The following is a 64,131-nucleotide window of genomic DNA, read 5'->3' as shown; positions in this document are numbered from 1 at the left end:
GTCCGTAACTTTTGCGGCTACCAAAGTATACGACAGGCATACTACGTAGTAAAAACTTTAGGTCGGTGGAGTAACGGCATAAAAACTTCAGGTACCTGTCTTTCCAAAGAAAACAAAGACGTTTTTCTGAAATGATGAGTTGCCACGGCTTGGCCGTCCGAGCGCTCGCCTTTTATTCCCCTCCGTTCTGTTTCACTTGTCAGCCGGCGGTGCCCGGCTGGTGAACCAACGGTCGGATCGGCAGCTGCGGTGCTGCGCGTTTCGCTGGCATCGTGTCGAGGGCGCGCACCTCCCTGCACAGGCTGCAGGTGCTGCGGTGCAGGTTGGTCCCTGACCCTGACCTGCACGGCTGAGCCCTGAAGACGGGCCAGGAGGCGCGCGTCGGGCTGGTCGAGTCGTCCAACGGAGAGCGACAGCTACCCCCTCCCCTCGGCGGCCACAGCAAGCCAAACCGGATCCAAAGATTTCCAACTGTTCCGGCGTCGCCCGCCGGCCGTCTCCCCCGCAGGCGTACACGTGCCGCCTTGTTCGGCATCTACACGCACCGTGCCCCCCATGTGGACCGTGTCCCGACCCGCCGTCCTCCCGGCTCTCTTCAATGCGGGGCGGCGGCGGAGGACTTTTTCATGTCGACGCGGCACCGCGCTCCGACGGCCTGCTGCTCGGAGTCCAGAGTAAAGACGGCGGCGAGGTGCTCGTAATGGCGGCGCGATCCCAGCATTGATTCCTGCATCGCGCGTTTGATCCGCTTCGCCATTGATGGCGGCGATCGGGGACGCAGATTCTGCACGTACGAGTACAGCCTTATCCTTCCCAGTCATGGAACTGGCCGGCGGCGGGGGCCACCGGCGCGAGCCTCCCCAAGGGCCGTGCCGGCGCACCGGCACCGCAGGAGTCCCGTGACGCCACCGAATTCCGCGGCGCGCGCCCATGATGATCTTTGACCACCGACGAGGAGAAAAAATCGTACTACCTCCGTTCTTGATTACTTGACGTTTCAGACAGTTGAAATGACTTGCAGTTAACTACGTTGAGCTGTCGGAAGCGTAAAATAATAACGAATGGAGCGAGTACTCAACGGGAGATGAAAGCAAGTCTGATCCACAGTTCATTAATTAAAACGAAAAGAAGAACGAGAGGAAGAAGAAGACAAGTCTGATCCCCAACCACCGGCCACCGCGCGCGGCACCTTGATATTTCGCCCCCCTAATCTTCCTTCTCCCATCCACTAATCCAAATTCTTTCTTCGCACTCTCTGCGCTCCGGAGCCATACAAAGTACGCTTGACTTGCGCGATTAGATCTGACAGCGACGCACCCGCGTGATGACGGTTTTGAATCAGCGAGTTTTCTTGGGCTATTTTTCCCCACTGCCTCCCGTGCCGTGCAGATGCTACTAAAGATTAAGGTTGTATTTTATATCCAACTCCGCACCCTAATCTTGCGAGCGGTACGTGCTCTTAGTTGACTTTTTTTTATCCAGCTTGTGCTTATTAAAATCAAAACCTGCTACTTAGTGTTTTCCACTAATCAGGTGCAAATCAACATCTTCGTGCAAACTATGAAAACTTCAATCTAGGCCATCAGATCATCGTCCAAGAGGAAGGGTGTAGAGAGGTGGGAGGGGGGATTTGCAAAAGTATGATTACCCAATGCAAGGGCGGGTTTAGATTGTAAAATTATTCAATCCCCCATACCACTTGGATGTTTATCCAATGACTCAGATTGAAGTTTCCATAGTTTGCATTGAGAGATTGGTTTGCACCTGATACGTTGCTTGTAAAATATCCTTAAAAATAGATAAAGTTACAAACACGAAATGTACTGGAGGGTGGTTAAAATTGTCTTCCACCTTAAGAGAGCATCCTATTGTTCTTACCCTCCAGCAACATTAATCCATTGCAGATCGCAACGGCACCCTATCGGTAGTGGCACTGCGATGCACATTGGTCGACGCCACTTCTGACTCCTTCCTACTTAGTAAATTTGACCATATTTGATTTGCACTATGCTAGGGACTGTAGCAACTTTGACCGCTAATTTAGGATACTAAATGAAAGCAGTTTATAAAACCAACTTCAGAACCTCTGTGCTAGGAACCCTGAAGAATCTAATGAGACCTTTGAGCGCGTGATTAGAGTATGAGTACTGTAGCATCACTGTAGCCAATCATGGATTAATTATCGTCATTAGATTCGTCGAGAAAAGTTACAACCATCTCTAAAAAGATTTTGCAAATAAATTTCGTTTAATAATCCATGCATGCAAAAAAAAATTGTGCTAGTAACTAGCATGGAGAAACCAAACGGGGCGTTTATGCATCGTTTTCCACTGTTGGCACTTGGCACGTTTGCTGCCGCCCATCACCAGGCAGACCAACGACTTGTAACTCCTTCTAAACCGGCCACTAGAGTCACATTCCTAGATACAAAAAACCCAGTTCATTTGGATTCAAGGCGACTATACTTTGATTCCGTCGTCTTTCTCGTTCGAATCTCAACTAATTAGGAAACGGAAGTGCACATAAATACTATCAATACACCGTTCCTATATTTATCGATGCTCGCATCATGCCTCACTCAATCTATGGCATCAAAATAAGAACTGGAGCGTATGCCCCCTCTATGTTTGCTTCTGAAGATCACACTCTACGTACCCGGCACAAAAGGATTAAAGGGCCGCTGACATACATAAAAAATCTAACAGGTAATATGTTCTAAAAAGTATGAATCGTGCAAATTTACTTATGATATTTGGGAGACACTATTGGTTAGAGCTAGGAACATTTCAATAAACATCTAGAAAGCTGTTGATTTTCGATTAGCGACACCGTGATCTTTTCTTCCGGTTCCACATATGCTCCGCGTCCGCGGCTGTCGGTCGCCTTAGGCTACCTCCAACAGTGCCCTGTAAACCGCCCCCACCCCACGTAGGGGGAGCTTTGGGGGGAAATCCGATCCAACGGTTCCCCCCAAAGCTTCCCGTATATACAGGGGGAGTTTCAACCCCCCTATATATAAGGTGAGTTTCAACTCTCCTTATATCTCTAATCACACCGTTTCTTCGCGATATTAAGCCTGTTTGAGCCCCGTAATATGATGATAATGCGTATTATGACAGTATAAATATTGTATGATTTTTTTTAAATTAAAAAATGATAAATAAATAGTTAGTTAATGAGTGATAGTATATAGAGGGAATAGATATGGAGGGAATGGTTGGAGAGAAGGAGTTATAGGGAGAGGAATCTTTTGGAGGGAGGTAGTAAAATATAGTAAATAATATGTTTGGTGGGAGTTGGATGGGGGAATGGTTGGAGATAGCCTTACGCCGGACGGCTAGTTCTCATTGTTATGCCCCCTCTTGATTGTCTACTTCGTATGTTGGTTTCCACTATCACTCATCTACCTACACTAGAATGTTGATCAAAACTTTTTAACATTGGAAGTACTAAAAAATGTGCCCCAGCATTCTTACATTTAGAATGATGAGGTTTTAAGTATATGAATTTAAGATTTGCTATTTTTTTAATGAACGAAGCGAGTATTTGGTGTTAGGATTATATATTTGGATCGTCGATGATTTCTCTCTTTTTCTTACTATAAAGCTATAGACGATAAACACACGGAATTGCAAAATCCGCTGGACCCGCTCTGGAACCTGTTGCCCGCTGGCGGGACCCACCTGCGCTGCCTCCCGAGGCGTGGTCCCCGCGCTCTGCGTTCCGTAACAGAAGCGGGTAACTTTTCGGTGGGTGCGGCGCGGTCTCAGAGACACGCAGACTGCTGCTGCTTCGTGTTTTTTTTACCGCTTTTTTTGGGGGTGGGGTGCACTTGGCCTTGTTTGTGTATGCTAGGCCGTGTTTGGTAAATTTGGCGCACGTTTTCCGAGAAAAGAATCTCGTTTGTATGGAGTACTAAATAAAGTTTATTTGCAAAATCTTTTTAGGGACGGGTGTAACTTTTCGAGACGAATTTAATGGCGGTAATTAATCGATGATTTACTACAGTGATGCTACAGTAATCATCCTCTAATCGCGCGGTCAAAGGCCTCATTAGATTCTTCAGTGCCACTAGTGCAGGAGTTCTGAAGTTGGTTTTGTAACTGGCTTTGTTTGACACCGTAATTACAGTCAAAGTTGTTACTATTCACTAGCGCTATAATTGGAGCACAAACCAAACAAGCCAAGGGAACGCTTCACACGCATTCATGGACACCCCAGCATCCTACTACGTGGGCCCACCGTCCGGCCCGCTGCGGTACCTGACACGCTTCAATACATCAGCGTACGTACACCAAGCCAACATGTCGGGGGGCGCTCTGTTCCGTGGATACTCCCACCCTCGCCGACAAGTGGGCCCCAAATGTCAGCGAGCCGCGCGCTCTCCCGTGCCGCTCCGCTCACCGCGCGGTCGCCGCACCGCGCCGGTACCGCCGGAACGGACGAGCGGCCCGAGGCTCTGCCCAGACCGGGCTGACGCCGGGGCGCGTCGGCAGCATACGCTCGCCGCGCGTGACCTGACCCGGTGATCCCCTCGAGCTCGACCTCAAACTCCTATGCTGCCACCACCCCGCTGCCACTCCTACTTCACTCGCCCCGAAGAACGGAGCGTGCTTTGTTTTTTTAATTTAAGCAAGTGCCCGGCCAAAATAATCCGCACACTCTGCGACGCCAGCGGCGCTTCCCTCGCCCGCGGTATAAGATCAAAGGCGAGCGGCGGCGGGGTGCTGCTCGAGGAGGTAGAAGAGGAGCGGCTTTTGAGCCCCTCGAGCTTACCTTACCGCGCCGGCCGCCGCGGGTGTTCAGATCCGATGCCAAGGCGCTGAGGGCGCGCCACCTGACCGACCTCTCGTCGTGTACGTCGTGAGGGAAGAGCTCGGCCAGTGGCGGGGAAGAGGGCGTCGCGGTCGCGGCAATGGCGGAGGACGCGGGGAAGGCGGAGGCCGGGAGCTGCAGCGGCGGCGGCGGCGGCGGGTGCGAGGCGGTGAAGAAGCGGCCGGAGCAGAGCGTGGCGTTCCACGAGCTGTTCGGGTTCGCGGACCCGCTGGACTGGCTGCTCATGGCGGCCGGGAGCGCCGGCGCCGTGGTGCACGGCGCCGCCATGCCCGTCTTCTTCCTCCTCTTCGGCGAGCTCGTCAACGGCTTCGGCAAGAACCAGCACAACCTCCGCCGCATGACGGACGAGGTGTCCAAGGCACGTAACCCCTTCCCCTTCGCTTGCTGTTTCATTTGATTTCTTGCTGCTGCTGCTGCCGCCGCCATGAGTGACTACTGATTCTTACGCCTCCGCTCCCTCTGTCCGCTCCAGTACTCGCTCTACTTCATCTACCTCGGCCTCGTCGTCTGCGCCTCCTCGTACCTGGGTGGGTAATCTCGACCTGCACGCGCGCACCGCCCCTCCGCGCCCCGTTCTCGCCGGCGCCGCGGCATCCAGGTGACTTACCCCGTGCACTGTTTCCGCGCAGAGATCGCGTGCTGGATGTACACGGGTGAACGCCAGGTGGGCGCGCTGCGGCGGCGCTACCTGGAGGCCGTGCTGCGGCAGGACGTGGGCTTCTTCGACACCGACGCGCGCACCGGCGACGTCGTCTTCAGCGTGTCCACGGACACGCTCCTCGTCCAGGACGCCATTGGCGAGAAGGTGACCGACCCAACCCGCCACCTCAGGCGCGGCTCATGCCTCCCGCGTGCCCAAAGATCTGACGGGACGGAGATGGAATGGTGGGTGCAGGTCGGCAACTTCATCCACTACCTCGCGACGTTCCTGGCCGGGCTGGTCGTCGGGTTCGTCTCGGCGTGGCGGCTGGCGCTGCTCAGCATCGCCGTCATCCCGGGCATCGCCTTCGCCGGCGGGCTGTACGCGTACACGCTCACCGGCCTCACCTCCAAGAGCCGGGACTCGTACGCCAATGCCGGGATCATAGCCGAGCAGGTAGCAATCATCCCCCCTTTCCCCAACGACTGATATGGGCACGTACTATTTCTGGAAACTCCTTTCCGTGCCAACAAATCAAGATGGCTGCTGGGTGGGGAAGAGAACGACTGTGGAGTGTGGGCTCTAGCAGCTCGTCCCGGTCAAAGAGCCCAATGCGGCTGAGGTAGCTGGGCACATGCCATGGCATCGAGCAATCGACATGATGTCGTTTTGGATACTTTCAAGCTTTCTTGTTAGATCCAATCAGCCCTTGTCGATGGAAAATCTCTCGTTCCATGTCGTTTTGCACCTTTTCATGGAGTAGCTCTCTCTTCTCAGTTCTCACCCATGCTGTACTTGGCTAACTGTTCTTTGGGTGACAAGCTCAAATGCAGGAAAGGCTACCACATCTTGCTCCTTTTTTATTCAAATTTGTGAGTAATTTTCATGCCGATGTTTCCACCTTTTTGTTGCGTAGGCCATCGCCCAGGTGAGGACGGTCTACTCTTATGTGGGGGAGACAAAGGCCCTGAATTCGTACTCGGAGGCGATTCAGAACACACTGAAGCTGGGGTACAAGGCCGGGATGGCCAAGGGGCTTGGCATTGGCTGCACCTACGGAATTGCTTGTATGTCCTGGGCACTGGTGTTCTGGTATGCCGGCGTGTTCATCCGGAATGGTCAGACTGATGGAGGGAAGGCCTTCACTGCAATTTTCTCAGCAATCGTCGGCGGCCTGTCAGTACTAAATCGCTCTTTATTTTTCCAATAGCAGCTCGAACCATTCTAATCGATGTGTTTCTTTGTTGATTGCAGGAGCCTGGGGCAATCATTTTCAAATCTTGGAGCATTCAGCAAAGGGAAGATTGCCGGCTACAAGCTGCTGGAAGTGATAAGGCAGAGGCCAACTATAGTTCAGGACACGGCAGATGGAAGGTGCCTGGATGAAGTTCATGGCAACATAGAATTCAAGGAAGTGGCCTTCAGCTATCCTTCCCGCCCGGATGTCATGATTTTCCGTGACTTTTCTCTCTTCTTCCCCGCTGGAAAAACTGCAGCAGTTGTTGGGGGCAGTGGCTCTGGAAAGAGCACTGTTGTTGCTCTCATCGAGCGGTTTTATGATCCTAATCAAGGTAAGTAGATAAAAAGTAGTACACCTGATGTTGTTGCCAGTCTATTTATATTTGCCATAACTGATCATGATGGCTGTTGCAGGGCAAGTTTTGCTGGACAATGTGGACATCAAGACGCTGCAATTGAAGTGGCTCAGGGATCAAATTGGTTTGGTGAATCAAGAGCCTGCACTTTTTGCAACTACAATTCTTGAGAATATTCTTTATGGCAAGCCTGATGCTACAATGGCCGAGGTTGAGGCTGCTGCTACTTCAGCTAATGCCCATAGCTTCATTGCTCTGCTTCCTAATGGCTACAACACTCATGTGGGTTCTACTTCTACTTTTATTCTAATTATGTGTTTACTGCCTTGTAATACAGTTTTTTATTTAAAACTACTTCTTTAATTGTTATGGAACCTACTTTGCAATTTTCTTTTAAAATTACAACTATTTTTTCAGTTAGTTCTGATGTTTTCAGCTTAGTTTTGGAGATTCTATTAATGTCGGTTATGCAAACTTCTTGAATGCATGATCAATAACTCTTTTCTTTAAAACACAGGTGGGTGAGAGGGGACTTCAGCTCTCTGGTGGTCAGAAGCAACGTATTGCCATTGCTCGGGCAATGCTGAAGAATCCAAAGATTCTGCTCCTAGATGAGGCCACCAGTGCGCTTGATGCTGGTTCAGAGAGTATTGTTCAAGAAGCCCTTGATCGCTTGATGGTCGGCAGGACTACTGTTGTGGTTGCACACAGGTTATCAACCATAAGGTGTGTTGACATGATCGCCGTGATCCAGCAAGGGCAGGTTGTGGAGACCGGTACTCATGATGAGCTCCTTGCCAAGGGAAGCTCGGGAGCTTACGCTGCTCTTATAAGGTTCCAAGAGACGGCCAGAAACCGTGCATGCCCATCAACCCGCAAGTCCCGGTCGTCCCGCTTGAGCAACTCCCTGTCCACTCGGTCATTGAGCCTCAGGTCAGGAAGCTTGAGGAATCTGAGCTACTCATACAGCACGGGCGCCGACGGTCGCATTGAGATGGTTTCCAACGCCGACAACGACCGGAAGTACCCAGCGCCAAGGGGTTACTTCTTCAAACTCCTCAAGCTGAACGCACCGGAGTGGCCCTACACCATACTGGGCGCCATTGGGTCCATCCTGTCTGGGTTTATCGGCCCGACATTCGCCATCGTGATGAGCAACATGATCGAGGTGTTCTACTACCGGAACCCCAGCAAGATGGAGAGCAAGACCAGGGAGTACGTGTTCATCTACATCGGCACCGGGCTGTATGCCGTCGTCGCCTACCTCGTCCAGCACTACTTCTTCAGCATCATGGGCGAGAACCTGACCACCCGGGTGCGGAGGATGATGCTCGCCGGTACGGATCGTCGCATGTTCTGCTTCCATCCACACACCCTTCCGTGTGCAATGTGCGTTGCCTGACGGTGTGAGGCTTTCCTCCTTTTTGCAGTGATCTTGAGGAACGATGTGGGATGGTTCGACCAGGAGGAGAACAACTCGACCCTCGTGGCGGCCCGGCTCGCCACCGACGCCGCGGACGTGAAGTCCGCCATCGCCGAGCGGATATCGGTGATCCTGCAGAACATGACCTCCCTCCTGGTGTCCTTCGTGGTCGGCTTCATCATCGAGTGGCGGGTCGCCCTCCTCATCCTTGTCACCTTCCCCCTCCTCGTCCTCGCCAACTTCGCCCAGGTAAAACAATGGAACACACTGCATTTACTGAATGTCTTGTGCTCGCATTGCCGTTCGGTTGCCCTCAGTCTCGGTTACTAGTTCCGGTCAGCAACCCTAGCTGGATCAGTGGAAGTTGACCTAGCTATTTTTATCCCCAACCAAGGGCTCTGCACGACGCCCTCACCTGCGCGGCTGCCGCCCCCGTTCTGGGCTCGCTCACGCAGCCGTTGCACCTGGGCATCTTGAGGACACGAGGGGGACAATTAAATTCACGGGCACGTCATGCCAGGATCCGCGGCCCATGCCGCTGCCTCCGCCGCAGCTGCCATGGATTGATTGATTACTGCGCGCGACATGTGCGCCCCCTGGCAAGGTCGGCTTTAATCCCACCTGCAAGCGCGCGTTCTTTAATCCCGCGTAGAACTCGCTGTAGATTACTACTCCCCGACAGCGTTTAGGCGCCGCGCCATTTATCGCGGCTGGCGGCGGCTGCTTCCGTCCGCCTGGTTTGCTTTCCCAGATGTGTTTGTCTTCCGGGTGATGAGGATGGAAGAGGGGGGGGAGGGGGGGGGGGTGGCGGGCGTGCACGGCAGCACGGCGCCAATGGTGGATAGGGTTCCTCGCCCGTGGTCGCGCGCTGTGGTCCTCCCGCTGGCGTCCTCGAGCCTGCGAGGCTGCCGCGGCGGTGTCTGCCGCACGGACGCCTCGTGCACGGGAATCTGTGGGCCGGCCGGGAAGGGGGTGCGGTGCAGGCGGCTTTACGGCTCGCAGTCCGCGCACATGGCCGCCTCGCTCTCGCGCAGGCTCTGCGGCCGTGTCCTGTTGCCGGGGTGGCGTCGTGTCCGCGGGGACACTGCCGCGGCAGGGGCACCACACCAGAGAGCTGCCGCCGCGCCCACCGGTGACCAGCCTCTCGTTTTCGCGCCCTGCTCGCTCGCTGCCGCTCGCAATAATTTGCTTTGGCCCCGGTGATTCGGAAAGATGGCGTGACGCATGGCATGCTCGTGGGCGTGCATGGGAGCCAGGCCGCCATGGTCCCTCTCTCGCTTTCAGTGACGCCCATGGGCCATCGTCCATGTGCCGGCAGCACTTTTCTGACGAACTGCTGAATCATGATGATTCGTGGCGTTCGCTGCCTCTGCCTTTTCAGGCTCAGGCTTGCAATTGGCATGTGCGCGTGCCACTGCTTGCTTCGAAATGATTGCAATGGAACTGTGAACTGACGGCTCAATCTGTGGTTGGTCTCGCAGCAACTGTCGATGAAGGGCTTCGCGGGGGACACGGCCAAGGCGCACGCCAAGACGAGCATGATCGCCGGGGAGGGCGTGAGCAACATCCGCACGGTGGCGGCCTTCAACGCGCAGGACAAGGTCCTGTCCCTCTTCTGCGTCGAGCTGCGCGTCCCGCAGGCGCACAGCCTCCGCCGCAGCCAGGTCTCGGGCGCGCTCTTCGGCCTCTCCCAGCTCGCCCTCTACGCCTCCGAGGCGCTCATCCTCTGGTTCGGCGCGCACCTCGTCCGCGCCCGCGCCTCCACCTTCTCCCGGGTCATCAAGGTCTTCGTCGTCCTCGTCATCACCGCCAACTCCGTCGCCGAGACCGTCAGCCTCGCGCCGGAGATCGCGCGCGGCGGGGAGTCCATCCGCTCCGTCTTCGCCATCCTCAACAGCCGGACGCGCATCGACCCGGACGACCCGGACGCGGAGCCGGTGGAGGCAGTGCGCGGCGACATCGACCTCCGGCACGTCGACTTCGCGTACCCGACGCGCCCCGACGTGATGGTGTTCAAGGATTTCAGCCTGCGGATCCGGGCCGGGCAGAGCCAGGCGCTGGTCGGCGCGAGCGGGTCCGGGAAGAGCACCGTCATCGCCCTCATCGAGCGCTTCTACGACCCGCTCGCCGGCAAGGTGATGCTCGACGGCAAGGACATCCGGCGGCTGAACCTCCGGTCCCTGTGCCGCCGCATCGGGCTGGTGCAGCAGGAGCCCGTGCTGTTCGCCGCCAGCATCATGGAGAACATCGCCTACGGCCGGGAGGACGGCGCGACGGAGGAGGAGGTCGTGGAGGCCGCCAAGGCCGCCAACGTGCACGGCTTCGTCAGCGCGCTGCCCGACGGGTACCGCACCCCCGTCGGGGAGCGCGGCGTGCAGCTGTCCGGCGGGCAGAAGCAGCGCATCGCCATCGCGCGCGCGGTGCTCAAGGACCCCGCCGTGCTGCTGCTGGACGAGGCCACCAGCGCGCTGGACGCCGAGTCCGAGTGCGTGCTGCAAGAGGCGCTGGAGCGCATCATGAAGGGCCGCACCGCCGTGCTGGTGGCGCACCGGCTCTCCACCATCCGCGGCGTCGACTCCATCGCCGTCGTGCAGGACGGCCGCGTGGTGGAGCAGGGGACGCACGGGGACCTCGTGTCCCGCCCCGACGGCGCCTACTCGCGGCTGCTGCAGCTGCAGCTGCACCACGGCTGATTGATCACTCTCGCTAGTAAACGACGGTGTAGATACTCTGGAAGGCGGTGTAGCGTGGCGGGCACTGGCCTAGTAGCCGTGGCCGGAAGGCGTAAACACGATCAGGATAGTATCGGCGAGTGATGCTGCATTGTGCTTTGCGGCTCCGGCGATTTTAGATCATCCTAGTTCTCATTCTCAGATGAAATGTTTTTAGAGTTGAACTCGGATCAGATGAAATGTTCGACCGAATTTGATGCGCAATCGATCTGAAGTTCTGAACCCAAGATTCGTCTTTGCTATCCTAGGAGCAGCTCTTGCTGATGAATACAGGGATCCAATTCAACACGGACGCAGGTCTAAATAGCAGAGTAGTACAACGACAGAGAAACTCATACGTGCCACATTCGCATCACACGGCTCACCTTTCTCTTCTTTCAGCCCAAGCATGCAAGTTCAGCCTGTTTCTGGTCGATAATCAAGTCAACCGATTTTTTTTAAATGATCGAAAAACAACATGTCACGTACTGTGCATAATAATTAGTTAAAGGGAGCGAGATTAATTAAAACTAGGTGAAACCCTACGGGATTTCTTAATAAAATTTTAAGGTAAAACTTGGGGGCAAAAGCGTTTCTATCCCTGTTTTGAAGCAAAATGGTGATTTTGCCCTCATTTTTTAAACTTTGTGATTTTATCCTTACTCTTCATAAAACAGGGGCAAAATCAACTAAGAAAACGGTCAAAACAGGGGCAAAAACGCGTTCACCAGGGGTAAACGGCAGCTTCGTTTGAAAATGATGAGAGCAAAACCACAAAGTTTAAAAACAAGGGGTAAAATCACCATTGAGGTTTGGAGTAAGGGCAGAAACACATTATTCTCAATTTGAAAGTATAAACACTAAGGTGATTGCATGACAACATTCACAGAAAATTGGTGGAAGACATAAATAGATGCTCCTAGTGGATAGTGATGTGACGTCGGATACAAAAATAAAGCTTATAGCTAATAATTACTTAAAGGGAGCGAAATTAATTTAAACTAGCCTATCAACCCGAGCTCCCGCACAAGCAAATTAGAATTAATATAAAATAAAGCTTATAGCTAATAATTATAACTATAGTTATCTATCTCATGTCCTCTTTCATCTATTAAATAAGACTTAGTTAATAATTGTAATTATCTATCTCACACACTCTTTCACATATTAAATATTCTAAAACATACTCTAAAATATATATTTATCATTATGTGCAAAAAATTTCATTTCTTATCACACCTCCATGTGTATTTGATATATATTTAATTGAACCATTTGTTTGTGATTGGTATTCTTGTCTCACCAATCATACATTAATCATGATGACACATACCGTGGATAGTATTTTTACATAAATAGTAACATAAATAATATATTGATAATGATAGAAAGAGTAATTTATAATATTATATTGGTGCACTTTAATATTTAATTATAATTAAAAAAATGTAAATTCCGATTTATAGGTAATTTATATGTAAATTTAGGGGGTTATTTGCATTATTTTTATAATGACATATGTGGGTAATTTATACGATGATTAGAGGTTACTTTAGATTTTTTATAATGGTAGAGCTGGGTAATTTAGATACATGTTTAGGGGTTACTTTAGTCTATTTTTATAATAGCAAAGGCGGATAATTTATTAGAAAAGATAACATGTCCAATAAATATTATGATTAGAGTTGTCGGATTGATGACCAGATGATTCTTATTTTTGTGAGAATTTCTAGAATTTCTCTATTTCTGTAGAGTGTCCACCTAGGATCTTAGATGGCTTCATACTACTACAAAAATTGATTAACTGAGGCACTTTGAAAAGACCTCGGAGGCGGGCACGTTAAAAAACCGCCTCGGTTAATGTCTGTGATTAATCAAGGCGATCATTATTTATTAACCGAGGCGGTCTAGAAAAACCCCCTCCGAAAATCGATTAACTGAGGCGGTCACCTTTACCATGACCGCCTCGGTTAATAGTTCTATTTTTGGAGGCGATTCTCTTATATTGGTCTGCCTCGGTTAATAGACCAGGCCCAGCCCAAGCCCATATGAGCCCATTTGCATAGAATGACTATAAAACAAAGGAGAACCCTAACCCTAAGTCGCACTCTCCTTTCTCCCAATCTCTCTCCTCTCTCCAGAGCAGCGGCGGGCGCGCTCCCCCTCCACTCTCTCCCTCCTCTACAACCGACGCCGCCCCCTCCCCCTTCACTCTCTCCCTCCCTCCCCTGCAACCGGCGCGGGCGGCGTCCTCGACCACCGCGGGCCTCGCCCTCCCTCCCGGCGGTGCGGCACGGCCACGACCACTGCGGGCGGCGCGAACCCGGCCTCGACCACGGCGGGCGGGCCCGACTTTGACCACGGCAGGCAGGGCCCTCCCTCTCGGCGGCGCGGCCCCGGAGCGCGGGGCCCGGTCCCCATCTCCTGTCGCGACCTCAGCCCCGGCGAGATCCACCCAAGGCCTCGCGCGTGCGACGACCTCAGCGTGCCTCGACGTGCGGCGGTCGGATCCGGCTCCTTCCGGCGGCGGACGAGCTCGACGAGGGCGGCCGGATCTCGCCCGGCGACGACCAGCGGGCTCGGAGCGGTGGGCGAGCGGGTAGGGTGGAGGCCCCCGACGGCGGCGTCATGGGCCATCTTCTCCACGGCGTAGTGCCAGGGGCCAGCGCGCAGAGCAGCGCTCAGGGCCAGCGCGCGGTGGGCGAGCAGCGGCCCGCCGACGGCGGATCTGGGACGAGCGGGGGCGGATTCGGCGCGTGGGGCGCGGACGCGTGGCGGATCCGGCCGAGCATGGGCGGATCCTGATTTCCCCGGCAGTGGTGCGGCGGCGGCAGGCCTCCCCCGTGGATGGGCTCGGCGGGCCTGTGGATGGGCTCGACGGGCCTGTCCACGGGTTTATTTTTTTGTTTTTTCTACATGATTAACCGAGGCGGGCAGGCAACCGCCTCGGTTAATAGTTTATTTACCGTGACGGTATGTCCGAGGCGGTTGCCAAAAACGCCTCGGTTAAACGTTTTTGCCCGCCTCGGTTAATGTTTTTTGTAGTAGTGTCACGTGGGAGCTTAAAAGGAGCCTCCAATTAGTAATAGTAAGATATTAAGGGTGTTAATTTAGTCTATTTTTATAATGGCAGAGATGAGTAATTTACTAGGAATGATAACAAATCATTGATTATTATTATTAGAGTTGTTGGATTGATAGCCAGATATATTTGATTTTTGTGAGAAATTTTCTATTTTTTGGAGTGTCCATCTAGGATTATTGGTGGCTTTACTTGGAGGTTTCAAAATGAGCATCCAATTAATAATGGTAAGATAGCTTTCCATGTAATTAGTTAGCTAATCCGAAAAAAACTGAATGGATACCTAATTGCATAACTAAGCTCACTCGTTGTTCTCCACTTGGTGCAGCTTTGCCATGACGTGCCCCACACATCCTCTACCTAAGCCTAGTTGGCCTGCCATCCTTTGAGCTCTTCTAAACCCAAAATCCATGGAGCCTCAAACCCAGCACCCTAAATCATGCTCCAACGAAGCCCGTGTCCCCTGGTCCTCTCTCGAAACCTCTTGCCTAGCTACAGTTGGGAGGGGTGAATAGGGGCGGCGGAGTCACCGCCGGCGGAGCTGGCGGTCCCTTCCGCCTCCGATGGCTCCAGAGCCGTCGGGAGGTGGGGGAGACTGCTGTGCTCACGCCGGTTGGTGGGGGTTGAAGGATAGGTCCTAGTAAATCTAGGGTTTGGTTTCCCGGCGTCGGTGGCGAGACGACGGCGGCGGCGGCGCTGAGAGGGAATAAGTCCTCTCGGGCTCTTCCTCGTCCTGGTCGCGCTCTTATCCAGTGTTGCCGGCGAGCCCGTGGAGGAGGGGCTCCCTTCGTGGAGCCTTTGTATAGGAGGCCAGCCCCGGTTCTTCTCTGTCTCCGGCGCGTGATGGAGGTACGGGGCTTCTGCTTCAAGAATGCACTGCAGGTTGGGGGATCTGCGGATGATGGGAGGCTGGTCCAAGCTCGAGTTTCCCTCGGCGGCGGCGGCTGTCGACGGCGAGCTTTTGGTCCTGGATCAGTGGAGCTTGGGGTGTGGCCCCAGTCGACGGACTATCGGCGACGCCTTCATATCATCCGTGCGGGTGAGTGTCTACTGCGACTTTCAAAGCCCTGTGGCGATTGGGCTCCTCTTGATCCGCGGAAGATGGCGAGACGGCGACGAACTCCTTCGATGGCTTCCAGCGGCGGCCGTGGGATTCGTGGTCTGGAGGATTGCAGAAGGTCCTAGGATCTTTTTTGTATTTTTATTGTTTGTGAGGGGCCTATCTGCAAATCATCTATGGTCTGTATCCTTCTCGAATGTACCTGTTTTTATTTGGGTCTGTATACGGTTTCCTTAACATGAATACAGGTATGTTTGCATAAAAAAAAAATCATGCGCCAACAGCTATAGTGAAATGCCAACAAGCAGCAAAGCATCCAACAAACAGTAAATGATTCGTGTAACTTAGCGAATGGAGAAGCACAAAGCTCAATAAACATCCACCCATGTTTAGCTGAGATCTCCATGACCACTGGTTGAATGTAGGTTGATCACATCATGACACCGTTGTCGTCGCCCAAAAGTAGCACAGCCCATTTTAGAAAGGCGCTACAAGAAGCAGACAAGAACCATGCAAGTTGAGAACGTGGTCTGCACCACAGGTGTGAGGGCGGCCGGCGCGGGGGAATCGATTCCGCGTTTCTCACCGGGACAGGCGCCCCGTTATTATTAGTGTGTAGCCTCTCACGCGTGGAGCCATAATGTGACTGTGATATACCCGTCGTTTACAGAGCTCTGGAGGGTTCTGGTGATCTCAGCAAGGACGGGACTGCGATGTGCCCGTCGTCTATAGAGCTCTGGAGGGTTCTGGTGATCTCAACAAGAACGCGAGTGTTATCTGAATGTAGTTGTAGGTTTGGTTGTGTATGGGTGGTGTGAGTGAGGTGTGCTTGTATGGGGTGTGTGTGGTAGACAATCAGCTGCAGCTGTAGCCAGATTAGAGGCTTCAAAAAAAAACCATGCAAGTTTTGCATCAATCCAGGACGTCAAAATAGGATGACTCCCAACGAACACGGGCCGCCACACACGCAGCCAGCCATTCTGGTCCTCGCCGGGCCGCTATAAATTGGCGGCGGCTCCGATTCAACGGCAAGCTTCCGGCCCAAGATGTCAAAGGCTCTCCTAGGCGGCCTGTCCGCGATCCTCGTCGTGGCGGTGGTCGTCGGCGTGGTGGCCACCGTCACCCGCTCCGGCAAGAAGGCCGGCGACAACTTCACCGTCCCAGGGGAGGCCTCCCTCGCCACCTCCGGCAAGTCGGTCAAGTCGCTGTGCGCGCCGACGCTGTACAAGGAGTCGTGCGAGAAGACGCTCTCGCAGGCCAACAATGGCACGGAGAACCCCAAGGACGTGTTCCACAGCGTCGCCAAGGTGGCGCTGGAGTCGGTCAAGTCGGCCGTGGAGCAGTCCAAGGCCATCGGCGAGGCCAAGTCCTCCAAGGACCCCATGACAGAGGGCGCGCGCGAGGACTGCAAGAACCTCCTCGAGGACGCGGTCGACGACCTCCGGGGCATGCTTGAGATGGCCGGCGGCGACATCAAGGTGCTCTTCAGCCGCTCCGACGACCTCGAGACGTGGCTCACGGGCGTCATGACGTTCATGGACACCTGCATCGACGGGTTCGTCGACGAGAAGCTGAGGGCCGACATGCACGCCGTGCTGCGCAACGCCACGGAGCTCAGCAGCAACGCGCTGGCCATCACCAACAGCCTCGGCGGGCTGCTCAAGAAGATCGACCTGGACATGTTCAAGAAGGACTCGCGGCGGCGGCTGCTGTCGGAGGAGGACGAGAAGGGCTTCCCCGTGTGGATGAGGTCGCCGGAGAGGAAGCTGCTGGCGGCGGGCAACCAGCCCAAGCCGAACGCGGTGGTGGCCCAGGACGGCAGCGGGCAGTTCAAGTCCATCCAGCAGGCCGTCGACGCCATGCCCAAGGCCCACCAGGGGAGGTACGTCATCTACGTGAAGGCCGGCCTCTACGACGAGATCGTGATGATCCCCAAGGACAAGGTCAACATCTTCATGTACGGCGACGGGCCCAAGCGCAGCCGCGTCACCGGCCGCAAGAGCTTCGCCGACGGCATCACCACCATGAAGACGGCCACCTTCTGTGAGCCTGAGCCCAACTTGCTTGTTCTTTCTACTCTTCTAGTGGTTATAGCACAAGTAGTAGTCGTTTGAATAATTCAAACTTGTGCTCCCGGTTGGCTGTGGCAGCCATCGAGGCGTCCGGGTTCATCTGCAAGAACATGGGGTTCCACAACACCGCCGGCGCGGAGCGGCACCAGGCGGTGGCGCTCCGGGTGCAGGGCGACCTGGCGGCCTTCTACAACTGCCGGTTCGACGCGTTCCAGGACACGCTGTACGTGCACGCCCGGCGGCAGTTCTTCCGCAACTGCGTCATCTCCGGGACCATCGACTTCATCTTCGGCAACTCGGCGGCGGTGTTCCAAAACTGCCTCATCATCACGCGGCGGCCCATGGACAACCAGCAGAACTCGGTGACGGCGCACGGCCGCACCGACCCCAACATGAAGTCCGGCCTCGTCATCCAGAACTGCCGCCTGGTGCCCGACCAGAAGCTCTTCCCGGACCGCTTCAAGATCCCCTCCTACCTGGGCCGGCCGTGGAAGGAGTTCTCGCGCCTCGTCATCATGGAGAGCACCATCGCCGACTTCATCAAGCCCGAGGGGTACATGCCCTGGAACGGCGACTTCGGGATCAAGACGCTCTACTACGCCGAGTACAACAACCGCGGCCCGGGCGCCGGCACCAGCATGAGGGTCAAGTGGCCGGGCTTCCGCGTCATCACCAGGAAGGAGGCCGAGCAGTTCACCGCCGGGCCCTTCATCGACGGCGGGTTGTGGCTCAAGTTCACCGGCACGCCCAACATCCTCGGCTTCAAGTTCTGATTGAGGCTGATGAGTGCGTGTTTGTGTCGCAGGACGTACAGGAGGGCTAACGCTTGTTCTTTTACCACTTTTCTTTCTTGTTTTTTCTTCCCTTTCCTATGGCTATTGTTCCTGAGTTTTTCTGTTGCTGAAAATTTGCAGTAAAGTAAATGTCTTTTGGTGAATTGCTGTTATTGTGACATTATTTTCTGCTATTGCCTGCCTCCCCTCCTCCCAGTGTCCTCACTATAATCAAGCCGGCCCACTGATTTTGTGAGGGTTGACTGCAGAACCATAATCAGCACAGCAATTGCAATTCCAAACAAACACCCATTATTGTTCACCCAATGCAAGCAAAGGCTTTACGCCTCGCCTAACTCTCATGCGCTCTCGCATTCGTCCGTCCTCAAACGCTGCCGTCTCACTCGCCTCCTTGCTCCTACAAAAAGAGCTTCTGTCCTCCTCACCTTCTTCATGTGCTAGTTTCACCGGAGAGGCTCCAGTCACATTTTCCATTCCCTCCCATCCGAGAATAAGATCGAGATGAGCTCCATCGAGAGACAGGAGGACACCATTGGCAGCTTGGATTGCTACTGCTCCGGTGGTCTTCTGGAGGCGCCCACCCTGTCCAGCAAGGAAATCAAACATGCTAGGGTATGTATGCTACAGACCTACGGTGTGCCTGCTTCCCCCTTTGTACGTGCCGCATTTCACGCCTTCTTCTTTAGAACTAGTTTTTGCGCCATTTCTGCGCTGTTTGAATTTTGGAAACTTGAACTGACCTGAACTTTGGCAACTGTGTGGATGGGTGTTTTAGCATTGATCCTGACCATCTTTCAACAGTAGTGGAACACATGTTCTAGAGAATTTGATGCGCCCAAACATAAAAAATTGGTCCTTGAAATGGAGTATTGATATATGGAGAAAAGAGAGGGAGATAGAATCTGAAATTTTAACCCAAATCGGTGCAGAACTCCATTCCAAATCCAATGCACTATTGATGCGCCCAAACATAAAAAAATTGGTCCTTGAAATGGAGTATCGATATTTCTTGGGCAAAATTGGTATGGAAATTGATTAGGAATACTACAGTGTAGCATGCGAAGGCACAGAAAGCAGTATGGTCTTTCTTTCCCCTTGCCGTTGAATTTCCATGAGCTTGTGTGACGTGAGTACTGCATTGGATTCAGTAGCACAGTATTGATTGGCTCGTTCAGGTTTCTTCAGAGCATCATCTATTTACTACTGTTTGACTCTAGCTTGGTTTTTTTGGAAGTTTGGACTTTGGAGCATTTATTTACCACAGTTTTGACTCGTTTGGCACAGGAGCAAGCTTTGAAAATCCTGAACACCAAGTCCCCAGAAGAGGCCTTCAAGACTTTCACCGAGGTACTGCCAGTACAGCCATTTTACATTCGAGTATAGTCCAATAATAAAATTAAGTTTGAGTATCGAACATTCTTTTTCCCGCCTGGTATCGCCTAGTTCTGGAATTAAACTTGAACTTAGGCACTACGAGAGTTGTTTTACGTACATTTCCTGAAGATGTTTCGTCATCACTGCTCAAGTGCTGCTATGTCGTCTGCAACCTTCTCGTGCACCTGCCTGCAGGGTTCTGAGACCAAAGCCGACCATCTGCTGAGGGAGAAGGTGGAGGCCGCGACGATGATGCCTCCAAACGCTGCTGACGCAAAGCCTAACACGGTGCAGCCCTCGCCGAAGAACTGAGATGGAGGGACGAAGGACTGCCTGCCCCTGCTGGTGCTCCTCGTCAGGGCCGGAATAACAGTGTAGCATTTTCAGTCGAGTCCAATTACCAAATGAATTGAGATGGGTCTAGCTTTATTTTTTCCCTGGGAACACCAGCAATCAACTGTTTTTTACATGCCACGCCCGCTGGTGCACGGTACTACACAGCCCAGCACCCAATCCTGCATGCGTTCAGAAGGAGAGCTTGAAGAGCATGTCGTGCCTGTACACCTGGCCGCGCCTGAGCGTCTGCGACGGGAACTCCGGGTGCTTCAGGGCGTCGGGGTAGCCCTGCGTCTCCAGGCAGAACCCGGCGTGGCGGCCGTACACCGCGCCGGCCTCCCCCCTGGTGCGGTTCAGCCAGTTGGCCGTGTAGAGCTGCACGCACGGCTGGTTGCCCCACAGCTCCAGCGCCCTGCCGGACGCGCCGTCCCGCACCGCCGCCACGGGCCGCATCATGCACCACGGCTCCCCGTCGACGACGTAGTTCGCGTCGTAGCCGGCGACCCGGCCGCCCATGACCTGGCCGTCGCGCGCGCCGATGAGCGTCGGCGCCCGGAAGTCGAACGGCGTGCCGGCCACCGGCGCGACGCGGCCCGACGACGGGAGCATCTGAGGAATGTTGAGTACTCTATCCTGCTTGTGATGAGTGAATTGTCAACCGTGCGGTGTGATCGTACGCTTGGTCTTTGGATTGCAGGTACACGGGCGTCGAGTGTCGACGGGGAGCTGCCGTGGAGGTGCTGTGGCCGATGGACCGTGCGGTGGACGGCGGTGAAGGGCAGCCGGGACCGGAGCTCGGACCGGGCGGCAGCTGTGGCGTCCACTCCTGGATCGAGGGCGCAAGCAGCGACGGAAGGCGGGTTTCTTGGTTTGCGCCACAAAACCAAGGAGGCGGACGGCGGTTGAAGACGCCGAGTCGTGGAGGTGACGGGCGTCGGTCTCGGGACTGACGGAGGCGACGGGCGTCGACGGCGTCTAGGGCCTCGCTGCGGGCGAGGAGGTGACGGGCGTCGAGCGGCGTCTAGGGCCGTCAGAAGGCCGAGGCGGGAACGGCGTCTAGGGCCACGGCGCGGAGGCGGGAATCTTCCAGCGCGTGAGGTTTTGGCGGTTTTCTCAAAACCGGCCATCTACCCGGGTTTCGCGGACCCTCCAAAACTGCGGACTGGATCTTCATCAAGATGGCGGCATCGTGGAGAAGACTTCGTTTCGAAGAAAGAACCTCGGCCGTCGGATGAGATCGTGTACAGGGGGTGCTGCAGGCCAACCGGTCTGACCGGTCCCTGGCACCGGTCTAACCGGTCTAACCAACCGGTCTGACCGGTCCAGCGTACCGGTCTGACCGGTCCCGCGGGTATAAATACACCTTCACTTGTGTTAGGTCAAGTGCGGCTTTTGTAATCTGTTAGTGGACTCTCTGTTTCTCCAGGCCGCCGCCCCTGCGTCTCCCTCCCTCTGTTCTTCTCGTTTGAGTTGATTTTGTCCATGGATTGTTGAAACTTTGTAAGGGATTTGATTGGGAAAGGAGGCCCTATCCTCCTCGTGCCCTCTGGGCTTTTGATTTGATTCAATCCCCTGGTTTTGTGTCTTGTGCAATGGATTTTCGATTTCGTTTTTGGCACACTTGATTGAGAGGAGGCTACGAGTTCTTTGCTGTGATTCACGTGCTCCCAACTCAGACCTAAACCCTCTGGAATCACTGGTGTGTTCGAATTCGAGTTCTTGAGTGTTTGAGAAAACCCCAATCTCTTGTGATCTCCCCCATAATTCTCACGATTCGTCGATCTTTGGGACGAGATCTTTTGGGGGATATGCTCACGGGGTAGGGGCGAAGCAATCCCCCAAGTTTCATCGGTTTTCGTGGTCGTTTGCTCGGGATTCACCGTTTGAATCCAATTTCTCGGGGGGTTTTCTGGGTGCTACCGGTCAGACCGGTAGGCACGACCGGCCAGACCGGTCCGGCGCACCGGTCAGACCGGTCCGGCGCACCGGTCAGACCGGTCCAGGCAGATCAGTTCTGCAGTTTTCCCAATTCGCTTCCGATTTGCTTCGTGGTTTCTCTCGCTCGTTCGAGGCCTTTTGTGTTGGTTTAGCTTTTCCATAGCTATTCCAAACTTTGGCCAGAACGCTTGAGGGCTTGGGTGATTTTCGGGATATAGGCCGACGGTTCGAATTTCGGAAGAAATTTTGATCGGCTCCCATTCACCCCCCCTCTGGTCGCCGGCTTCGGTCCCACAATTGGTATCAGAGCGTGGTTGAGGTTTTCAATACCTTAACCGGTTCGAAAACCACTCGGCGACCATGGCGAGTCTTGGTAAGATCCCGGTGTTTTCCGGCGAGGACTATGCCTACTGGAAGGTTCGCATGAGAGCCTTCCTGCAGAGCATGGGAGCCGATGTCTGGGAGATTACCACGAACCAGCTCTACGAGGTGCTGGGTATTCGGACCACGCCTCTTCAGGTGACCCAGCACGAAGCTAACGCCAAGGCCGTCAATGCCTTGTTCGCTGGCGTTTCTCGTGCGGAGTTCTCACGCGTCCAGGGTTTTCAGGAAGCCCACAAGATTTGGACGTGTCTTGAGAACTACCATGAGGGTACACCTCAGGTGAAGGCTAGACTGTTCGAGACTCACCGGCGTGAGTACGAGAACTTCACACAGGAGCCGGGTGAGAGCATTGACCTGATGTTCAGTCGTTTTCAGTCGATTGTGAACAAGGTCAATGCGAACAGATCTGCTGGTGCCCTTGAGTACACAGCATGAGAAGGCTCTCAAGTTGCTCTACGCACTTGACTGCTCTGTGTGGGATCTCAAGGTGAACACAATCATTGAGTCTGCAGGCTATGAGACTCTGACCGTGAACGAGCTTTTCAGTAAGCTCAAGGCCACGGAGGTGGATAACCAGACACGAGCCAAGCTCAATGGTGCCCCTCCTTCCAAGAGTGTCGCTCTTGTGACTGGCCCAGGTGGATCGAGCTCTAACGCTAACTCTGCTCTTGGCTTTTCTCTTGCCTCTTTGCCTTTTGTTTCAGATGAGTAGCTGGAGACGCTGGGCGACGACGACTTGTGCCTCCTCATCAGCAAGTTCCAGCGCGTCTACCACAATAGGCAGAGGAAGAAGAACCCCGGGTGCCACAACTGCGGCGATCTGAACCACTTCATCGCCGATTGCCCCAAGAAGTCCGGCGGTGGCCAGAACAACTCCTTCGACTACTACCGCCACCGCGACCGCGACGAGGGAGGCTCCAACAAGGAGTGTCGGCGCCACAAGCACCACAGTCGTGACCGGGGAGGACGCTTCGACAAGGAGTCGCTCAAGAAGCGCTTCCAGTACAAGGCCAAGAAGCGGGAGAAGGCCTTCCTGGCGCAGCTCAGCGACCTCGACAAGAGCTCCGACACCGACCGCTCTTCTTCACCGAACTCCGACGATGATGACAAGAAGAAGAAGAAGCGGGACAAGGAAGCCACCGGCTTCATCGGCCTTTGCTTGGCGGCTGGTCGGCGCAAGAGCTTCTGCACCATGGCGGGTGAAGCCGACGGTGCTCGTGCGTCTTTGGGTGGACATGCTACACCGACGCACTCCGGCTCTTCTCCTGGATCCGAGAGTGATTCAGAGGTAAACTCCACGATCGACCTGCTTGATACAGAGGTTAGGGAGTTGTACGCCGCTCTCGACAACCAGAAAAGGCTGCTTAAGGAAGCAGCTAGAGAGCGTAGAAAGCTTAGGGCTGAGCTGGCTTGCGCTAGGGAGAAATCTAGTGAGGATGAGTGCGCTGGCTGCATATCTCACATGAACGATCTTGTTGCTCTCCGTGCCAAGCATGATTAGAACGTCACGAACTTAGATGTTGCTAAGATTTCGCCTGCTGATGTGTCTCATGAGCTCGCTAAGGCCAAGCATGAACTAGAACTGGTTAAGAATGCTCCTATTGTTAGTGATGTGCTTGAATGTGAGGAGTGTCCTATCTTCAAGTCTGATCTAGCTTCTTTGCAGTCCAAGTTTGCTACTGTTGTGTGCGAGCTAGAGGAGATGAAGTCTAGGCCAGTTTTGCTTGGTGCTTGTAAGCTTTGTCCCACGCTTAGGTTGGAGCTAGAGGAGAAGAACGCTTTGATCAAGTCTTTTGGAAAGACTAAGGTCGTAGAGTCTAGCCCACCTATTGACTGCTCTGTTTGCCCTGGTTTGATTTCTGATTTGGATAATCTTGCGGTAGAGAAAGCCAACCTGGAGAATGAGAATACCTATCTTAGGGCGATTCTGAGTTGGGTTTCTAGCAGTGAGCCGCAGTTGGGCATGATGATTAAGCAGTTCAAGCGTGGTGATGGGTTTGGGGTCGGTTACACCTACACGAAGTCAGACTTTGACATGTTGTATGGTAAGATTGGTAAGGCTGCTGGAAACACTGCTAGCACGAGCACACAACCTTCGCTTGTTGACCCCGCGGATGGTGTGCTTAAAGAACCACCGAAAGCACCTCCGCAGAAGGAGGTTTGGGTTCCAAAGCCCAATGAGCTGAGGAACTCCCTCGACACGCTCCCTGCTGCCACAGCCCAGGTTGCCCAGAAGAAGAGGGCTGCTCCTCCCCGTTCGCAGGCTAGGCCTCCACCTCCCAAGCGTGAGGTGAGGCACCACTGCGAGTTCTGTGACAGGGAAGGTCACCTGGAGGAGTTTTGCTTCAGGAGGAAGAGGGCTGTGAGGAGAGAGCAGAAGAGACGGAACGCGGACATGTACTCTGCTCGGGTGCATGGTCCTTCTCGGCGTGGTGATAGGCGAGATGCTAGGGCGCGCCGTGTAGGTGGAGGTCAGGGAGACGGTGGTGGTTACCGTGCTCCAGTGGGTGGTCGCTTTGCCGGTCGTGCTCCTGGTCGTTTTCAGTACGGCTATGGACCACGGGACCAAGGCTTTGGAGGAGGTTTTGAGGCTCCACGCTTTCCTCGCGGTAGTGTTCGTCAGTCACGCGGAAGACGGGACGGGGGATACGCTTTGCCTGATTTTGCTAACTCTTCTGTAGAGCAAATGGCTCGACACTAGTTTGCTTCTCACTTTGCTAACCCCAGTGTTGAGACATTTGCTGACCCTTTGTCTCACTACTGATGTGCAGGTCGGAGGCTTGGAGAACAGGTGGATCATGGACTCCGGTTGTTCGCGCCAGATGACCGGAAACGACAAATGGTTCTACAGCCTCACCCCGATGCGCTCAAAGGAGTACATTGTGTTCGGGGATAATGGAAGAGGAAAGATACGAGGACTTGGCACTGTTCGAGTTTCTGATCGCTTTACCCTGAGAGAAGTTGCTTTGGTTTCGAATCTTGGCTTTAATTTGCTCTCTGTGTCGCAACTTCTTGATGAGGGGTTTGGGGTTCGCTTCAAGGAGGGTTGTTCGCGTGTTTTGGATTCCAGAGGAGATTTGGTTTGCCGGATTACACCTCGCGATCGAGTTTTCTTAGTTGACTTCTCTGGAACTCCTTTTGGCCCTTCTCATTGCTTGATGGCTGGTCCTTCTTCTGATTTGTGGAAGTGGCATAGGAGACTTGGACATTTGAGCTTCGATTTGTTGTCGAGACTGAGCTCACTTGGCCTGATCCGAGGATTGCCCAAATTGAAGTTTGAAAAGGACCTTATTTGCCATCCGTGTCGCCACGGGAAGATGATTGCCACTTCCCATCCACCTGTTAATCAGGTGATGACCTCTCATCCTGGAGAGTTGCTACACATGGACACTGTCGGTCCTTCTCGGGTGATGTCTGTAGGTGGGAAGTGGTACGTTCTTGTGATTGTGGACGACTTTTCTCGCTATTCTTGGGTCTTTTCATGAGAACCAAGGATGAGGCTTTCGAGTTTGTTCGAGACTTGATCTTGAGGTTGAAAAACGAGTTACCCCAGGCCATGCGAGCGATCCGCAGTGACAATGGCACAGAATTCAAAAACGCTCGTTTTGACGCCTTTTGCAGTGATCAAGGGCTCGAACACCAGTATTCTTCTCCCTACACTCCACAACAGAATGGAGTTGTAGAGCAGAAGAATCGGACGCTGGTTGAGATGGCGAGGACGATGCTCGATGAGCATAGGACTCCTCGCAAATACTGGGCTGAGGCGGTTAACACCGCTTGTTACGTGTCCAACCGCATTTTCTTGCGTGCTTTCATGCACAGGACTTCTTATGAGTTGCGGTTTGGACGCCAGCCCCGTGTTGACCATCTCAGAGTTTTCGGTTGTCGGTGCTTTGTGCTGAAAGATGGAAATCTTGATAAGTTTGAGTCTCGCTCGTCTGACGGTATTTTTCTCGGTTATGCTTCTCACTCTAGAGCGTACCGTGTGCTGATTATTGATACTAACATCGTCAGAGAGACTTGTGAAGTCACTTTCGACGAGACTGCACCGTGCAATTCTTCTGTTTTTGAAGTTGCAGGAGATGATGAGCTCGGCACCTCCATCTTTGAAGATGAGGAGGAAGAAGCTGCAGATGGCGATGCTGAGGCTACCACGCATGCTGTGGACCCGGCTATCTCTGCTACGAGCTCGGATGATGACGACGGCCCCAATCTGACTACGTCTACTTCACGGTGGCTGTTCGAGGAGGTGACTCAGGCTTCACCAGCTGCACCTGAGGAGGCACCAGCTTTGGTTGAGGAGGATGCGACTTCGACACGGGAAGCACCGCGACACATTCAGCGCCGCCATCCACCTCAACAGATGCTAGGTGATCTCAACGAGCGAGTCACCAGGTCCAAGGTAACAAGTATCGCTGGCTTTGCTCATTCAGCGTTTGTTGCCTCTTTTGAGCCCAAGGATATTGGACACGCTCTTTTTGATTCTAATTGGGTCAATGCCATGCATGAGGAACTTGAAAATTTTGAAAGAAACCAAGTTTGGGTTTTAGTCGAGCCTCCACCTGCTTGTAATCCCATCGGAACGAAGTGGGTTTTCAAAAACAAGCAGGGTGAGGATGGTTTGGTTGTTCGGAACAAGGTTCGTCTTGTTGCCCAGGGATTTTGCCAAAAAGAGGGTATTGATTTTGAGGAAACTTTTGCCCCTGTTGCTCGTTTGGAAGCTATTCGAATCTTTCTTGCATTTGCTGCTTCTAAGGGTTTTAAGGTTTTCCAAATGGATGTTAAATCTGCCTTCTTGAATGGTTTTATCGAAGAAGAGGTTTATGTGAAGCAACCCCCTGGTTTCGAAAATCCCAAGTTTCCAAACCGTGTTTATAAACTTCAGAAAGCTCTTTACGGTTTGAAACATGCACCTAGAGCTTGGTATGATAGATTGAAAACCTTTTTGCTGGCTCAGGGCTTTAAAATGGGATGTGTTGATAAAACTTTGTTCCTCATGCGATCTGGCACTGATTTTCTTTTAGTTCAGATATACGAGGATGATATTATCTTTGGTGGCTCTTCTCACGCTCTTGTCTCCAAGTTTTCTGAGCAGATGTCCAGGGAGTTCGAGATGAGCATGATGGGTGAGTTGCAGTTCTTCCTCGGGCTGCAGATCAAGCAAACTCCTCAGGTCACTTTTGTCCATCAAGCCAAGTACACTAGAGACTTGCTGCGGAAGTTCGACATGAGTGACTTGTCTCCTCAGCCGACTCCTATCAGCATATCTACGGCGCTTGATGAGGACTTGGACGGCGAGGCGGTGGACCAGAAGGAGTACAGGAGCATGATCGGCTCTCTCCTATACTTGACGGCGACGCGACCGGACATCCAGTTCGGCGTCTGCCTCTGCGCGCGGTATCAGGTTTCTCCGCGCACCTCCCACAGGTAGGTGGTGAAACGCATCTTCAGGTATTTGAAATTCACCCCTGAATTTGGTCTTTGGTATTCTGCGGATTCTTCTCTGGTTTTGGTGGGCTTTTCTGATGCCGATTTCGGTGGGTGTCGGTTGGATCGCAAGTCGACATCCGGCACTTGTCAATTTCTTGATACATCTTTGGTGTCTTGGTCCTCTCGCAAGCAGGCTAGCGTAGCGCTTTCTTCCACAGAAGCTGAGTATGTTGCTGCTGCTAGCTGCTGCTCCCAGATCCTATGGATAAAGCAAACCTTGCAGGATTATGGATTGAGTTTTGGTAGGGTTCCCATCTTTGTAGACAACATGTCAGCTATTAGCATTGCAAAGAACCCTGTCCTACACTCTAGAAACAAACACATAGATATCCGATTCCATTTCCTGCGAGATAACCATGAGAGAGGACACATAGACCTGATCCATGTCCCTTCAGAGAGGCAAACCGCAGATATACTCACCAAACCGCTAGAGCAGGACACATTTGCTCGCTTGCGAGGGGAGCTTGGGGTTTGCTACCCCTTTTGATTGCTGACTTTTCTTTGGTTAGCTTTGTAGATTTTATTTGCTTCTCTTTGTTTTCTAGGTTTGGTAGTTGCATTGTGCATATGCATTGTACATGTTTGCATTTTGCATTGTCTCACTTGCACTAGCATTCTTGTATACATTGCTATGATCTTCTAGTGCCTGCTAGTGTGAGTTGATAAACTTGATCATGTATAGCTTGCTCCACTGTGTATATGACATCATCTGAGTTAAGCTATTTTGATTTCAAAATCTGAAAACATGATCACCCTGTCTTGGCTACTAGCATGTTAGGGCGTGTTGATATGCTTTGCTATCTTATTCATGCTAGTGTGGACTTTCGTTCAGCAATTCATATTTGAAATGATCTAAATCTGATAAAATTGCTTGAACTGTTTTGGAAATGGATTGAAAAGATCCAGGTGGGATTGCTTGTCGCACTGATCGAGCTTTCGTGACGGCTTACTTTGCACTTGTGAGAACCCGGGCAAGGCTGTGCATGACTGAAACGAGTGCTTTAAACTTCTGATTGTCTTTTGGCATAGGCTTGGCCTCGTTGCTAAGTGAAGCATGACAAGCTTTCAACCCCTGGCATTAAGAATTGCTTGATATAAAATTGATTGAAAAATGAATGTTAACAACTTGTTTTTGGCTGAGTTTGGCTCACCTGTATGAGTTTGAGTAGCACTGCTTTCCATTTCCTACTTGTTAGTGCTAGATCATGGGTGATGCTTTTATTTCTCCTAAACTGAACTTGCCTAGCTTTAGACTGATTTGATATACCCTGTTGAGCTAGATGCAGGTCCAGTTTATTGATGCACACGTGCTTGTGACTAGATGTTGCTCATATCCTTGTATCCCTGAATGCTTTCACTTACACCTCCTGCATTGCATTCATTGCATAGCATCTGTTCAGGGGGAGTCTCTGCTTCAGGGGGAGCTTTAGTTCTTTTTAGGCTTGATGTGTGCATGTGCCAACAAGGGGGAGAATTTTGAGAGAAGTGATCGAACAAGGGGGAGACTTGTTTGATTTTTGAAAAACTTGTTGTGCACAGGGCTTTGAGAGTGCATCATTTTGGGAGAGTTGCACTTTTGAGAGGGACAAACTTTGCTTGGGGAGTTTCTGCTTTGTTCTTGGCTCCTGGTTTTCCTCGTTTTCCCTCTATTTCTTGCATGACTGCGTCGAGCGTTACCTCTGTCTTTGAGGAGTCATGTTTTGGCTTTTGATCGATTGCGTCGAGCTGTTGCCCTTGTCTTAGGGGATCGATCTGTGCTTGAGTAAGTGACTATTCTTGCCTTTCTGAGCTTTTTGTCACTTGCTTGAGTTCTTCGCTTTCTTGCTTCTCTTTTTATCACTTCTCTAGTTTCAGGTGGTGTGTTGACAATGCACTCATCAAGGGGGAGATTGAGGAATGTTGAGTACTCTATCCTGCTTGTGATGAGTAAATTGTCAACCGTGCGGTGTGATCGTGCGCTTGGTCTTTGGATTGCAGGTACACGGGCGTCGAGTGTCGACGGGGAGCTGCCGTGGAGGTGCTGTGGCCGATGGACCGTGCGGTGGATGGCGGTGAAGGGCAGCCGGGACCGGAGCTCGGACCGGGCGGCAGCTGTGGCGTCCACTCCTGGATCGAGGGCGCAAGCGGCGACGGAAGGCGGGTTTCTTGGTTTGCGCCACAAAACCAAGGAGGCGGACGGCGGTTGAAGACGCCGAGTCGTGGAGGTGACGGGCGTCGGTCTCGGGACTGACGGAGGCGACGGGCGTCGACGGCGTCTAGGGCCTCGCTGCGGGCGAGGAGGTGACGGGCGTCGGGCGGCGTCTAGGGCCGTCAGAAGGCCGAGGCGAGAACGGCATCTAGGGCCACGGCGCGGAGGCGGGAATCTTCCCGCGCGTGAGGTTTTGGCGGTTTTCTCAAAACCGGCCATCTACCCGGGTTTCGCGGACCCTCCAAAACCGCGGACTGGATCTTCATCAAGACGTCGGCATCGCGGAAAAGACTTCGTTTCGAAGAAAGAACCTCGGCCGTCGGATGAGATCGTGTACAGGGGGTGCTGCAGGCCAACCAGTCTGACCGGTCCCTGGCACCGGTCTGACCGGTCTAACCAACCGGTCTGACCGGTCCAGCGTACCGGTCTGACCGGTCCCGCGGGTATAAATACCCCTTCACTTGTGTTAGGTCAAGTGCGGCTTTTATAATCTGTTAGTGGACTCTCTGTTTCTCCAGGCCGCCGCCCCTGCGTCTCCCTCCCTTTGTTCTTCTCGTTTGAGTTGATTTTGTCCATGGATTGTTGAAACCTTGTAAGGGATTTGATTGGGAAAGGAGGCCCTATCCTCCTCGTGCCCTCTGGGCTTTTGATTTGATTCAATCCCCTGGTTTTGTGTCTTGTGCAATGGATTTTCGATTTCGTTTTTGGCACACTTGATTGAGATGAGGCTACGAGTTCTTTGCTGTGATTCCCGTGCTCCCAACTCAGACCTAAACCCTCTGGAATCACTGGCGTGTTCGAATTCGAGTTCTTGAGTGTTTGAGAAAACCCCAATCCCTTTTGATCTCCCCCATAATTCTCACGATTCGTCGATCTTTGGGACGAGATCTTTTGGGGGATATGCTCACGGGGTAGGGGCGAAGCAATCCCCAAGTTTCATCGGTTTTCGTGGTCGTTTGCTCGGGATTCACCGTTTGAATCCAATTTCTCGGGGGGTTTTCTGGGTGCTACCAGTCAGACCGGTAGGCACGACCGGTCAGACCGGTCCGGCGCACCGGTCTGACCGGTCCAGGCAGATCAGTTCTGGAGTTTTCCCAATTCGCTTCCGATTTGCTTCGTGGTTTCGCTCGCTCGTTCGAGGCCTTTTGTGTTGGTTTAGCTTTTCCATAGCTATTCCAAACTTTGGCCAGAACGCTTGAGGGCTTGGGTGATTTTCGGGATATAGACCGACGGTTCGAATTTCGGAAGAAATTTTGATCGGCTCCCATTCACCCTCCCTAGTCGCCGGCTTCGATCCCACAGCATCTCGCCGTCCAGCGGGGTGTGGCGCGACGCCCGGAGCTGGAGCGCGTGGCCCAGGACGTCGCCGGCGCCGTGCCCGCCCAGGTTCCAGTGCGTGTGCTGCAGGAGGTTCACCGGCGTCTCCCTGTCCAGCGCCGTCGCGTTCATGTGCACGCCGAGTGTGTACGGGCCCTCCACGCGGTACGTCACGTGCACGTCCAGGTTCCCCGGGAAGCCCTGCTCGCCGTCGAAGCTGCGGTAGTAGAGGGTGATGTGCGGGGAGTCGCCGGCGCCGACGTACTCCTTCACCGTCCAGATGACTTTGTGGAATCCTCTGCCGCCGCCCGAATAAACGAACAAATCAGTCATTTGGTTCGAGTCAATTCAGATCTAATCATTTGTTTTTTTTAGCAGAACACTAGTTCTCTTCTGGGTACTGTCGGCAGGCGGTGTGTACCTTGAAGCGTGTTCCTGCCGTCGTTGATGTTGAGGTGGTAGACTTTGCCATCGAGGACGAAGCGGCCGCGGGCTATCCGCTGTGCTACGCGCCCGGCCACCGGTCCGAAGAAAGAAGTGTCGTTCTGCGCGGCCACGTGTTTAGATTCAAAAAGTTTACATCCAAAATATCACATCGAATATTTAGACACATGCATGGAGTACTAAATAAAATCTATTTATTTAAAAAAATTGCACGAATGTGTTATAAATCGCGAGACGAATCTAATGAGCTTACTTAATCTATAATTTGTAACGGTGATGCTATATTAACCATCCTCTAATTATGAATTAATTAAGCTTATTAGATTCATCTCGCGATTTACAACTCATCCGTACAAAAAGTTTTATAAATAAATTTTATTTAATATTCCAAAATAGCAAGATTCTCTTTTAAAAAAATTTGCCAAACAATCTAAACACGGCCCAAGTTTGCTTTAAAAAAATACTAACACGGATAAAAAGGGTGGTTGGAAGCAATAGTCAGGAAGAAATTAGCACCCGTCTTTAATTTATCTTTTTCTTACTGTTGGAATGCCTGACCTGAAATGTAGCATAATATCTTAAAAAAATGTACTTAACTGGGATGCATCTAAGCAAATGTCTTTGGTCATATCAGCACGGAAGCTTATCTTGAACATATTGTATTGTTGTTGGCAACAAAACAAAAACTTAGTGGGTAATAACACTATTTGACGGAAAATCACACCATGCCAGTTAAGAATGTACCCTCTCCCCTCCAAAAAATTGTATGTCGGTTTGCAAATCCAAATACATAAATTTTTCTATGTATCTAAATTTATCAAAACAACCTATATACAATTTATAAAAGAACAAATACAACTTTTCGACTACCAGACGTTATGCACACACCACAAAAGCTGAATATTTCGTGAGACAAATCTCAAATCTGTTCGTATATCAACGAAACGACTGAACGCAAACGCACGCTTCGGTAGGAGGTGTATGAGCATGGCGAGGTGAAGAACATTAGAGGATTTAGGATCGAGGGCTTTGGTGATGATCTTACAATGTATTCACCGACGGTGTCCAGGCCAAGAACAATGTCAGCCAAGTTCCCTGCAGAACAAACAGCGGGCCTCAAACTAATTTTAAGCCGGGAACATATTAAGTGCAAACCAATCTATCCGTAAAAACAATGCAAACTTCAATCTGGGCCACGGGATTAACATCCAAGGGGAGGGCGCAGAGGGAGTGGGAGGGGGGATTTGCAAAAGTGTGATTATCTAATTCAAAAACGGGTGGTTAATTGTAAAATTATCTTCCTCCTCAGTCTCCTTGGATGTTGATCCAGTGATCAAATTGAAGTTTGTGTAGTTTCTACGGAGAAGTTAGTTTGCACTTATATGTTCCCTTTTAAGCCTGTGGCTTGAAACGAGAAAGGAGCAATGCAAGCGTCGCACCTCTGGAGTCGGGGAGAATGACCGACATGATCGTGGCGCCCCAGTTGGTGACCTTGACGGAGAAATTCCCCTTCTTGAGCTCGTACACATCGACCGTCTTCCTGGCGCCGGCGGCGTTCGCGGCCAGAGCGGAGGCCACCACGACGAACAGCAACGCAAGGAACAGCTCACCTCTCGCCATTGGCAACCAACAAGGCAACAATCCTAGCTAGCTAGCACACAGAGGAGCAGCACATAGGGTTAGGTGCCTAGCTGGACTGATGATTCAATCTGAAATGGTGGGCATTATTTGTAGAGGGGAGAGGGAGATGATCTGCAGGGGTTTGACTTGGAAGTTGGTGTGGGTGTGGATTTGCGAGCTCCAGGTCCAAAGTCCAAAGGTTGGGCCTTGAGATGGGCCACCAAGCATGCAAGCGCACGCGCGCCCACCGTTTTCTTTATTTTATTTTATACTGGCATAATGCTCATACCTTTTTACGGTACATAATATTATCAAGTTTGTGTTCATTCACTTCATACACAGACCGTACAGTGATGGTGTGAGACATTAATTATTCCAGTTCCTATTGAGGTTCCGATTGATTTATCCGGATTTTAATTAGAATTCGGATTCGATTTCTATTAGGATTCTAATTAACGGATCAAGAAAATATTCATTGGTTTAAAAATAGTAGAGACAGAGATAGAGATTTTAGTGGACCGATCAATATTTTAGGCCTGGGCACATGTCTGGTAAACATGGGCCATATTCTGTATCCTGCAGCCCCTCTCCCAAAACACGGCCCGCGATTTAGGGTGCCGCTTTCATGCCTTGGGAAAAAGTATATACATGGCAGCAGGGCGGAGCTACATTGTGTCCGGGGGTGCCCAGGCACCCAGACCAAAACGAAAACTCAGTGTTAATCATCAAATTTTTACTTCATAAATCATAGAGTTAGTAGTAGAACCATGGACAGGGCACCCCCCTCAATTCAGCTCTAGCATCGCTCGCAGTATAGAAAAATGTTATCTACACAATTTTTGTCAACAGGTCCTTTTTCTAGGGTTGTCACGTGGTCCAAGAAGAAACCATAAGAAAAAAAAATCATATTTTTCAAACCGTATATCCAAGTCAAAATCCAACTACACCATTGTGTTTGTTATGACGAATCTACAAAATAAGATCTATGTTTGGATGATTTTTTGGACCATTTTTTTAATGCGGAACAATTTTAGTGTGAAGTTAGAACAATTGCTCCAACATAGTAAAAGAATGTTCCGCCTTTTGGATCACATCACACGCGTGACTTGGATTATTTCCGATTGTTTCTCTCGTTGGAATTGACCCAAACAACTATATTAGTTTTATCCTAAATTATAAAATATATTTGTCTAACTTTGACAAAATTTATATAAAATATATTAATATCTACAATAACAAAAACTGCACTATGAAAATATATTTTATGGCCTATCTAGTGAAACTCGTTTCGTGTTGTCAGTATCTATATTTTTCAAAATTTAATCAAAGTTAAAGAAGTTAAAACAACTTATAATTTGGAATGGAGTGAGTATTTGCGAAGCATCACAATAACATCAATTAAAACCACAAAGTTGTATATTATCAAAGGCTACAAATTTTACATAAGAGCCATCTTATGGATGTATGAGAAACATGGTTTTTCGAACGTGGAGAGTGTCACGCCATATGAAATGGTGTATGGCGGTGACAAGTTTGCCATGTAGAATATGTGCTAGCAGACGACTCCTACACACTTCAGCATGGCGTGTGCTAGAATGAGAACTTGAAGACCATGTCGTGCTTGTACTCCTGGCCAGGCAGCAGCGTCTGCGACGGGAACTCGGGGTGGTTCACGGCGTCCACGTACCCCATCGTCTCCAGGGTGAACCCCGCGTACTGGTTGTACACCTTGCCATCCTTCCCCTTGGTGTTGTTCAGCCAGTTCCCCGTGTAGATCTGCACGGTCGCCTGGTTCGCCCACAGCTCCACCGCCCTGCCGGACGCGCCGTCCCGCACCTGCGCGACCGGCCGCATGCCCTCCGGCTCCCCGTCGATGATGTAGTTGGCGTCGTACCCGACGACCTTGCCGCCCATGACCTGGCGGATGCGCGCGCCGATGGGCGTCGGCGCCCGGAAGTCCAAGGGCGTGCCGGCCACCGGCGCGACGCGGCCCGACGATGGGAGGAGCTCCTCGTCCAGCACGGCGTGCCGCGACGCGAAGAGCCGGAGCGTGTGGCCGAGGACGTCGCCGCTGCCGTGCCCGCCCAGGTTCCAGTACGTGTGCAGCAGGAGGTTCACCGGCGTCGCCTTGTCCAGCGCCGTCGCGCTCATGTGCACGCCCAGCGTGTAGGGGCTCGACACCCGGTACGTCACGTACGCGTCCAGGTTCCCCGGGAAGCCCTGCTCCCCGTCGAAGCTGCGGTAGTAGAAGGTGATGTGCGGCGAGTCGCCGCCGGCGACGTACTCCTTCACCGTCCAGATGACCTTGTGGAACCCTCTGCCACCACCTGAGTGAAGCGGCAGATGCAGTAGCAAGTCAGTGAACTGATCAGATCAGACCGAGCATGTTCCGGTCAGGGAAGTAGTGTGGCTCTGGCCTCTGGGTGTAGGCTTCCATACCGTGGAGTGTGTTCCTGCCGTCGTTCCTGTACAGGTGGTAGACTTTGCCGTCGAGGACGAACCGGCCCCGGGATATTCTCTGTGCTACGCGGCCGGTTATCGGCCCGAAATAAGAGGTGTCGTTCTGCTTGGCAAGACGGAAAAGTTGAATGCGTAAACAACATGAGCAATAACACCTATTCTTATTTTCCTGTTTCTTCTTTCTTTTTTAGTTTTGGAACACCCATTATCAATTATCAGGGGCGTATGGTGGGGGGCTCCTATACATCTTGTGAAAGATAGATAAGCCTTTCATCTTTAAAGCTCATTTGGCCCAATTAGTTGATGCAAACAAGTTTAATATTTCAACAGAATCACCTCAATATTTTTCATAAACATATTCAACATTGAACTTCGAATCGTTGAAATTGTAGATACGGAATGTTGAAATTGGAGTAAAGGAATGTTGAAAATATTAAAATTGAAAGTTGAATAGGCGCCTCTTCTCCGACGACTTGGGCGCCTTCTTCTCCGGCGCCGGCGCGGGGCAGCGTGCGGCAGCGGCGCAACACGCAAGCAGCAGCTCGCGGCAGGGCGGCAGCGGAGCAGCACGCAAGCAGCAGCGCGCGGCAGGGCGCAAGCAGCAGCGCGCGACAGCCGTGCACAGCAGCAAGGCAGCGTGGAGCCGGGGTGCGGGCGGCGGCGGCAGTGCGCGCGAGTAGACGGCGGCGGGGTGGGAGAGAGAAAAGGTTAGGAGAGAGAGGAAGCTAGGGTTTGAGATGGATCCAAGAGCTGTGGTTGTTTGCACGAATCTTGGAAGATGAGAAAGAAAAATCTTCCAGAAGATATATAGGATCCACGCGTTTGGTGGGCTAGGTGGGCCCCGACCCACTCTAAGATTTGACCGAAGCACTCTTATCTTTAGATTTTTTTTCTTATTTGTCGTTATTTATTATTGACAGAAAAATTTCTACTAATTATTTTCTTATATATAATAATTAATTACTAAATTGAGAAGATGAAAAGTTATTATATATATATTAAGATCAAATTGACTTATTCACTAAAATATCTAAAAATATTTTTTATTGGACCACCCTAACTAGAAATCCTAATTTCGCCACTGCCCATCAACTCGAAATGTTGCAGCTCCCTGCTCACAGGTTGCTAGCTGCTGACACAATAAAGGCAGTTTGCAACGCTAGGACTGTAGTAACTTTGACTATTAATTAAAGGTATTAAATAAAGGTAGTTTGCAAAACTAAATCCACAACCCCTGCGCTAGGAAAAAAAATCTAATGAGGCCTTTGACCACGTGATTAGAGGATGGGTTACTGTAGCATCACTATAGCCAATCATTGATTAATTACCGTCATTAGATTCGTCGCGAAAAGTTGCACCCATCCGTGAAGAGGTTTTGCAAATAGACTTCATTTAGTTGCCAATTTTTGCAAATAGACTTCATTTAGTTGCCAATGCATAGAGATTAGCACGAATCACTGTTCATTAGCACAAGTAACCAAACGGGGCCAATTGATCTCCAATGTTTTCGGGGTTGTTTAGACTTAGATAACCATGGGAAACAAAGAGGGTATCATTTGGATAAGAAAGAAATTTTACAAGTCAACTCATATGTCACTTTAATTTTGAGATGCCACCTCAGAAATTATTTTCTTACAAATGCCTAGTCGATAATCGGTTTCATTGCAAAACCCGCACCCCAAACATTTGCTCAGCGAGTTTCTTCTTCTTCTTCCTTTTTTTTTGGCAACATGGAGCCACGACGGGCCAAGCCAACAGTGTTCAGCTTGCTATAGGGGCGAAGCTAACTTAGGACATGTTTGAGTAAGCTAAAGTTGAGTGCCAACCTTTAGTGCATATTGGTACTTATATACATGCTAATATTTTTGAGATTTGACTAAAGTTTAGCCTACTCCATTAGCACTCACATTTGGATGAGCTAGAGCTAAAGTTTAGCTCTTTCATCCATTAGCACTTAGATCCAAACAGAACGTTATACTAATAGGATCACCTGACCCCATGAAATTTATCAACTCCAATTTAGATTAAGCTTGCTATAGGGTGAAGCCAACTGATCCGTGGTCCCCAATTTCAACAACTTGAATAGAAAAATCATCGTCCATATAGCTGCTAATGGCCCCATCCAACAACGAGGATGAACCTAATCAGTTCATTTACTAGCTCCGCTCTTGGCTTGTTCCCGTGCTTTTATTGTCCTCATTTTTTATGTTGCGGTGAAAATTAGTGTAATCAGGCATAAACTTTCAACTATGCTTCTTTTGGTGGAAAAACTAAAAATATTCTAGAATTGTACTTGTAGAAGTATCTCACTTTTGCAAAGATTACATCATAAAGGCTTCACATTGGTAAAAAAATGAACAGAATTAGCACAGTGCACGCGCTTTGGATTGGTATTTATATTTACAATAAAATTCTAATATGTGGTGGGTTTTTGAAACAAAAAACCAGGGAGTGGGAAATCAAAATCGGAATGACATATGGGTGGATTTTGCAAATTTTCCTTTCTATAAACAACAACGAGAACTATCATTTTGTCAAATTAATTAAAGCTTGACAGCTCATGGATAAGCTTTTTTCTGACTATTATTTGGTTGGCGGCTGGCTATAGCTTGGAAAATTCTCCTGGCGTGGTTTGCAGTCTTTTGTGCTACTTAGACTAGAGAACCACATCAAGAAAAACTTCAGCTTTATCCTTTTGACTAAGCACGAAAGAGGGAGTCGAGGACCCTAGCTTGTTATGCCTTGCATTGTTCTAACACAAATCTGAAATCTACATCTATCCGGCATAATAATATAACATGCTGTAGAAAGGTGATCTTACAACGTATTCCGCGATGGTGTCCTTGCCAAGGACGACATCAGCCAGGTTCCCTGCAAAAAGATTGAGACTAGAGCTAAGATAATCCTTCGCAACGACAGAAGAATCAGGGCGGCGCCATGGGAGGCGCGGTTGTGAATTTACCTTTGGAATCGGGGAGGACGACGGACATGAGCCTGGCGCCCCAGTTGGTGACCTTGACGGAGAAGTCCCCCATCTTGAGCTCGTACACGCCGACCATCTTCCACCCGCCGGAGCCGGCGGCGGCCTGCGCGCTCAGGGAGGCGGCGAGGCACAGCAGCGCGAGGAGAAGCTGAGGCCGAGCCATTGCCAACCAGCTGACTCTAGCTAACAGAATGAAACAGATAGGAAGTTGCTGGAGCCTGCAAGACTGCTGCATAGAGTGATGACTGCGTAATATAGAAGGAGCGCAACGTGCTTGGATGATCTGGACACGGGTTTGAATCCGTCTATTTTTGCACTAATATATACTAATGTTTTTATATTATTATTACGGGGTATTTATCTTCTTTTTTTTTGCCGTGATAGAGTATTATGATTGGTCTTTGTTATGCTTAAGATCTACAGTACTAGAAAGCCACCCTCGGTCAAACGTTTCGGCAGCATCTTTCGCTTTCGCTATGCCTATGCGGCTAGGCCTCGCCGTGCCCACCTCTCATGTCAAGTTGCTCGGCGCCACGGCTGTCTTGGCCTGGGCTTTTCGGCTCCTGCGTTTTTTTTTTTCCTTCTTCATTCTAGTATACTGTGATTTTTTTTCTATTAGAGCTCCTGTTTTATAAATCTTCTAACAAGATCAAAGCAGACGGTTGCTAATTTCATCATAATATCTCGAGAAGGTTTTAAAACGTTGAAGTATTTATTTTTTAGAAAATATATATGGTTCCGACCTCATGCATCACGGAAGAGGATAAATAAATGTAAGTCAGTTGCAACCTGCAATGATCTGAGTCTTAGTATTTTGCTGAGCTCACAATTAAAAGCCCCTCCCCTTTGCCCTCCTCCCCGCGCTTCTTAGGGGCGCAAAGGGGATGCATGTCGGCCAGCCTAGTGTTGGGCTATTTTGCAAAAAATGCCTTCACATTTCTAAAAGTTAGAACTAAACTCAGCTTGTATTGACGGTATGGTACTCGGTTTATAAATTTTGACGTGGGACCTCGGACTAATATTTATTTTAACATAAAGAAGGAGAAATCCAATAATACTCGGATCTTTACAAACACCCCCATGCACTTTTTTCACTAAGAGCATCTCCAGAGCTTGGCTAAAATAGACTAGCCAAATTCCTATTTAGCTAGCCATCTGGCTAGTCATTTAACTTTTCAAAGGGCGGACAACCAACAATTTCTCTAAATCTTGCATCTGCATGCTCCATCCCCTACCCTGTTCACAAGTGACCCTACACGTCATACTCCATCCGCCAGGAGCTCGATGCCGCCCACCGCCGGGGAGCCTGCGCCGCCGCCCAATGAGGCAGACCCCCCCCCCACCCCCCGCGGCCTGCAGACTCCCCTGACCACAAGCTGGGGCAACCTGTGGACGCCGCAAGGCATTGGCCTTGCGGCATTGGCCCTGCACTTGCCAGCCTGCTGGCCCTAGCCCCAAGCTGAGGTAGGGACCTGCTATTGCTGGCAATGGCCATGGGAGGGGGTGGAGGCGGCAACCCCGATTTGCTGCCGCCACCATCGATTTGGCCGCCGCCGCCGCTGAATCCGTCGCCACCACCTCCGATTCTGCCGCCGTCACCGCCGATTTGGCCGCCGCCGCGTCGGAGAGGAGCTCGGGACGAGGGCCGAGGGGCGAAGCGGATTGAAGCGTCCCCTCAAAAGAGAAGACTTAAATGTGACATAAATATCAGTCCCAGGAGGCTAATAACACATTTATTACATCAGATGGTACATCACCGTACAACTCTACGCGGTAATGGGCAGTGAAGCGCCACTATTGCGAGGATAATCACTAAAACCCACACAACGACATTAACTACGAAGAGGTCATCAGAGTCTTGCACCATACGAAGCTTCCTGCGGGTGACCCTATCCACAGGCAAGGTTGGGTGCAGGACGGAACCCCTACTCAACGTCTTCGGGAACGAAGTCTGGATATTCCTCTGTAAAAATTAAGAATGGGGTGAGTACAAACGTACTCAGCAAGTCCAACCACACCCACGAAGGGGGTATAAACAGAATATAATGCACAGGGTAAATCAAGGATAAGACTAGGGTTTAATTTGCGGAAAGCTAATTTTTATGTAGGGGTTTATTTGAAAAAAGGGTTTTTCAAAAGCAATTATCTTGCACTAAGTAACACGTAGGATCGATCCACACAGGATCCCAGTTTCAAGTTGCTACCGGACTCCTCATCCGTCATAGCACACGGCACATCTGCCGGACACTTTTCCAAAACAATTCACGCCAATCCATCCATTCCCAGAAGAAATACTAGTTGTGTGACCATACCGTAACTCGCCCAGTACTGTGGGCATGGCTATTCGAATAGATTTTTAACTCTGCAGAGATGTGCAACTTTACCCATAAGCGGGGTACCACAGCACGATCACCTTAGTGTCGGTGCAAATCCCAATAAAGCCATTACCCACCTTACCTAGACCTGACTAGCCACCACGAGATCCACCAAGGGGTCATCGACCTATCACCGAGGTGTAACCGGGGCATAAGTCACACATAACTTATCCCTTTTTTCTGATCACCCGTTGCTCTCAGCTCTCCTGATGGCTATCAGACTAACTAGTGGGGTTTATGCTAAGCTGTTGCCCATACAACGGTCGAGTGGTTTGCACAATAATGGAATTAGGCAAGATGACACACCAACTCGCCCCTTAATTGTGACAAGATGGATATCTCCCAACCTTGCTCAACCACACAGGTACGAGCACAGCATTCGGCAATTCACACAGAAGTGCCATCCATCCCATCTAACTCATATTTCGAAAATTCCACATTTTCCCTTCCCACACACTCACACATTTTCTTTTTTTATAAAAAAAGTTGTACCATGTTTAAGGTCCTAAGCGTTCTAGCAGCGATTAATGTCTAAACAAATCACATTCAGACATTAATCTATGTGGTCAAGGAATGGTTATAGCAAATCAAGGGGTGGCTATCCAACCATATTTTCAGCAGCAAAATAATATACAATTTTGTAAAATAGGCCAATAGGTTATGTTTATAAAATTGGGACGAAACATGCATCAAAGGATGAGATTGAACTTGCCGTTCTCAAAGCCTTCCGGGAAGTCCTGATCGAGGTACTGTCCTTCGGGTTCGGGGTCGCGGAACTGATCCTCGTTCACTTGCTCGCAGTACTACTCATCGACGGGTTCTCCCTCGTTCATACCGTGATCTACGACACACACAAGCAAGCGCATAATCAAGAAAAAGAAATAAAGATTTAATCATTGAGCTCGAATCGGAAACTATTAAGATATGGAGACAAGAGTAATATTTTTGGGCGGTTTTCTAATGGCACGGCCGAAACTAGATTAGGAATGGCGTGGTAAAGTTTCGGGGCAAACGGAGAATGTTTGGCGCATGAAATGATAGGTTAAGGGAGAGGTTAGGGTTAAATAAGGATCCAGGGGCTCATTTGTAATTAGTGAGGGGACCTGATTATAATATTTGGACATATCAGGGTTATTCTCGGAAAGGGTAAGGATCTATTCATAATTATTTCTATATGATAGAGGGACTAATTCTCAAAAAGAGAGAAGGGAAGGGGCCTTTTTGTAAAAGGTTATAGGGGGGTGGACTCTTAAATAAAAAGGAAAAAGACCAGGGGCCTAAGGGCAAAACGCCCATTCTCCTTCCTCCCTCCCGTGACCGAAACAGGGGAGGGGGAGGGGGCGGCGCCGGCGGCCCTGGGCATGGCGGCGGCCGGGGATTGGGGCAAAGCGAAGAGGGGACCACGGGGGATTGATTCCCCCCTTGATTTGGGCGGCGGCGGCCCGGGGGACGACGCCACGACGCTCGGCAGAGGCAGCCGGCGGCGGCCCTGGTGGCGGCGTTGCGAGGCGAGAGAGGGGGCTAGCGGCGGCGGACGAGCTTGAGGGGGCGGAGGGGGTCCTATCCTCGCGCTTACCTCGGGCGGAGGGGCGGCGAGGTGGTTTGGCCACGGGGCCGGCGGGCGGCGGGCGAGGCAAGCTCGCCGCGGCGGCGCTGCTGCGCAGGGGAGAAGGGCGCACGGCGGTGGTCGAGCTCGTGGAGGTGGAGGGCCGCGCGAGGGCCTACTTACAGGCGGGTGGGAGGAGGTGGAGGGAGGGACGCGGTGGCGGCCGGCGGGCGGGCATCCCGCGGCCATTAATGGCGCTCTGGGCGTCGCGGAGCTACGCGGTGCACGATTCGCGGCGGCAACGCGATGGCTCGGTAGAGCAGGGCGCGCAGGGGGGAGACGAGCACGTGGACGGCCCCCGGGAGCTGTGCTTGTCGCCGAGCGGGCTCGAGTGGCGAGGCGGCGGCGTTGTACGAGCAGTGCGGCTCGATGGGCGGCGCAGCGAGGTGACGGGTCGACGTGCGGCACGGCGAGCGGCGCGGCCGCGTGGCGCGCGTGGGCGCGCGTGTGGAGCGCGTGAGGCGGCCGGACGCACACGCATTCGCGGACGAAACGGGGGGGCGCCGAGCCGAGCGGTGCTCGGGAGTGCGCGGCAGAGGAGAGGGAGGAAGGGAGGAGAAGGAGGGAAAAAGGAAAATGGAAAAAGGAAAAAAGAAAAAGAAAAGAAGAGAGCGAGAGAGAAAGAGAGAGAGAGGGGGGAGCGAGCGCCGGCGATATTCACTTTGGCGACCGCGGGGCCGATCGGCCACACGCGCTGCGACGTCCGGTCGGACGGCGATGCACGCGGAGCAAGGAGAAAAAGAGAGATGGAACGGTGATTGAAATCGGGTGTCGGGACAAAGATCTGATGGGGAATGTTTCGGTGGAATTAGGGCTCAGGGGTTAGGAATGATTGAGCTCAATGATGAAAAGAGTTTTGAAAATTATTTTTAGCGCGTGATTTATTCTGGTAAATTTTTTAGGATGTCACAAACCTACCCCACTTAAAATGAATCCCGTCCTCGAGATTCGGCTGGCTCCTAAACAGATGGGGAAATTCTTTCTTCAGAGCATCTTCATGCTCCCATGTAGCTTCTACTCCGTGTCTGCTCCACTGAACTCTGCAAATCTGTACTTCGGAGTTTCTTGTCCTCCTAGTATCAGTGTCTAAAATCTTAACAGGTACTTTCTAGTACCGAAGTTCTGTTTGTAGATCTATTTCTTCTTCTGGCACATGCTCTTTCTCAGGTACCCTCAAACATCTCCTTAGCTGGAATACATGGAACACCGGGTGTATATCTGACATTCCTTCTGGTAGCTCCAGACGGTATGCTACAGCTCCGACTTTTTTCAGAACTCGGTACAGTCCAATGTACCGAGAGGCCAACTTTCCTTGTATCTGAAATCTTCGAGTTCCTCGAATAGGTGAAGCCTTAAGGTTGACGAACTCTCCCGGGTTGAAGTTTATTTCTCGTCTCTTCTTGTCTGCGTAGCTCTTCTGTCGAGACTGAGCGGCCTTCAACTTTTCTCTAATCTCAGCCACTCTTTCTTCCGCTTCCTTTATGAGTGCGGGTCCTACTAAGGCACGTTCTCCAACTTCTGACCACATCAGAGGAGTTCTGCATTTTCTTCCATAAAGAGCTTCAAATGGTGACATGCCCAAACTTGCTTGATAACCGTTGTTGTATAAAAATTTCGCATAGGGCAAACTCTGCTCCCAATCCTTGCCATTGGTAAGGACACATGCTCTCAACATATCCTGCATAATCTGATTTACCCTTTCTGTTTGGCCATCCGTTTGTGGGTGATAGGCGGAGCTGAAATCCAATTTGGTGCCCATGGCTTTATGCAAACTTTTCCAGAATCTAGAGGTGAATTGAGTCTCTCTATCTGAAACAATTCTGCTAGACACACCATGCAACTTTACTATATTTTCCACATAAAGCTTAGCTAGCTTTTCTCCACCGTAATTGGTTCGCACGGGTATGAAATGAGCTGCTTTAATGAGTCGGTCCACTATTACCCATATGGAGTCATGTCCTTTCTGTGTTCTGGGCAAATCCACTACAAAGTCCATTCCTATCTCATCCCATTCCCAAACCGGGATGGGTAGGGGTTGCAACAATCCTGCTGGCTTCTGATGCTCGGCCTTGATCCTTTGACAAGTTTCACAATGGGCGACAAACCGTGCAATATCCGCCTTCATTCCCTTCCACCAATATTTTTGTTTTAAATCCATATACATCTTGGTGGATCCTGGGTGGATGGAGTAGGCCGAGTTATGGGCTTCATCCATAACTATCTGCCGGAAGTCTTCTTCCTTGGGCACACAAATCCTATTTTTATACCACAAAGTTCCCTCATTATCCACTTTAAAGTCCGGTGTCTTATTTTTTCCAGTCTGCATTCGGATTTCCATCAAGTCCTTGTCCGAAATTTGGGCCTTTCTGATCTTATCCTCCAGAGTGGGTTGAATGCTCATCTTGTGAATGGAACCTCGAGGGACAATGTGCACATTCAATCGTGCCATTTCTTCCTGCAAACGGGCATCCTTGGGTCCATAAGATTTTTGGCTTAAGACATCGGCTACCACATTAGCTTTTCCAGGGTGATAATGAATTTTAATATTATAATCCTTAACCAGTTCTAACCACCTTCTTTGCCTTAAGTTCAAATCTGGCTGGGTGAAAATATACTTCAAACTCTTATGGTCGGTGTAGATCTCACACTTATTTCCAATTAGATAATGTCTCCAAATCTTGAGGGCATACACAACGGCTGCAAACTCCAGATCATGTGTTGGGTAATTCTGCTCATGAGGCCTGAGCTGTCGGGAAGCATAAGCTACTACCTTCCCGTCTTGCATGAGGACACATCCTAATCCTTGTCGGGATGCATCATAATAGATGACAAAGTCCCGATGAATATCCGGTAGGGGCAGCACTGGGGCAGTTGTCAACTTATTCTTCAATTCTCGAAAACTTCTTTCGCATGACTCTATCCAGGTGAATTTCTTATCCTTCTTGAACAGCTCTGTCATGGGCCGGACTATCTTGGAAAATTCTTCAATGAATCTCCGATAATACCCAGCTAATCCAAGAAAGCTTCTGATTTTACTAACATTAGTTGGTTGCTGCCAATTGGAAACCGCTTCGACTTTCTCAGGGTCGACTGCTACTCCTTCTGCGGTCAGAAAATGTCCAAAAAAAGACACTTTCTCCAGCCAAAATTCACACTTGCTGAATTTTGCATAGAGTTTGTTCGCTCTCAACTTTTCCAAAACTACCCTCAGATGTTGCTCGTGTTCCTAGACACTCTTCGAGTAAATAAATATGTCGTCGATGAAGACTACGACAAACTTATCTAACTCGTCCATAAACACCTTGTTCTTGAGATTCATGAAATAAGCAGGTGTATTGGTGAGTCCAAAACACATCACCGTAAACTCAAACTGCCCGTAACGGGTGACAAAAGATGTCTTTGGGATGCGCTTTCTCTAATATTGAGTTGAAAATATCCTGGCCTCATATCAATCTTGGAGATGTACTTGGCTCCTTTTAGTTGATCGAAAAGGTCATCAATCCTGGGGAGGGGGTACTTATTCTTGATGGTAACTTCGTTCAGTGCCCGGTAATCTACACACAACCTCATACTCCCATCCTTCTTCTTGACAAATAGGACTGGGGCTCCCCAAGGCGACGAGCTTAGTCTGCCAATTCGTTGTAGTTCTTCCAGCTGCTTCTTTAATTCCGCCAATTCAGAAACTGCCATCCTATAGGGTCTCTTGGCTATAGGAGAGGTTCCAGGGACAAGGTCGATGACAAACTCTATATCCCTATCTGGTGGCATTCCAGGAAGTTCTTCAGGAAAAACATCTGGGTATTCGTTTACTACTGGGACTTCTTCCAAGGACTTGGCCTCAATGCTAAACACCATTGGGTCTGGTCCATTTCCCCGGGTATGGCAGGTCACTCGTACTCCTTCTGGGTTCGTTAGGTGTACCACCTTGTCAGTACAACCTATGAGACCATTGTGCAGGCTTAACCAGTCCATTCCAAGGATCACGTCTATTCCCTTAGACTTAAGTACTACTAGGTCCGCTAGAAATCCTACCCCACTTAAATTGATCCTTACCCGCAGACAACCTAGTTGACACTTGATGTCACCTCCAGGCGTCCGGGTTAATAGGGACATTTTTAGTAGTACTGTAGTTATTTTATGCTTATCCACAAAGCTTGACGATATGAATGAATGTGATGCTCCAGAATCAAATAATATTGTTACCAGAGTTGAGCTGACTAGGAACTCACCTAGTACCACTCCTTGTGCACCTTGAGCCTCTTGCGCGTTGATGTGGTTGACGCGGGCTCATCCATACGGCTGCTAGCTGTTGTTGTTGCCCTTGTTGTTGCTGCAACGGGAACACGGTTGGCTCCGGACACCGGTGGCCTGGGCCCATTCACCGTGTTGGAGAAGGCTGATGCAGCAGGCTTGTTCTTGGCATATGGGCAGTTGTCAATGTAATGCCCTGTCTCTCGGCAGTTGAAACAGGCCCTATCATTGTTGTTGGTGGTGGTGACTTGGCTGGCATTGCTCTGCGGGGCCTTCATAGTGTTCTGGCTTCTGAACTATGTGTTAGGGGCTTGGGATCCTGTCACTTGTGACTGGGTCCTATACTGCATTGGGGCCTGATATCTTGGTGCCATATAGCTGGAGTTCCTTGGTTTCTGGAAGCAGTCCTGCTGGCGGGCCTTACTTTCCAGAAACTTGCGCTTGTTATCCTTCTTTTCTTCAGCTTTGGCCCTTTCTGTGAGAATGGCCTTGTTCATCAGGGTGTTGAAGTTCGGGTAGATCTGAGGGGTAAGCATGGTCCGGAGCTCTGGGTTCAATCCCTTTTTGAACATGTCCTGCTTTTTTCATCATTGTCCACTTCCTCTGGTGCATATCGGGCCAGTTCCATGAACTGGTAGGTGTACTCTTCTACTGACATGCTTCCTTACTGCAGTGCGCGGAACTCATCCGCCTTGCGCTTCATGGTGGCCGAGGAGATATGATAGCGGCGGAACTCCTTCACAAATTTCTTCCAAGTGATAGTGGAGGCATCTTCGGCAGCGGCATAGTAATTCTCCCACCAGACTAAGGCAGTTCCGGTGAGTTGGTGAGCTGCCAGGAGAATCTTATCTCGATCTTGGTATTCGAATGGCTCGAGCTTCCTCTGGATCACACGCAGCCAGTCATCTGCCTCCAAAGGGTTGTTGGATCCGGCAAAGGTGGGTGGCTTGGTTCTCAGGAAAACTGTCAGCTTGTCATTCATGGTCTGCTCTCTTGGCCGCTTATTGACAAGGGCATTGGCCAGGGTTTCCAGTATGAGTGTCTGATTGTGTATTATTTGTGCCAGGTCCCCGAGTGGTGGTGGTGGTGGCAGTGGTACTTCTCCTTGGTTTCCTCCTTCATTCTGGCTCACTTCATGTTCTTGCTGAAGAGGGTTCTGTCCATTAAGCTGTCCTCCCGCGCTAGCGGCTGCAGGGGTCCGGTTGTGGGAGGCCCTCGTACCGCTTCGGGAAGCCATCTGTAGATTGGGTAGAGTCTTTGTGAGATTGGGATTAGGATTAAGTGGTGTTTAAGTTATTTAATTTGTATTTTTGAAAAGATAGAATCTATCTACCGCCGAAAAGCACACAACCTAACAAGCACACAAGCTAGCAAGCAACAAGCACAAACAACTTTATTACTGCGAGGGGGGTACAACACTGGGGCAAGGCCAAACACGTACTACACGTCCGGGTATAGGGTCACACTTAAGGGTACAACTTAAGCCAAAGGAGCTGGGGTGGCTTCGGGGCATGCTACTCGCGGGGCGAGCCTTCTTCGGAGTGTGCTTCCAAGGGAACGAGCAGTCCTTGCTCGCCATTCTCTGGGTTCCCGTTTTCCAGGGGTTGTCCAGCAGCTTCCCCTTCAACGGCGGCAGTAGACCCTTCAGGGTTCTCGGGCGGGGCTTGTGGGGTTCCCAATAGTGGTCCCCATCCTATGACGGGCGTTCCAAGTAGGACATGATCTTCTCCGATTGCCGGGACTGGCGTTCCACTTCTGGTCCATTCTTGCATACGCCGGTTCAGGGCCTACCTGAGGCTCTCCAGGGCAACCGCTTCGCTGCTGACCGCGGCTGCGGCTCTTGCCTTGGCTTGGGCTGCCCGGATCAGTTGCAGTCTTACCGCGAGCTCTGCTTGCTCGGCTCGATGGGTCTGCTCCCTCAGGATGCTGGCTTGCTCGTCAAAGAGCAGATCCAAGGAGGCTAGGTAGGTAGCCACTTGGTACATGGGGTCTTCTTCATGGCAGTGCCGTTCCAGGCTTCTCATATGAGCTTCCCAAATTGGGGTTCTGATGGCCGGAGGGAAGAACCTCATTGGTGTGGGAGCGAGATGTCCTTCAAAAATTCAGCACAGATAACGGAGTGCCTTCCTGACGGCCAAGGGATAGGTGTCTTGGTGCCTAAACCCTATGGCGGTCACTCGTTATGGCTGGATGTCGGGGTAGCGGTCACTTCTTGCGATGACCAGGATCACACTACAGCGGAGGGTACCATGGTGCTCGTACTCTCTGCTGTAGTACCTTGGACATTTCATAACGCCAAGGCTTTCCAGGGTGTTGATCAAAAGGCTGGGGAAGCCAGGTGCAGCTTGGCAATTGCCCTGGGTCCATCCTTCTTCAGCCATCTGAAAACAAAGATAGAGTGAATAAATTTTGCACAAATATTTGGGTACAAAGGGGATAGATGGTACTAATTATTACAACATGGTGGGGTACAGTTTCCATGGATACACAATTATTAGGATAGGGTTCTAGCTTGGAGCGCTACTCCTATCATGGGGACTCTTCCTCGATCCGGATAGGGCGTTTCTTTGGTGGAAGACACTGCTCCATCACATCATCTTCGGTCTGAGTACCCTTATCCCAATGGGTTTCTTCGGGTTCTTCCTCAATCCACCCACCTACTCCACTGTGAGCCTCGTGTTCTTGCCATTGGGCTTGGAGAGTGGCTAGGGAATACTCTGCTCGTACAGCTCTTGTCCGTTGTTCTTCCATTTCTTGGATTGCCTTTTCTGCCCTGCGGATTTGGTGCTTCAGTTATGCCGCCTGTTCGCGGTAGAGTTCATCCAGGCCGGTGAGGTAGATGGATAGGTGGGAGACTGTATCTTCTAGGTCTTCTTCTTCTCTCCCGAGTCCTCTCATTCGTGCAATCCATGAGCGTCCTCTTCCTCCAGTAGGCGGCAAAAATCCCATAGGAGTCCGCTGAAGATGATGCTTATAGACCACACGCAGACGTCGCAGGGCTTTTTGGGCGGCCTTTCGGTAGGTGTCTGGGAAGCGAAAGCCAGTGGTGGAGATGAACCAAGGTTCCACATTAGGATAGCGGGAGCTTTTTCCCACGAAGATCATCATATCGCATCGGAGAGTGCCCCTGGAGTCGTACTCCCAGTAGACGTACTCTGGTGGTCCACAACTCCGACGCGTTCTAGGCTGAGTAGTAATAACTTAGGAAGCCCTGGCTCTGCGTGGCAGATTCCGCCACTCCATCCATTGTCAGCCATCTGGAATAGGGTAAGAGTCAATGGTGAGTGTATGAGTGGAAAAAGGATTAAGCAAGGAAAGTCCTAATGTGGAAAGGCTCGAAAAAGGGATCTCGATCCTAGGGTCATGTCCTACGGCCAACCTACGGCTCTGATACCAGCTGAAGTGTCCCCTCATAAGAGAAGACTTAAATGTGACACAAATATCAGTCCCAGGAGGCTGATAACACATTTATTACATCAAATGGTATATCACCGTACAACTCTACGCGGTAATGGACAGTGAAGTGTCACTATCGCGAGGATAACCACTAATACCCACACAACGACATTAACTATGAAGAGATCATCAGAGTCTTGCGCCATACGGAGCTTCCTGCGGGTGACCCTATCCACATGCAAGATTGGGTGCAGGACGGAACCCCTACTCAACGTCTTCGGAAACGAAATTTGGATCTTCCTCTGTAAAAATTAAGAATGGGGTGAGTACAAACGTACTCAGCAAGTTCAACCACACCCACGGAGGGGGTATAAACAGAATATAATGCACAGGGTAAATCAAGGATAAGACTAGGGTTTAATTTGCGGAAAGCTAACATTTATGCAGGGGTTTATTTGAAAAAAGGGGTTTTCAAAAGCAATTATCTTGCACTGAGTAAAACGTAGGATCGATCCACACAGGATCCCAGTTTCAAGTTGCTACCGGACTCCTCATCCGCCGTAGCACAGGACACATCTGCCGGACATTTCTCCAAATCAATTCACGCCAACCCATCCATTCCCAGAAGAAACACTAGTTGTGTAACCATACCGTAAATCGCCTAGTACTGTGGGCACGGCTATTCGAATAGATTTTTAACTCTGCAGAGGTGTGCAACTTTACCCACAAGCGGGGTACCACAGCACGATCATCTTAGTGTCGGTGCAGATCCCAACAAAGCCATTACCCACCTTAGCTAGACCTGACTAGCCACCACGAGATCCACCAAGGGGTCATCGACCTATCACCGAGGTGTAACCGGGGTATAAGTCACACAGAACTTATCCCTTTTCCCTGGTCACCCGTTGCTCTCAGCTCTCCTGATGGCTATCAGACTAACTAGTGGGGTTTATGCTAAGCTGTTGCCTATACAACGGTCAAGTGGTTTGCACAATAGTGGAGTTAGGCAAGATGACACACCAACTCGGTCCTTAATTGTGACAAGATGGATATCTCCCAACCTTGCTCAACCACACACGTACGAGCACACCATTCAGCAATTCACACAGAAGTGTCATCCATCCCATCGAACTCATATTTCAAAAATTCCACATTTTTTCTTCCCACACACTCACACATTTTCTTTTTTATAAAATAAGTTGTACTGTGTTTAAGGTCCTAAGCGTTCTAGCAGCGATTAACGTCCAAACAAATCACATTCAGATATTAATCTATGTGGTCAAGGAATGATTATAGCAAATCAAGGGGTGGCTATCTAACCATATTTTCAGCAGCAAAACAATATGCAGTTTTGTAAAACAGGCCAATAGGTTATGTTTATAAAACTGGGACGAAACATGCATCAAAGGATGAGATTGAACTTGCCGTTCTCAAAGTCTTCCGAGAAGTCCTGATCGAGATACTGTCCTTCGGATTCGGGGTCGCGGAACTGTCCTCCGTTCTCGTTGAAGTTACCCTAAGCGTTTCTGAAAATTTGGTTGGTTAAATTTTCACTCAAGAATCTATTGACGTGACGGAAATTTTTACTAGTATGACCTCACGAAAGGGACTACAATAATTGCCGTTGCTGCCGAGCTGCGTGTTAAACAGGACGAGAAGACAGTGCAAAAATATCTGACTAGTGTCGATCCTTCATGATTTTCTTATCACCTTTTTCCTATCCATCTGTTGCTGTTCTTTTTCCCGCATTTTAGACGAACACCATGTGAGATGCATGAAAAGGCGAGCATGATTTGCAAGTAGATTGTCCGATCCTAAAAGGATGTACTAGTTTTTTTTAATGATTTAATAGTTGAGTTCTTGAACCTCGCAGAGGGCATCAGGCCATGCCGAATAAGAAACTGAATAATTTCTACGTTTAGGCGTGCACACCACTTTCTTAAAGTTGTACTGAACTTTTGAACTGTTACTAGATCATAAGGAATTAAAAAAGGCTGTTCCATGCTCATGCATTGTCCTCGCACAACTCTGTTTGCCCAACTGCTGGCAAATGCGAGCGTAGTGGCGCAAAAAGATGGATGAATGAACTCAAGAAGAAAGAAGTAAAACATTCAGAGTGGTTTTGGTGATCTTACGGCTTATTCCGCGATGGTGTCCTTGCCAAGACTACATCAGCCAAATTCCCTGCAGAGCAACACACCTAGAAACAATAAGGAGTTGATTGGTTTTAGGGGCTAAACTTTAGTCTATATCACATTAAAAAAATATTAGTATTTAGAAGTATTGAATAAAAGTTAATTATAAAACTAACTGCATAACTCTAAGGCTAAAATACGAGACGAATTTAATGAGATATATTAATCTATGATTAGCGGATATATACTGTAGCATCAATATAGCAAATTATGAATTAATTAGACTAATTAGATTCGTCTCGAGAATTAGCACTCGGCTGTCAAAAAAATTTATAAATAGATTTTATTTAATACTCTAAAATAGTAAGAACAGCAACTAAATCTTGGCACGAAACGGAACGAAAGAACCCAGCAACTGAGATCGGTGTACAAGCAAATGCAGGGCAAGAGGCGACAGGGATCAAGAACACTGCGGGGCACCTTTGGAGTCCGGGAAGACGACGGACATCAATCTGGCGCCGAAGTTGGTGACCTTGACGGAGAGATCCCCCTTCCTGAGCTCGTACACCCCGACCGTCTTCCCCGCGCCGGCGCCGGCGGCCAGCTGCGCGGAGGCCGCGAGGAGGCACAGCAGCGCGAGGCCGAGGAGCGCCTCGCGTCGTCTCGCCATCGGCGTCGCCCGGCGAGCTGGCAATGGCTAGCAGAAAGCGCAGCTGGACTTGGACACTTGGACACAGGAGCAAGTCAGCAGTGCAGAGAAGGCCAGAGGCGGGCAGGCATGCGGCTGCCGAGATCCCGCGAGGCCATGGCCACCCATCACCTAATATAGGCGGGCAATCAGTTGCGGGGGGCCATGGCGATGGTGGTGGTTTGGACGGGCTTGAAGCGGTCGTGCCTCCTCTCCGGATGTGTCGTACCAGCTAGGTAGTCCAATGTTTGCGCTGATGGGCCACCATGCACGAGCACGCTGCCGGGCGTGTGTACTCCATTCCCACGATTCGCCTCGTCCGGTAGCTCCCCCTCCCCGTGCCCATCCGATCCATCGCCGTCTCTTTCCTGTGTGCCGCTGCCGCGGTTAGATCCGTGGCTCGTGAGACGTGACTGTGCATGGCACCAGCACCATGACTGCCGCGGCGGCCGTCGCCGGCCGGCACTCCTGCAGCGAGGCCAGCAACGGTGGCCACCGGTGGATCGAGTTCTTTCCCCAGAATTATGGGTGCACAATCTCGGCGAGAAAACGTCACTACTATTTGCAAATTGACGACTCCGAATCGGATATTATTGTGTGTCCAGTCCCAGCCCAGGTCACAGCCACAAACTCACAACACAGGCTGCTAATACAGCAGCGCGCACCTAGAACGAGAACTTGAAGACCATGAGGTGCCTGTACACCTGCCCGGGCCTGACGATCACCGACGGGAAGTTGGGGTGGTTCACGGCGTCGGGGAACCCCTGCGTCTCCAGGCACAGCGCGGCGTGCGGCCCGTACACCGCGCCGCCCTTCCCCTCCACGCCCGCCAGGAAGTTGCCCGTGTAGAACTGCACCCCGGGCTGGTCCGCCCACAGCTCCATCGCCCGCCCCGCCCCCGGCGCGCCGCCGCCGCCGCGGACCACGGCCACCTTCCGCAGCGCGCGGGCCTCCCCGTCCACGGCGAAGTTGGTGTCGAACCCGTACACGCCGGCCCTGCCGCCGTAGACCTCGCGGAGGCGCGCGCCCAGCCGGGTCGGGGCGCGGAGGTCATAGGGCGTGCCGGCCACGGGCGCCACCGCGCCCGTCGGGATCAGGGAGCCGTCCACGGGCGTGTACCGCGACGCGAGCAGCTGCACCGTGTGGCCCAGGACGTCGCCGCTGCCGTGGCCGCCCAGGTTCCAGTACGCGTGGCTCGCCAGGTTCACCGGCGTCGCCTTGCTCAGCGCCGTCGCGTTCATCCGCAGGCTCAGCTCGTAGGGGCCTGACAGCCGGTACGTCACGTACACGTCCAGGTCGCCGGGGAACCCTGTGTCACAGAGTCACACACACGAGAGGAGAGTGCATTCATTTAGCACCGTCAATTCAGTTCCATACAACTATTGGGCAAATCTTCAGTGCAGTAGCAGAACTAAAGGGAGACTGCAGATCTGACTGTCTGGGGTTGCCATTTTTTTTTCTCAAAGATGGGGTCTCCTAAAAGTAAAGAAGCACAATCATGTGCTGTCATATGGGGGTTTATCCTTGAACTATCATCATTTTGCATTGGTGTTACCTTCTTCGCCGTCGAAGCTGTGGTAGTACAACGTGATGTACGGGGAGTCGCCGCCACCGACATACTCCTTCACCGTCCATATAACTTTGCTGAAGCCCCTCCTGCCACCTAGTTATGAACAAGAGCAAGGTAAATTCAGCCATTGTTCATGGAGCACCAAGGAGTTCTCCCTCACAAGTGAACTGAAGTCTCCGGATTCTGAGGTGTACCGTGGAGTGCGTTCTTGCCATCGTTGCGATACAGATGGTAGACTTTTCCATCGAGCACAAACCGCGCATCAGCAACCCGGTTGGCTACGCGTCCGACGAGCGCTCCAAAATAAGCAGAGCCATTCTGATCAGTAGGATTCAGGCAACAATTTGAAGTTAGGAGCTATATTTTTACCCCCCATGGTAAAGAAGAGATCAACAAGAACAACGTGGTACTGTGGAAAGGCATTTACTAAAACTGTAGGGGTCTCTTTTTTGGCCACGAAAGCTGGCAAATTTTCTGTTTGAAAAAGATTGCGTATGACCTGTATAAAAAGTTTTCCTACTAGCTGGTAGTACAAGAGTTTGCTTGCGGTTATGCTGGTTTCAGTGCCACGGTTCAGTCGCATCCACACTGTCCACAGACAAGTGAAGATTCAGAAAAGGAGGCCGATGAAGGAAATCTGTGTATGGCTAAAATTAGGGAACAAGTAGCCGTGCCAGACAGGCACCACATGGTGTCATGGTGAAGGTGTCTTCCCCCGGCTCATGAACCATCTCACGGGTAACATGGCCGCCAGGCACCAGCGCAAAGAAAACTGCATGCGTCCAGCTGATCGCTTTGTCGATTCTTGTGGTCGTCAGAGTACATTTTTTCCTCTGATCTTTGTTTCCTTGTGTCGCTGTATTCCACAAGACAGACGTGGCCAACGCATCTCAGTTTTCTGTGGGGGTTGTTTTCAAACGCCTGGGACCTCCTCCATGTGTGTAGAAAACTGAGCACAAACTGAAGGCGACAGGAAAGGTCCTACGGCTGATGAGGATGAGCTTTGGTTTGGTTTTTAATGTCAGAATGATTGACTGGTTTGACAGCGGTTTTGCCGGATATCCAGGTGGGTGATTCAGTTGAGTGGAGTATATCTGCTTGGTGACGATGGAAAAGAAATGTTGTGGAAATTAAATTAAAATGGCAAAAAGGAAACACTTGCTCAAGGAACACACAGATGCAGTAAAAATGGGCATGGATTGAGGAAAGCTACGGAAGTTACGCATTCGAGGGTTTAATCAGACGCAATCTGCGTGAGTCGATCATACTAGTCCCAACTCATGCAGAGAGAAACCAAACTGAGGAGGATACTCAAGTTGTGTTCTGCAAAGAAGAATTTGGAGCGGCGGGAGCTGTGAGCTAAGCTTACCACGTATTCAGCAATGGTGTCGTAGCCGAGGACGACGTCAGCCAAGTTCCCTGCAATCAAGGTCGGGCAGCAAAGGTTTCATCACTCCCGCAGTTGAAGCCGAGAACATGCAGTAGAGAACGCAGAACTGTTCAGGGGGGCAATCAGTAATCACAGCACAGCACAGCACAGGGGGGCGGACGGACGCCATGGATTCCTGGAAGGAATAGAAGGAAAGAATGACGCGCTCGCGCAACCGCCGCACCTTTGGAGTCCGGCAGCACGACGGAGGTGAGGGTGGCGCCCCAGTTGGTGACCCTGACGGAGAAATCGCCCTTCCTGAGCTCGTACACGCCGACCGTCTTCCTCCCGGCGGCATTGGCGCCGCCGGCCGCGGCGAGGACCGCGAGGCCCAGCAGCGCGAGCAGCAGCGGGGGCGGGGCTCCAGCCATGGTTAGCTACCAGCAGCAGCAGCAGCAGCCTCCCGATACAATGGGGTGTGTGCGCGATGCCAGGCCGTGCAGGCGCGCCTGGGCGTAAAAAGGAAGAAGACGAAGACGTGGTGGACGGACGGGGTCGACCGGCGACAGCTACCCGGATGGAGACGGAAGGGAAATTAAAGGTTGTATGTAGTCAAAGATATAGATGGGATGCAGCGATAAGAGATGGCAAGATGCTGCCAGTTTTGTACTAGTGGCCACTCCTCCTCGGTTCCTGCTCCCAAGTCCCAAGGCCCGATTGGATTGTCGTCAGGACGCCCAAGGGGGGGCAGGGCAGCGGCAGCGGTAGCGCTTGTCCCGTGCCGGCGCCGTGCGTTTGTTTCTAGGGGTGGGCATTCGGTCTATTCGGTTATTTCGGTTCGGTCTATTCGGGTTTTGCGAATTTCGGGTTTCAAAAAATGAGAATCGAAATTTTAAAGACAAAATTATGAACCGAACCCGAATAGACCGAATATTTCGGTTCGGTCTATTCGGTCCACCGAATTAACCGAATAATAAACACACTCTCATCTTCCATCAAAATATATGCAATGAATAGTTAAATAGAAGTACGAGTAATAGCGATAAGTAACTATGAAAAAATAGCATAATGAAATAGACATACAAATATTAAGATGAGATAACAACTATTAGCTAATAAGTTCAAAAATCACATAAGATATCATGGCATACCAAGAGTTTGAATGAATTTCGGGTTATTCGGTCTATTCGGGTTTTGGAGGCTAGGAACCGAACCCGTACCCGTACCCCGAATTAAACCATAAGTGTGGACCGAACCCGAACCCGAGAACCCGAATAGACCCACATTTCGGTCTATTCGGTTCGGTTCGGTTCGGTTCGGTTCGGTTTGGTTTTTTCGGATTTTAAATGCCCACCCCTATTTGTTTCCCTTGTCCGCAGGCAGGGGCAAGCCAGAGGGTCCATTTCCATCCGGCCGCGTCCGGCGTCCGTCCGTTGCACTTGCATCGGTTGCCCTGCAGGCACGGGGACCGCGGCCGCCGGCGAGTGCTCGGCGCGACCTCGTGCCCCGCATGATGATGACGGTGGTGCCCCCCGTGTGGGTGCGCACGCAGACGCATCGCACTCGGAGATCGGATCCACGGCTCCGATCCGGCAAGATCGAATAATGCTCGCTCAGATCCGCCTGGACTGGGCTGGCTGCACGGATTTGGCAGCACTTCCATTTCGACACCCGCATGATAATTATGTCTGCACCTATTCACCTGCTGACCGCTGTTAACATTATCAATACCACCTATTGTTTGTCGCATCATTATATTCCATTGTGTGGAGACTGCTCAACCACCCGAACTATGGAGATGAGCAAGAGATAAACTAAAACTAGCTAAAGCTACCCCAACCTGGCGTGCCAGATGTCGTGGTGTGCAAACCCATAGCCGGGTGGCGTAGTGCACCTGCCTAAACCCAGAGCATGAGTACTCGGGGGTAGCTAGGATTAGTCCAATCTAGATGCAAGAACACGATGAACACAGCAGGTTTAGAGTGGTTCGGGCCGCCGGAGCGTAATACCCTACGTCCACTGTGTGTTGTATTGCTTGTGCTCTCCAGAGGTTGAGAACGGGATTGTTCGGAGTGAATCCGAGCTTGTGTTGTGTCTGGCTTCGCCTGGCCTTGCTTTACGTACTCCTCCCTTTTATATCTCAAGGGATGAGTGTACATAGCCGTTGGGTCCCGACAGATGGGTCCAACAATGTAGTATAAAATAACATACTGTACAGACAATATGGCGTTGCAGGCAACGGAGACCTCATTCCTGGATTTCCTTGCTTTGCTCGTGGGAATCTTCCGTCCGGCATAGCCATACCCTGTCTTGTCGAAACGGCGCCAGGGCGTAGCTTGCGGCGTAGGCGGTATGATGAAAGGGTGTCGTGCCGTCGTATCCATTTAATGCGGTAGACGGGCTCTGCGCGGATGCAGCGCATGCGGCTGCACTGTGTACCTCGGTAATATGCGGTCTACAATGAGGCATGATAAAAGTTGCCCCGCGTGCCGCCGCGGCAGAGCACGCCTCAACCACCCGCATTGAATGCGGTGGGTGGGCGAGTCTTCCAGCGGAAAACTCGTGCCCGCGCCTGCGGGACACGTGGTGCCCCCGGACCCCGCCCCGGTGGTATATTGGTTCTACGCGCGTGGGAGGTCCGGACGGACGCGGAGAGGTCCCGGACCCATATGGGGTCCGAGCCCTCGGCTGTTGGCGTGGAGCTTCCCCTCCTCAGGGACACGTGGCGTCACCGGACCCGTTCCTAGAGCGGGGAACTGGTCCGGGGCCGTTGGCCTGGTGAGGTAAGAGCCGAACCCCTGGGGCCCGGCTGCTCCGCCCCTTAGGTCGTAGTTATGGATGACTATGCGAGTCCTGCCTTGCTGCAGTAGGAGTGGGTATCTCTGCTACAGGTTACCAACAGTGGCCCCCGGGCCCACCTCGGGAAAGGCTACGAACACGCAGGTAGGGCCACTACTGTGATCTAGCTCTGCATAACTTGAAGCCTCCAGCATTAGACTGTGCGCGCTGCAGGAGTCTTGTCCGGCTTTGTCCATCCATTGGGTTCCCTACTGGCCCATCACGTCGCAACGGCTCACTGACTCAAGGCCCCCACGCACAGTGGTGCGCCTAATCAGGCGTACGTCGCTCGGTACTACTGCCGCCGGGGTAAAAGGAATTCTTTTCCGCCAGCGCGGTTCCCGAAAGTTCTGACCCTGTCAGCGCTCGTACAGGCGCGTCGGTTCGGCTTCCGCCTCGCTCCGCGCCCGCGCGACGGTTCGAATCCCGCCTTTTAACACATTCGTTTGTTACCCGCCTCTCCTGACAAGCGGGCCTGGGCCCCCTTGTCATGGACTGGGCGGCTAATACCAGGCGTGAGCGTCGCTTGGCTTCCAGCGATTGTTTCGGGGCGCACCGGATGGATCAGGCTTCATAAGAGGCCGAACTGCATGCCATATTTCAATACAATGTTTTGGTGATTGATATAGACAACACAATACTTGGACTAATATGATTGTTAAGATGACCATTCTCAGGCTTTTAGGTTCAAGTGATGACAAAGAGAAGATAGGCGTAGCTAGGCCCGAAGGGCCGCACCTACGGTGGTTCCGCTTCGGTCCAAAGGACAAGAACTAAAGAGGCCGTGAAGAAATCCAAGTCGAAAAGATCAAAACGAAGACAATTTACTATCACCGGTTAAACCGATGATGAGCAAATTGCACTCATTGGTGCAATGAACACAGAAGCTGCGAGCTAGGGTTTGGCACCAGATTAACCGGCGTTGGGTGTTTTACACTCACCGGTGTAATGGACTTGGAGGCCGAAGAAGAAGCAGGAGTTTTACAGGCACCGGTTAAACCGGCGATCAAGGCAAAGTGAATGTCGGTGTAGTTGTCCAGAGAGTTGGTTTTCGGAAACTCTGGGACAGTTACATGCACCGGTTAAACCGGCGATGAAGATACATTCACCGGTTGATTACGTCGGTTGATTAAGGTAGCCGTTGAAGTATAACGTCTAGTTGGAAAAAGGTGCTCACCGGTTAAACCGGTGATGACACAAAGTGGATCATCGGTTTAACCGGTGATAGCGCTTTTTGTCAGCCACTTTTCCAACGGCTCTTTTGGGGTGTGTGGGCTATATATACCCCCCAAGGCCGGTTGCTGCATAATGTTGGATGCCAGAAAAGTTGAAGGAAGTGTTGCCCAAGCAAACTAACATCTCCAACCATCCTAGCAAAGTTTAGTGTCATATCTAGCTTGTGAGAAGCTTTGAGAGAGTGCTTTGTGCACTTGTATAGGGATTAGTTCTTGCGAGAGCTCCCTTGAGCAAAGTCTTGCTGCGGCAAGCAACCGTGTACTCGTCGTGTGACCCTCCGACTTGGTGTGGAGCGGCAACGACACTTTGTGCGGGGAAGGAGACCCCTCTTGGTGAGAAGCTCCAAAGTGAAGACGGTGCCGTTGGTGATGCTTTGAGAGAGACGGTGGCGGTGGCCTTATCTTGGTGACTTGGCGCCACTTAGCCTTTGCTTGCCAGAAGCCTTGGTGGCGAACGCAAGACGGTGATCAAGCGAAGAGACTCGACATCACACTTGTTCGTGTTGGACAAGTGGCCGTGGACGTAGGGAGGGACTTGGTGTCCTAACCGAACCACGTTAAATCGTGTGTCTTGGTGTCTTCACGGGAGTTTGCATATTCTCTCCCTTACCTCTTTACTTACCGTATTACGTTTCCGCATTTGCTCTATCTTGCGTGCCTTTACTTTCCTAGTTAGTTTGATTAGGATTGACTATAGGTTGCAAGTCTTTTAGGGGTAAGTAGAGAGTAGCATAGGTAAACCTTAGTCATAACTAGCATGAATAGGACGTGTTATGTTTATCTTATGCAAATAGATTGAGCCCTAGGATAGAAAATGATTAGCGACCCTATTCACCCCCTCCCCCTCTAGGGTCGGACACCCCGGTGATCCTTACAGCCTTCGAGCCTGCTCGCCCCTTGCTCTTCTGTGCAGATTGTTCCTCGCCTCCACAGCAAGATGGCGTCCCTCGTTCGTCACCGTCATTTCCAAACCGAGGCGGAACTAAACGTGGTGCGCCGCCTGCTTGGGTGGAGTCCACAGGAGACCGCCTGGGGAATTCGAGCAGGCTCGGTTCCCCTCGGCGATCTGCGCGCCGGGGAATTTGTGCTGTTTATTTCGCACATTTCCACCGGCGTGGGGCTACCGATTTCTTCCTTCTTCCTGCTGTTGCTGGAGGATTTCGGCCTCCAGCTCCAGCATCTCACGCCCCACTCTATCCTCCTGACGTCGATCTTCGTCCACCTACGCGAGATGTTCGTGGGGGTGCGGCACTGCGTCATTCTCTTCCGCCACTTCTTCGTCCTGGTGAAGTCCGGGAAGAGCAAGGATGAAGTGGGGGCGTACTACTTCCAGACAAGGAGCGATCTGCAGACGCCCTACATCCCCGGGCTTACTGGCGGAAAGTGGGAGGATTGGCGCAAGGAATGGGTGATCGCCACCACCGAAGCCAACGAGCGCCTCGCCATGCCGACCGAGGGACCCGCCTACGACCACCAGTCCTGGAGGGCCAAGCCGTCCCTGCCGCCGGCGTTTGACCCCGTGCTAAACAAGATCAAGACGCTAGCGGAGGGTGGCCTCATCTTGCTGCACGTGCTCGGGGACTACCTGAAGCGCTGGATCACCCCTCTGAAGCGGCGGCCACATCCTGCCTGGAGCTTCACCGGGCCCCGAGACTGCAGCAAGACCCACCGCGGGGAGGACAGTGATCTGACCTAGGAAGGCCTGGAGGTCGTGGTGCGGGCGGTGACGGGGGAGATCTTCGTCCCGGAGCACCTGATCCTTCCTCAGGGTGTCGTTCCTCTCTGCGAGGACTCAAGCCTGATGACTGCGGTGCTGGCCACTCTGTCAACCCTCGACGACGGTGGGCTAGCACCGCGCCAAATTGGGGGCGACCCCGACCGTGGGATCCGGACCCCGGTGCGTCCGAGGAACAGGCCGTGCCGAGCGCCGCGGGGTCTGGCCCTTCTGCCAAGGGTAAGCAGGCCATGGATGGTAGCTCCGCCGCGAGCGGTCCCAGCCAGGCCCGAAGCAGCTCTGGCGCATCGCCGGAGAAGGCGAGCCGGCGCAGGTTGCACCGTAGCGACCGGGCTGCTGAGGAGCCCGCCGCAAAGCGTCAGAGGGCTGCTGAGGACGCGGGCTAGGGTAGCTCCCGGACCCCTAGAGTAGCTGCGCCGCCACCACCGTCGACGGATCATGCCTCTCCTCGGCGGCAGCAGCAGCAGCAACAACAACAGCAACAACCTCCACCACCACAGCCACCACCAGGGTAGCAGCGGCAACAGCAACAACCTCCACCACCACCACCGCCACCACCAGGGCAGAAGCGGTCGCCCAGCCTCTGTGGACGCTGGAAGCCCGGCGGTTCGGGGTAAGTGTTCTCCTGTTGACTCCTTTTATCCCCGGTGCTTCGCTTTTTGCTGAAGAGCTTCTTCTCTTCGTTCGCCAGGGTCTTTCGCCCAAGCAGTTCTTCCGCCACCACTGGCTCGTCAGCGGAGGTCCAGGCGACCGGTGCTTCGGTGGCAACGGCGGAAGCGACGTCGGACGTGGGAACCTCGGGTGCGGTGACCTCCGCTAACCCGATGGCGCTCAACGCGGCGGCGGCGGATGCGCCAGTGCCAGGCGCAGCAATGCCCGACGCGGTGGCCCCCGAGGCCCCGGCTACAGCGGCAGACGCGCCAACACCGGGCTTGGCGACGGTGAGCACAGCGGCAGTGGGCGCAGCAACGGCGAGCACCTCGGTACCCGAGGGCCCGACGTCTGTGCCAGATGTCCCCACCCCTAGCTCCCAACCTGCAGCAAAGGAAGAGCTGGAGGTGGTCTCTGGTAGGCGGCTCTTGCAGGGTCCCCCAGAGGAGGATGTGGTTCCCCTCCCCCGAGTGCTGGTCCGGGTCCGGCAGACGATAGAAGAGGCGACTTCTACCGCCGAGGCAGCATTCCGGCGGGAGTGGGCAGCTCTAGAGAGCGAACGTCAACGCCTCGGCGACTGGCACATCCGCCTAGAGGAGCGCACGAAGGCCGAGGCCTCCCGTGCTGCCGCCGCCCGGTCCGAGCTTGAGGCCGACCTTGAGTCCTACAGGAAAGGGCTCTGGAAGGTGTTCGACCGGGAGCTCGCGGCGGCGGGCTGGGAGAAAACCCTGGAGCTGCGGGAGGAGGCTATTGCCAAGGAGGAGGCCAGCCTTGCGGCCCAACGATCCGAGCTCGAGTCTCGCAGCCAAGGACTCGAGGTCCGCAAGCAGGAGCTCGACAAACTCTCCGAGTCCCTGCATCGATGGCGCCAGGAGCTGCAGGAGACCGCCAGCCAGCAGGCTGTTGCCGAGATGGACCTCGAAGAGGAGAGGAAGTCCCTTGCACGGCGGGAATCCATGACCACCAGCATGGAGCAGGCCCTTGCGTGCCAGCGCGAGTCTCATAAGACCCTGAAGGAGTCAGCGGCGCGGAAGGAGGCCTCACTCCAGGAGAAGACCCGCTAGATGGAATTGGCTCAGGCAGCACTGGATGCCCAGGTGCAGGAGGTAGTCCAGGAGGCAGCCCAGAAGCTGCAGGAGGACCAGCGCATGGGGGCCCATCGAATCATCGACTGGGCGGGCGAAGCAAGCTCAGCTCTGGTGCCACTTGGAATGAGTCCAATCCAAGTGGCAGAGCCGCCAGCTTCAATTGCTGAATCCCTCCCGGTGCTGGACTCTACTTCAGAGAGACTCCGGCGCTTGGAGCAGATCCTCGTTGGTCACCTTGAAGCCGAGTGCCGTGAGCTGTGCCGGATGGTGGCGGAGTACATTTTGACCTGCCTCCGGAGCCACGACCCTGCCATCTCGCTAGCCCCCGTCGTCGATGGTCCAGTGGCGGAGACAAAAGCCTCCGCTCGGGAAAGCGTGCGGGAGGTCATCGACTTTATAGCTACTTATTTCAAGCGGGAGCCTGCAGATTCCTGAGCTGGACCATCA

General features: G+C 51.8%; 5 protein-coding genes and 1 pseudogene across 6 annotated transcripts; 3 read left to right on the top strand and 3 right to left on the bottom strand.

Moving 5' to 3' along the window:
* Positions 1–4,579: 4,579 nt before the first annotated feature.
* On the top strand, positions 4,580–11,453 carry LOC120642288 (ABC transporter B family member 19-like). Its single transcript, XM_039918745.1, has 10 exons — positions 4,580–5,194; positions 5,309–5,363; positions 5,466–5,641; positions 5,732–5,932; positions 6,393–6,652; positions 6,731–7,047; positions 7,130–7,353; positions 7,589–8,408; positions 8,502–8,743; positions 9,976–11,453. Exons 1-10 carry the CDS (start codon positions 4,916–4,918, stop codon positions 11,185–11,187), a joined length of 3,786 nt encoding a protein of 1,261 aa, XP_039774679.1. The 5' UTR covers positions 4,580–4,915; the 3' UTR covers positions 11,188–11,453.
* Positions 11,454–16,370: 4,917 nt separating this feature from the next.
* Positions 16,371–18,395, top strand: LOC120642287 (annotated as a pseudogene). The gene is made up of 2 exons (XR_005662555.1): positions 16,371–17,390; positions 17,498–18,395. The product of XR_005662555.1 is annotated as a pectinesterase-like (transcript).
* A 1,686-nt stretch (positions 18,396–20,081) lies between these two features.
* Positions 20,082–33,362, bottom strand: LOC120642286 (galactose mutarotase-like). The gene is made up of 6 exons (XM_039918743.1): positions 33,124–33,362; positions 32,730–32,779; positions 31,664–31,785; positions 31,234–31,550; positions 28,440–28,444; positions 20,082–20,532 (listed from the first exon to the last, which is right to left on the bottom strand). The coding sequence occupies exons 1-6, from the start codon at positions 33,302–33,304 to the stop codon at positions 20,113–20,115; spliced, it is 1,095 nt and encodes a 364-aa protein (XP_039774677.1). The 5' UTR covers positions 33,305–33,362; the 3' UTR covers positions 20,082–20,112.
* Positions 33,363–34,674: 1,312 nt separating this feature from the next.
* LOC120642284 (galactose mutarotase-like) lies at positions 34,675–53,385 on the bottom strand. Its single transcript, XM_039918741.1, has 6 exons — positions 52,991–53,385; positions 52,511–52,575; positions 38,727–40,710; positions 38,586–38,635; positions 35,744–35,867; positions 34,675–35,631 (listed from the first exon to the last, which is right to left on the bottom strand). The coding sequence occupies exons 3-6, from the start codon at positions 38,980–38,982 to the stop codon at positions 34,895–34,897; spliced, it is 1,167 nt and encodes a 388-aa protein (XP_039774675.1). The 5' UTR covers positions 38,983–40,710; positions 52,511–52,575; positions 52,991–53,385; the 3' UTR covers positions 34,675–34,894.
* A 354-nt stretch (positions 53,386–53,739) lies between these two features.
* LOC120642285 (galactose mutarotase-like) lies at positions 53,740–56,783 on the bottom strand. Its single transcript, XM_039918742.1, has 5 exons — positions 56,382–56,783; positions 56,138–56,187; positions 54,963–55,086; positions 54,754–54,861; positions 53,740–54,507 (listed from the first exon to the last, which is right to left on the bottom strand). The coding sequence occupies exons 1-5, from the start codon at positions 56,566–56,568 to the stop codon at positions 53,864–53,866; spliced, it is 1,113 nt and encodes a 370-aa protein (XP_039774676.1). The 5' UTR covers positions 56,569–56,783; the 3' UTR covers positions 53,740–53,863.
* Positions 56,784–62,383: 5,600 nt separating this feature from the next.
* Positions 62,384–63,660, top strand: LOC120640174. Its single transcript, XM_039916041.1, has 3 exons — positions 62,384–62,558; positions 62,614–62,675; positions 63,298–63,660. The coding sequence occupies exons 1-3, from the start codon at positions 62,384–62,386 to the stop codon at positions 63,658–63,660; spliced, it is 600 nt and encodes a 199-aa protein (XP_039771975.1).
* Positions 63,661–64,131: the final 471 nt, after the last annotated feature.

This window comes from Panicum virgatum, chromosome 7K (genome assembly GCF_016808335.1).
Source record: "Panicum virgatum strain AP13 chromosome 7K, P.virgatum_v5, whole genome shotgun sequence".
Taxonomy (NCBI): Eukaryota; Viridiplantae; Streptophyta; class Magnoliopsida; order Poales; family Poaceae; genus Panicum; species Panicum virgatum.
This window is presented reverse-complemented; position numbering and strand designations above follow the sequence as displayed.

Coding starts and splice junctions, on each gene's coding strand:
- LOC120642285 (XM_039918742.1), bottom strand. CDS start 56,568: ATGGCTGGAGCCCCGCCCCCGCTGCTGCTCGCGCTGCTGGGCCTCGCG. Junction 56,188..56,381: donor CGTGCTGCCGGACTCCAAAG/GTGCGGCGGTTG, acceptor CCTTGATTGCAG/GGAACTTGGCTGACGTCGTC. Junction 54,508..54,753: donor CAGCTTCGACGGCGAAGAAG/GTAACACCAATG, acceptor TCTGTGACACAG/GGTTCCCCGGCGACCTGGAC.
- LOC120642286 (XM_039918743.1), bottom strand. CDS start 33,304: ATGGCGAGAGGTGAGCTGTTCCTTGCGTTGCTGTTCGTCGTGGTGGCC. Junction 31,786..32,729: donor ACACCGTCGGTGAATACATT/GTAAGATCATCA, acceptor GTGGCCGCGCAG/AACGACACTTCTTTCTTCGG. Junction 31,551..31,663: donor GACGGCAGGAACACGCTTCA/AGGTACACACCG, acceptor GTTCGTTTATTC/GGGCGGCGGCAGAGGATTCC.
- LOC120642284 (XM_039918741.1), bottom strand. CDS start 38,982: ATGCAGCAGTCTTGCAGGCTCCAGCAACTTCCTATCTGTTTCATTCTG. Junction 38,636..38,726: donor CGTCCTCCCCGATTCCAAAG/GTAAATTCACAA, acceptor ATCTTTTTGCAG/GGAACCTGGCTGATGTCGTC. Junction 35,632..35,743: donor CGGCAGGAACACACTCCACG/GTATGGAAGCCT, acceptor CGCTTCACTCAG/GTGGTGGCAGAGGGTTCCAC.
- LOC120642288 (XM_039918745.1), top strand. CDS start 4,916: ATGGCGGAGGACGCGGGGAAGGCGGAGGCCGGGAGCTGCAGCGGCGGC. Junction 5,195..5,308: donor TGACGGACGAGGTGTCCAAG/GCACGTAACCCC, acceptor TGTCCGCTCCAG/TACTCGCTCTACTTCATCTA. Junction 5,364..5,465: donor CTGCGCCTCCTCGTACCTGG/GTGGGTAATCTC, acceptor GTTTCCGCGCAG/AGATCGCGTGCTGGATGTAC.
- LOC120640174 (XM_039916041.1), top strand. CDS start 62,384: ATGCCTCTCCTCGGCGGCAGCAGCAGCAGCAACAACAACAGCAACAAC. Junction 62,559..62,613: donor TGGAAGCCCGGCGGTTCGGG/GTAAGTGTTCTC, acceptor TTTTTGCTGAAG/AGCTTCTTCTCTTCGTTCGC. Junction 62,676..63,297: donor TCTTCCGCCACCACTGGCTC/GTCAGCGGAGGT, acceptor TTCGACCGGGAG/CTCGCGGCGGCGGGCTGGGA.